This window comes from Electrona antarctica (genome assembly GCF_951216825.1).
Source record: "Electrona antarctica genome assembly, chromosome: 6".
NCBI lineage: Eukaryota > Metazoa > Chordata > Actinopteri > Myctophiformes > Myctophidae > Electrona > Electrona antarctica.
In genome coordinates, this window is record NC_136811.1 from 46172561 (window position 1) to 46244461 (window position 71901).

A 71901-nucleotide genomic window follows, 5' to 3' on the forward strand; every position below is an offset into this window, starting at 1 on the left:
TCCATCGAGGCACCCTTGAGCAACATGCTTAACCACGTGAACCCTAGCTCCCCTGTTCTGGGGGCGAGCATTCTGGGAAAATAGGCGATTCACAAGCTCGCGAGCTTGTAGATCGGCTATTTTCTGCGAAGATGTTTGATGTACGTGGGAAAAGGAGCGGGCCTATTATAGACCCCTGGGGAACAGACGACAAATAATAGAGGGTTTAAGTCAGTGGTTTTCAACCTTTTTCATGCCAAGGCCCATTATTTATTCAGCATTAAAGCCACAGACCCCCATTTGATGAGATTTAGCCTCTCAGACCCAAGACTTAGAATATTTTGTTATCGTTGGATAAGATTTTGTCAACAATTCCATGCTGTATTGATGTTGTATCGTAGGAGAGATAATGGGCAAATATTGATCAAAATAACAATTATTCTACATTCTCTATTTGTGTAGACTTCTTGTGAATTAAGTAATGCAGATGTTTAACAATAATTTAACTCTTGAGAGCGTAAAATGAAACCAAATGGACCCTTGGCGGGTCCATTTGGTTTCATTTTACGCTATCAAGAGTTAAAGATCTTTAAGGGTCCATTTGGTTAACAACTCCATTATTTAGCTGGGGACCACCTGGAAACCTCCTCAAGGACCACTGGTGGTCCCCGGACCACTGGTTGAAAACCACTGGTTTATGTGGTTAAATTGCTTCTCAGTAGTTCTGCAGGGCAGCTCCCCCTATGGGCAGCTCCCAGGAGTAACTGTATTGAATGGTGCTGGAAAGAAAGCATGAGTAAATAAAGGTTGAAGAAGCACACCACTTGTTTTTGATGTGATGTTTTGTGTGGGTGCGTGCGTGGCAGCGTGAGCAATTGGGCGCGTAATAAGCCTATCTCACAGAATTTCCCCGCCCCCTTAATACGCCCCCTTTCGGGGTTAGTGGTGATAGCGTGACGTCACTCCATAGACGCTACATGTTAACAGAGGTAATTTAAGAAGTCTACAACTTTTGTTTTCTCAAGGTAAGGTTTGTTCTATCTGTTCGAGCTGATTTACCATCTTGTTTGCTTCATAATAATATTGGTCTGTCACATTTTTACATTAGAAAATGTACTTAGATTCTCCAGAGAAAAAAACGTGTAAATGCTAATGTTAAATTACACCACTATTTACCGGAAGTGGGCGTGGAAAGCGGGCTGTGAGATAGGCCTATATCAAAATGAGCAATTCACACATTTTCCCGAAGCAGAGGTTCTGGGCTCGAGTTTCAGTAATGTCTGGGAATTTATTTTATTTATTTTCAATAATGCACTAAATGAACACGTTATCTAAAGAACAAAGCCACATGGCATGCACCCGGGTATAATAATACATAAGAAACTATTTATTTTAAAAAATGACAATATTGTTCCACCACATGAGAAGGTGCACAGTATTTGGCATTAAGAACACGACACAGACCATAATAATAATGAAATACTAAAGCAGGCCAAAGCTAGTACACCGACTGCTGCTGGTTTGTCGGCCATGCATGATTCTTCATCAGCTCACAGGCTACAGATGGTGTGACGAGTGTATGAAGGAACAGTATGTCACTATGTTTGAAAAATAGACTTATAAAAGTATACTTCTCCTAACCAAATTTAACCTTTCTCTCACAGTGTAGTCCTTGTAATGATGCCATGGCGATGGCACCTTAGCATCCCTATTTTGAACATCTGCCAAAAATATATTTTACAAGAGATTTGGTATAGAGTGGGCCAGGGACAGAGCCCACTCGCGAGTCGCGACTCCTGTCAACTAGTAAGTATAGAGTGATTTAACTGGTTAAATTCAGACTCATTTGTGGTTATAGAACTATGCAGTATTCAACTAAAAGAAATCCCCTAAAATGTAGTCATAGACTTATAGAAGAGCATCACATGGTAGCTAAAATAGTTTTAGTAGTTTTCTTAAGATTTCCATGTGAAAATATAATTTCCAAATGTATTTATCTTGCACCACTGCAAGTATATGAGGCTAGTTTTGTTTTGTATCCTGTATGTTTGACATTGTGTTGTAGTAAAGATCTGTTCAATAATGTTCAACATCCACTATTACCATCTAATGATCTCAATGCTAACTCCATTAATCCACAATTTCTCAACTTGACATATTCAGGAAGTTAAAGACAATTTTGCATATCCAAGAGTCTCACAACAGGCATAGCAGTTCAACTGTGACACAATAATAGTCTATATATGCTTCCGAATCAAATGCACTATACCATGGGAGCATGCACACAGTACAGGGGAAGAAACAAAACATTTACTGCATGAAGACAGTGTCTTAAATTATGCCATATGGATTTTTGTTTTTAGAAATATACACAATCTTACCACAAATATATTAGAACTATATATAAATCTGACATGGTAACACAAGTAAAATGTTAAAAATACAATCTTAAAACAACCCAGTTCATGTTTGTCTCCTGTAGTAAAGGCTTCCGTTAAATATTGTTTTCTTTTAAAAATCAGTATGGTACATTGGGAAAAACCAGATGGAAGGGTCAAAGTAGAACAGATAAATTGAGATATGAATGAAATAAATTAAATGTTCAATGTGTTGTACTGTTACAAGGAGGCCCAGTTCAAAGATGGATACAGTATGACTTACAGTAGGCATTTAAAGAATTTAACAATGTTTCAAAAGAGACATTAAGACAAATGTTAATTTGGACAATTATAATGACTACATGGGTGTCTATAATCTCTAAGAATTCTAAAACAGCTGGACACAAATTCTCAAATATATTAATGATTTTGGCCAAAAACAACGTATGATCTGAAAAAGTGACAAACTAACCTCATTAAGTCAAGAAAATTAACAGCACGTTACATTAAGACTCGACAACTGATGTCATTGACGGAGAATAAACGGAGTTATGTGGAAAGCAATCTCGGGTTTAGCAAGAAATAAACATTGATTATGTCTGTCATTATGCTGGGCCAGTAGTACATATAAAAACAACAAATCTTGAATTAAAAATGCATTTCTTCAACTCAGTAATGGGAACTAGAATGGAAAAGTGCAAGGTTTCATTCATCAACCCATTTCTCCCTGTCGTTTGTTTTTCTTGGCGTGGTCATTGTGCTTCATAAACACTAAACAGGCTAGGCCCTGTCATAACAGCAAAGCTTCAATACTCATAGCATAGCCCACTTCTCTGATTTAGCTTGTTTCAGTTGTGTTGGCAGTAACTTGCTATCAGATAGGAATGTACCAGCTGATGATGATTTAGTAAAAATAAGATGTAAACAGTTTTCCAGTTCTCACACTTTCGTCACTAAGAGAGGAACTCAAAACATGGCAGGCAGGAAAAGAACAGGCGGGTAGATTTAAAAAAAAAACACAAAATCCTATCCTTTTTGTGCTTTCGAGTACTTTTTTTCTTTTGTAAATAGAAAATCATCTAAAATCTAAATGTTTGTCTCTGACCAGTGACCTCACATCGGTTTGGGTAGGGTGGGCTTGGTGACTTTTTTCTCGTACGACCCGGCGTGCTTGTATCCCGAGACGTAGCCGGACGTGTCTGCGACGTCAACACGCCCCGCCTTGCCCTTTCCTCGGCCGCTGTTGTCGAAGCGCTCCTTGTGCGAGCCCGTGAACTTGGTGGTGTCCGTGAGGCGGGAGACCGTCGGGGAGGCCACGGCTCGCTGTGAGGGGTGACACGTTGGAGTTTATTCTATCTATCGACTGTTGCTGATTATGACAATTATGAACAATATAATCTCTGCTGTCGGGAAGAAACCACCCAACTCCAAAATGTTTTGTACATTTTTCAGGAAATGAAGAAAACCATATATTTTGAAAATAAAGCAATACTGCCTGATTGAATGATTTCTGAATGATTTCTAACCAAATTAGTGACAATAACTTACAAAACATAGTGTATACTTGCACTGACGCAATGGCCACATAACAGTATGGGCAGAATTTGTGAAATATACTGTATTGCATGAAGCCTGTACACAATTTACTTTCTGTAAATATATATATGTTGTTGGCAAGTTTGGCAACTGACTCAGGCAGGCATGTACTTTTGAAATAAAGGTTTGATTTTGCTGTATGACTTTGAAGTGGATTATCGGTGTATCCCAAAAGTAGTAACATCCTATAAAGATACTTGTAATGTCGTATTCAAAGCGATTCTGCTTCTTAGTTTGATTATCATTCTGATATTCTTCTTATAATTATGATTCATGACATTGTGTACTACAGTAATGGATTATACTTGAGTCTTACTGTGACTCCTGCTATGTATTCTAGTGAGTCTTACTGTGACTCCTGCTATGTATTCTAGTGAATCTTACTGTGACTCCTGCTATGATCGGTGCCTTCCCCTCAATCAGTTTGAAGACCTCTGCCTCAGCCTCTTCTCCCGTCTTGTCTTTGTACTTCTTCCTGGCCAGCTCCCCCAGAGCAGTCTTGAACTCATCATAGGTGATGGTACGACATGTTTTCTTCCTGAAGCGGGAGGAAAGGAAACCACGGACATGGAGCAACATTAATGTCACTGTACGGTTTGTGAACTCCAAAGCGAAGAAGCCCTTGTGGAGAACGTCAGTCTGTACCTTGACGTGTAAACTGTGACATTTTGATTGAGCCTTTGTGCAATTTTTTTAAACGCTTAACTTAATTGTACAATCAGTTTATTTTCTTACCTCAGGAGTGCCTTTTTAATTATTAACAATTATTACATAGTTTTAGATTATAATTGTCTAAAGCTGCTGTAATGCAGTCCAGGATTAATACAGTCCAGGCTATTCTAAACGTGTGCTTTTGTGGCACAAATCTTTGAATATATATTCTTTCACAGTGAACGTTTTTAACTCCTCTTTGCTTCTGGGGGGGTCCCTGGAACAACATATTTTCAGATGGGGGTCAGCGGCCAATTACATATAATTTCTGGTGTCCTTGTCATGAAATAGTTTAAGAATCACTGACATAGAGTTTTTTTGTTTGTTTTTTTAGAATCTGGCCTCAGTCCTTAACGGGGCATATTTGATGACCTCTAATTAGAGGCTGAGTGAGCGCTTGCAAGGGGACCAAACAGACTAGACATGTGGGATCACTTTAACATGACAGGTTTAAGGACCCAGCGCAGAGGAGACGCTGTCCTTCTCGGACATAAACAGCAGGGAAACTTTCACTGTTTGGATCTCGTCTCCTCACGTGTCTCTCAGCCAGTGGTGGAAAAAGTACTGACATTAAAAGTATCAATATTGCAAGTAAAAGTCCGGAATTCAAAGTTTACTTGCGTAAAAGTACAAAAGTATTGGTATCAAAATGTACTTAAAGAGTACCAAAAGTAGAAAGTACTTATTATGCAGAATGTCCCATTTCACAAGTTTTCAAGTGCATACAATTTATTAAAAATCTTGTATCCGATCTACAAGCTCGACTTGTAGATCGTGTACAAGATTTTTCAAATGGCCGAAATGTGTATAGGGCTGAAGTGATTAATGCATGTTTTGTAATGATAATGGAAATGTACAAAGTAACTATAGTAACTAAAGCTGTCAAATAATTGTAGTGGAGTAAAAGTACAATATTTGCCTCTGAAATGTAGTGTAGAAGTAAAAGTACTGACATTTAAACATACTCAAGTAAAGTACAAATACCTCAAAATTGTACTTAAGTACAGTAGCAAATGGTAAAATGCCTGGTAAATGGTGCATTTAGCGCTTTTATTCAAAGCGCTTTGCATAGATTGTGCATAGAAGTAAATGTACTTCCACCACAGCCCATACTGTATATGTCCTCTGTGAACCTTCACTGGCCCAGTCCAGACTCACTGTAGAACAGTGGTTGTAAAATAGGCTTCAGGATCCAAATGTATTTATCTCCCTTATTCAGTTATATGAGTTATGACCCAGTGTACTGGACCACACCATGCATGTCCCTTTATCTAAGTCAGGGGTCTTCGAAAGGGGCTCCAGGACCCCTAGGGGGTCCTCAGAGTTACTACATGGGGGGACTGCCAAATATTTGTGTAAGGAACTTTCTTTCTTCATATTAACCACTTGAACTCAAGCGTCGCCAAAATAGCAAATCTACATGCTCAGTGAGTGTGTAGATCGGCTATTTTCGGCAAAGAGATATGGTGTAGAGCAGTGGTCCCCAAACGTGGCCCGTGCCGTGACCCATAACAGCCAAAATAGCAGATCTACAAGCTCACAACACAAGCTTGTAGCTATTTTCATATCTGTTTTAATTTCTTCGTGAAATGACTGGGGGGGGGGGGGGGGGGGGGGGGTCACTTAATTAAGTTTTTAATTCATGAAAAGTTTAGCTTTTTTGGGAAATGTTTTTTTTAATGTTTTGAAATAATTCAAAACAAAATGTAGGAAATGAAAAATAAGGGGACCCATGAAAATGTGTCCAGGCCCAGTGTTTGGGAAACAGTGGTGTAGAGGCGGAAAGGAGCACACCGAGTACAGAAGGAAACAGTGGTGTAGAGGTGGAAAGGAGCACACCGAGTACAGAAGGAAACAGTGGTGTAGAGGCGGAAAGGAGCACACCGAGTACAGAAGGAAACAGTGGTGTAGAGGCGGAAAGGAGCACACCGAGTACAGAAGGAAACAGTGGTGTAGAGGTGGAAAGGAGCACACCGAGTACAGAAGGAAACAGTGGTGTAGAGGCGGAAAGGAGCACACCGAGTACAGAAGGAAACAGTGGTGTAGAGGTGGAAAGGAGCACACCGAGTACAGAAGGAAACAGTGGTGTAGAGGCGGAAAGGAGCACACCGAGTACAGAAGGAAACAGTGGTGTAGAGGCGGAAAGGAGCACACCGAGTACAGAAGGAAACAGTGGTGTAGAGGCGGAAAGGAGCACACCGAGTACAGAAGGAAACAGTGGTGTAGAGGTGGAAAGGAGCACACCGAGTACAGAAGGAAACAGTGGTGTAGAGGCGGAAAGGAGCACACCGAGTACAGAAGGAAACAGTGGTGTAGAGGTGGAAAGGAGCACACCGAGTACAGAAGGAAACAGTGGTGTAGAGGTGGAAAGGAGCACACCGAGTACAGAAGGAAACAGTGGTGTAGAGGTGGAAAGGAGCACACCGAGTACAGAAGGAAACAGTGGTGTAGAGGTGGAAAGGAGCACACCGAGTACAGAAGGAAACAGTGGTGTAGAGGTGGAAAGGAGCACACCGAGTACAGAAGGAAACAGTGGTGTAGAGGCGGAAAGGAGCACACCGAGTACAGAAGGAAACAGTGGTGTAGAGGTGGAAAGGAGCACACCGAGTACAGAAGGAAACAGTGGTGTAGAGGTGGAAAGGAGCACACCGAGTACAGAAGGAAACAGTGGTGTAGAGGCGGAAAGGAGCACACCGAGTACAGAAGGAAACAGTGGTGTAGAGGCGGAAAGGAGCACACCGAGTACAGAAGGAAACAGTGGTGTAGAGGTGGAAAGGAGCACACCGAGTACAGAAGGAAACAGTGGTGTAGAGGCGGAAAGGAGCACACCGAGTACAGAAGGAAACAGTGGTGTAGAGGCGGAAAGGAGCACACCGAGTACAGAAGGAAACAGTGGTGTAGAGGCGGAAAGGAGCACACCGAGTACAGAAGGAAACAGTGGTGTAGAGGTGGAAAGGAGCACACCGAGTACAGAAGGAAACAGTGGTGTAGAGGCGGAAAGGAGCACACCGAGTACAGAAGGAAACAGTGGTGTAGAGGCGGAAAGGAGCACACCGAGTACTTGCTGCACTGATGTGCAGCAAGTCCACGAAGCTATCTATGAAATCTACCAAAACATTTAATCTGCAACACAATTTTATACAATATGCAGTGCGGGTCCCTGCTTCACCTCTCTCAGCTAAGGGGTCTTTGGCCAAAAACAAAATACAAAAAAAAACATTGAAGACTCCTGAGAGAAGTTGTTACTGGTCTGTCCAAGTCGCTTTGAGAGCATGTCACCCGTCCCTCAACCCAGTTTTGTTGACAAGTGGAGTGGCGCTACTGTAGAGTGATTCTGTCTCCACACAGAACCTTCCTGCATGGTGTATTATATCCTAGAGTTTACAGTAGTTCTTGTTGTCACTGCCAACAATACCGGGCATAACACTGTACATTCCCTCCGCTGAGAGTCTACACTCTCAGAGTTGTTTAGCTGGCCCGCGGCCCGCATGACTTCCATGTTAAAAGTGCATGGTAACACAAACATAAACAGCCCCATCGCCGTGGTGATAAATCACCTAAACAGCGGCCAGTTTCCCCAGGCAACTGGCTGTCATAGCAACAAGCTACAGTAAACAGGCCTGTTTGGGTTTATTATTAATTTGACTCCCGTCGGTGTGCAGATTTGTTTGGGGCGATCCGTCAGTGTTGAACACTTGAGAGCTCCGCTCCTCTGAATCTGTTCCATGCTGTCTAATGTCAGATGAGAAACTGGACTTCCAAGTCGGCACGCTACTTTCATTTCTTTCTGTCTAATGGGTTCCCAGATTGCTGTCCGATGACGACCTGCAAAGGGTGGCCGTATTATTAAAAACCAGGACCCTTAATCACTTACATCCACAAGAGAACACAACATATAGGCCTATATATTTTCACCTGATGTTTTCATCAGGGTGGGGGACATTATTTTAGTGACTGCACCTTTGGGCAGATAAGCATCTATGTGATATTGATAAGCATCTATGTGAGCACTCAGAACCAGCGTCTTTTTTGGTAGTGAATGTTAAAACTGACATTTTAGTGTTTGAGATATATATTTTTTGGGACACAGGACACCCAGCTTGAAGTCCCAACTTGAGACCGAAAAGAGAAATTCGATGTCTCCCCGAACCCAAACCACTAGCCGATCTACGAGCTCTGTGAGCTTGTAGAAGTTTTATTTTTTTCAATTATTATTATATTTATTTTATGGAATTATATTTATTTATTACATACATTTTCTTAAAGGAAAGAAAATATTGTTTGAAAATCTTACCAAAATGAGAGGAGAAAAAAAAGGAAAGGAAACAAAAAAGGGATATTTATTCATGTTCCATAAAATTGGGCCAGTGACCCAAAAATGTTTCCCAACCCACTGTTTGGGAAACACTGCTCGAGCACGACCACATCCAATCCCTAGACTCCCCCATTATTATGACAGGCAGACAATAAATCAGCATCGTTCTAGAAGAAAAAACAATGGTTTGAAGGCTATACAGAGAAGCTTTTCTCAAGCCTAAAGTAAACATGTCAGACCCTAAAAAGTAGTCTGCTCTGCTCCTTTGTATCAAATTAAATTCCATTACATTTTTCCTTTTGTAATCCCAATCAATCACTGTTAGTCCCACCCACCCGGGGAGGAAATGGTAGTTTGCGTATTATATACAGGCCTATTACAGTACAGTAGGCTATATATTATATTACTGGTATGTCTGTACACAGTGTACAGCATTGTTGATAGTTGGCTCTCTCTCTCTCTCTGTGTGTGTGTGTGTGTGTGTGTGTGTGTGTGTGTGTGTGTGTGTGTGTGTGTGTGTGTGTGTGTGTGTGTGTGTGTGTGTGTGTGTGTGTGTGTGTGTGTGTGTGTGTGTGTGTGTGTGTGTGTGTGTGTGTGTGTGTGTGTGTGTGTGAGAGAGAGAGAGAGAGAGAGAGACTGCTCAGCATTCTTTGCTATCTGGCTACTTTGCTTTTTTATTACTACTGCTATTTTACATTTTCTTATTTTATTTTTTATTGGATTTCTATCCACACAGTTGTGGATAGAAATGAAGAATTCCCTACTGCTGCTTCCAGCTGTACTGTATGTGTGTATGTGACAATAAACACTCTACAGTTCTACTAGTTCACGTCCATTTCTATTCTAAATATGCTGTAGACTAGAGTGTGTACACTGCACAGCATAATGGCATACAAATGGACCTGAACTAGTTTTCTTAGTGCCTGCAGCACATGTAGTGATGGCTGCCAACTGCTTGATAATCTGCTTGGTGAATGATGAAACCTCAGCCACAGCACGGGAGCCGAATTAATTAGTCTGCGGCCCATTTATTTCATTCAGATCCGTGGTTTATGCTGCGTTATTCTGTCTCCCAGTGAGCCAGCCTGGCAGAACACTATACGCTACGGGCCTACGGCAGGCACTTCCTCCCTTCCACCGAGAATAAATGGGGATTTATTGAGCCGTGTTGCCGTTAGACAGCGCTCATAAAGCTGTTTAATCCATTGAGACCTGGAACGCATCCATGTCACGTTAGCGTTTAACCACATTAACCATTAACCCATTTTGGGGCGGGAACCCCTTTTGGTGTTTTAAACATTATGTTATAATTTAGCTATTGAAAAATAGCAGATCTACAAGCTCATAGCGCGCCACTCGGTGGCGCGCTATGAGCTTTGTAGATCTGCTATTTTTGAAAAATCGTTAAAATGTGCCTCAAATCTTTCCGAAAATTGTCATGATTTAGAAAACCTTTTTTTTTTTTAATTTCGACGTCAGGCCTTAATGGGTTAATTCTTTATGTGTTGGCGATCGGAACTCCGGCTCTGATTAAAAAATAAAGTGCAGATCTTGATCTCTTGCGTGGAAGCCTTCATGGCACGCATATGATATACACGCATCATGCACGCTCACTCAGTCTGTCGATCACGCCTGGAGTCAAACAGCTTATAGAAACATGTCCCCCCTCCCCCTGTCCATTCTACCCTTCTCATCCCAACACTGTACCCACTACCATTGGTGGAAAGTAACGAAGTACATTTACTTAAGTACAATTTTGAGTTATTTTGTACTTTACTTGAGCAACCTCGCCACAGCATAACATCAGAAATTATCCCAAAACGTCCACATTCTGTTCAATCAACCTCTGGTTGCTCTACAAATCCAACCCGGTTGTGCTGTGGTTGTCCTGTGGTTAGAGTGGGAGGTCGGGGTTCGATCCCTGGCCGGGTCATACCAAAGACTGTAAAAATGGGACCCAATGCCTCCATGCTTAATTGGCACTCAGCATCAAGGGTAGGATTGGGGGTAAACTGCGACGTACTAGTGTCATGTCCAGGAGGTGTATTTGTACATCAAACCTCCTCACGCTATAGAAACAGGAGCTAGGCCACATGGCCCAACAACTTACTTGCTTACTTACTTATGATGTTTGTTCTCAAATCTGATCTATAGGACTGACAGATTTGTGTATTCAGATGTGGTCGATCTGCATTATCATCGTTGGCTGCTGTGGTAACGATGTAACGACATAAAGTCGATTTTAACATTGTGGCATTAAAAATCGTGATATATCCATGAATCAATTTTTTTTGCCCACGCCAGCGGTCAGTGCACATTACTTACTTGACTTTGGAGAAGACAATATCCACATCGGTGAGGGTGACGTTCTTGCCGTCAATGACTCCACAGTCCTTACAGAGCTTGGACCAGTTCTTTCCGTGCAGGTCCTTGCCTGTGGCCCGCGTGTCGCCGTGGATAGCGAAGCGCCTGAATGACTCCTCCAAAACGGTTATCTCCACAGGAGTTTTTGCCCCTCCTCCTTCGCTGGTCCCGTTGGACCCCACCGACAGCCTCTTGGACGCGCGGTCCTTGGAGTGCTCGCTGGGCGGCCGTAAGGGAGCCGTGCTGCTGGGATGCTTGGCCGTCTGGACCTTGAAGTCCTCGTTGTTCTCCCTGAGAAAAGACAGAAAAGTATTACAGCAGGAACAGGATGGGCATCTGGTCAGTGTTTTGGTTGAGACACGCAGTTTTAAACTATCGTTGTCTGTCTGTCTGTCTGTCTGTCTGTCTGTCTGTCTGTCTGTCTGTCTGTCTGTCTGTCACCCTATCCACAAATGGTTTGACCAGAGGGTATTTTTTACTAAATTATGAAAACATATACGTGCAAAGTTGAAATATGGACATTGGACAAGATTTCTACCCGACGATGACAGCAACGATTTGTACACTCAGATTGATACAGAAGGAAACAGTGAATGTTGCCTGTGGGTCAAGACACAGCTTGTTGACTTGGCTGTGACTCTCCTCTCTCTCAGGTAGCTCGGTGCTGAGGGCACGTTCAGACAGTTGTCACACTTAGGCGCAGGCGCTTTGCTGTCTGTGTTTCAGACAGACGTCTGAAACACTTAAACCGCATGCAGCAGCCCCATCGTGCAGAAAGTCTCTGCAAAAGCTTTCCCCACAATAACAGAAAGGCTAGTGTCCTTAGGCTTGTCCAGATCCGATCACGTGATCGGAAATAAGGGCCGTTCACGTCATTTTCAAATGATCGGAATCGGATCGGGAGCCAAAAGAAAACGTGATAGGGACAGCCCTATTATCAATATTATATCCATATCATGATTCATGATATTAGACTGGATACTGTCTGTGATTTCGGATATCGTTTGTGATATGGCATAAACGTGTTCTATAAGAATATAAATATCGGATCGGGGAAAATCAGTATCAGCAGATACTCACAATCAAATGACTGGAATCAGATCGGGAGTAATAAAACCTGATTGGGACATCCCTAGACACTAGTATGGAGCCCTGAGGTGAAATAGGCCTGAGTTGTCTCTGCACTTGTTTCCTTCTACACCAAATGTCTTCGCCGGGAAATAGCCGAACTTGTAGATCGGCTATTTCCGATCCCTCCCCATCCCCCCCCCCCCCCCCCCCCAATTAACGACTATGTGTCCCTATTTGTCACACGTTGTTAAGTTATTCAGCATTTTTTTAATAGTTGGTTAAGTGTGTTAAGAGGGTAGCACACATGGATTGGATATTCATTCTAACACACACATGTACGCACACACGCACGCACACACACACACACACACACACACACACACACACACACACACACGCAAATCCGCTTATAGACGTGTATGAGGGCACGTGTGGACACAAACATTAAGCATGTCTACACACATGAAACATACACATACCTCCCCACATACAGCAGTATGTAAACTGTATACGCACACATATACACATACTGTATGTACACACACACACACACGTGCGCGCACAGCCGCACACAGTTACATTACGTTTAGTTAGGTGTGTGTGTAGTTTCCTGTTCACACAGTACTTACTTGTGTTCTGCCATGCTGGTACCAGACTGGGTTTCTCCGTCTATGCAAGTTGAATTGACTGTTTTATGTTTTCTCCTTGTGCTGTGAAAAGAAAATAATAATAAGAGAAACATGGTGAGTGTGTTTATCATTTGGCAAGAATGAGAGAGAGAGAGAGAGAGAGAGAGAGAGAGAGAGAGACGGCCGGACGGACGGACAGATAGACCGACAAGTTTCCCCATGACAACGAACATGTTTGGAAAGAACTATTGAACTACTTCAAAACAAATACAGTACAATAATCCAATAATTTCCCCCCCCCCCCTCCCATATTTTTTTATTTTTTACTTTCTTTAACTGTATATACGATGATTTCCTTTTTTTCATAGATGTGTATATTTGTACGTGTTTAAATGTTCTGATGAATTGAAAATGGAGGACCCTGACGTAAACAAGTCTTAGTGCTTTTTCTGGTTTTATCCTTGTATAGCAGTTTTTGTATTGACTTGTGCTTTCGTTTGAAATGTACCCGTCCCATTCTACAAACTAAAAATTTCGATCAATCAATCAATCAATCAATACACTGCTCATTGTCCCCCTCACCTTAGTCATCCTCCAATAAAAAATGTCTAATATTTCCTGCGGATCCCACATAACACATGACAATAGATTAACAACATGTTCCATTACAAAACATTAGATTAATAACTTTGACCTGTACCTGACAACGTACAAAAACAATACACTTAGATCCAGGAGGGGCGAGAGCATGCACTCAAGCCAAATGATACCGCTATCAATACTTACTCAAGACACAGTCCACTCCAATGATCCTTTATGTACCCAATAAAACCTTATCTCCAAATGGAACAAGGAAACAAAAGATTCTCCTCGCTGGTTGCTATAAGAGTGTACTTCACTACAGCCACCCTTACCCTTACATTGTTTATCGAGTAATAACATCCATGCAACTGCTCCAACCTTTGTAGAGGGGATGTGCATAGTGCTGTTCACTGTCCTGTTAAGGGTTTGTTTTTTTAAAGCAGTGATTCCCCCTCTCTCTCTCTCCATCGCTCTCTCTCTCTGTTCAGATGATTCATTCAGGACAATGGATTCCTCTTTAAAGACATCATCTCCCTAATTTGTATCTCCACAGACAGACCAACATCCTTTCGAATCCACGTCTTGCTTCCACGTGTGTGGCAACTATTTTAACATCTGCCATGAGGTCATTGCAATTCAAATAAGCCATTTTAGCATGCACTCTAAAATCATAACCCAAACCAAGTGGGTTCTCAAAGTGGGCCCTCAGGCTTCCTTGGCTTGGGGGGGGGGGGGGGGGTTCCAAATGGACACAGGGACAGGTCTGTATAACTCTGAGAGTAAATGGGGATCCTTGAAATTAAAATGTTTGAGAACCACTGATGTAAACAAAGGAGATATTCAGTTGGGGTCGATCTTATTTGGTCTCTGTTGAAGAGTATCTTCCAGCAAGGCAGTGACCGCAGACAGACAGACATTGAGGTAGAAATAGTTGGAAAATAAAGCAACAAAACAAAAACACAAATTAGTGAAAACTGCTAGCGGGTGCCAGTAATCTGAGCGAGCACCATCATAAAAAGACACCAGAATCTATACACCTCCAGCAGTATAACTACGGAATAATATTCCGCCTACCTTTCAGTTGTTCCCATACTTAACTCAACATCCTCGAGCGTTGCCATGGCAAAGCATTCCGTGGGCTAAACACCACCCGGCTCCACCAAGCAGTTTCATCTGAGCCTCAGTTACTTTCAAATGACCCAATATACTGTACTGCTCTCACTGCTCCCCTCTCACACACATACACACACACACACACACACACACGTGCGCGAGCAAACACACACGCACACGCACTACGCCTATGGGGGTGTAAGGAAATGGGTTTTGTTTCTGAGACAAATGTGAGAGCACCTGAAAGGCAACAAAAGGCCCCAGGACTGGTGACTGTGTACGAGGCCATGACATTGTACATGTCAATTCATAGAGGAACAGCACAGAAGAGATTATTAATCTCTATGAATAATGGCATTCACAACTATGGACACTGGGTGTCCATTGTGTCAGCTGTGCGAGCGCTTTCTTTGTGTGTCCCTGACCCCTGCCCATCTCTTCAAACAAACACACACACACACACACACACACACATACACGGTGACATCGCAGAGTATCACTGTTAGTTATGTAGTCATATGTCATCGAGGGCTCAGGCCAAGACAAATGAGAGTGAGAGTGAGATTGATAAAAAGCTCCAATCTGTGTTTTTGCAGCAGATTGTTTATAAATATAGACGTGGACGTCACAAATCGTTGTTTTAGTGATAAAAAGTAAAATTTTAAATAGAAAATATATATATTTTCTTCAGTTTAGTTTAGTTTAATGGTTGAACGCAGAGGAAAGGTGACAAATAAACAGTAAGAATATGATAAAGTTTCATATTTTACACTGAAAGATTTACAGTCGAATAATCAATAAAAAATATAAATCAATACAAATCAGGAAAATAGGCCTACTGAACTCTATAAGCTTCTACTGAGGATTATGACTATTTAACGAGCAATAAACTATTGCTACCAGCTAGCTACCAACATATCAACATCAAATAATACCAATTATTGTATTATTTATCCTCAAGCAGAAGCAGCTAGGCTCCATCATCAGCTGAAAGCTACCCAAATCAGTTTGACCCTATTAACATATTGGTTTATGCGAAAACATGTGCTTGCTGAATCCCTCACTCAATCAACCTTCATCTCTAAAGTCTGCAAGAAAAATATCATTATGTTTCTCAATGCGCTGGCAGACTGGCAGATTGAGCTTTTCCATTGTATTGTACATATTGCAATCATGTAATCTGCCTCTGTGAAACAGACTGATTTCCTATCATCACTGATGATAATCAGAACCAGCGCATGTCCCAAAGTTAATTCTTAATAATGAATAATTAATATCATTGTTAAATAATTAATCATTCACACGTCAACAATGTGAAATCATTGTGAAATAAGAGCAATTTGCAGTTATGGAATACTGTGAGGGTCACTAATGCTTTAATGTCTGAACACAAAGGTGAGAAATTGACAGGTCACCTGACATCTGATAGGATTGGTGTGTTGAGGTTGTTAGACATACATAAAGTGAGGCCATATACAGAATTATGATGCTACTTGTTAGATAAATACTAGTATCGTGGTTTTCCGTTAGGTTCCATTACAAACTGATTTTGTTTTGCCTATTGACATGACATGAAGAAACACATTCTTATTACAGCAGCTGTAATGGTTTTGGGGTCAGAAAATGAAACAGACAGAAAGCAGTTAGATGGGGCCTGTATGGGTCAATATTTTGGATAAAAGACCATAGAGGGCACCAGACTGCAGGGGCCCAGGTGTGGTACAGGTGTGCAGTGAGGGCCAGGATGCCAGGAGCACCAGCGTCAGTCTGCCAATCATGTCTCAACTTGCACTAGAAATGATTTCACAAGAAACACCCACTCACTCTTTTATGGAACCGCCTCATTGTGCAAGTTAAAAACGTCCTGTTTAGCTATGTTAGAACTACTGAGGATATGTATATATACACACACACACACACACACACACACACACACACACACACACACACACACACACACACACACACACACACACACACACACACACACACACACACACACACACACACAACACACACACACACACACAGAGAGAGAGAGAGAGAGTTTACTTTGTTACTATTGACAGATGTAATATTTTTAAGTAATAGCTTGTTTGCGTGTGTGTTGTCCACACATGAAGACACGTTCCTAATAACATACACATTTATTTATAGACCTGTTACTCCTGAGTCTCTCCCGCTCTTACAATAAAGAACTCCTCTCTGTCACTGTGTGTGATCCTTTGTCTCGTGGTGAGCAGCAAAAATGAGTGTGAAACAAAGGGACCTTTTCACCTTCCAAATTATAGTCTGTACAATCAAGAGCCGGACTCCAGTCCTCAGAACAAGAGGACTCCAGAACAACAGGACTGCTCCAACATATTATGTTCAAGATTACTAAAGAGAAGGATTATTCAATCTATGTGGTGGGGACTGGGAGTAGTGGATTGATGTAGTGTAAGCTCTATTACAGTATGTTGTTGTCCAGTTGTCTTGTGGTGTTTTTAATTACTTCTAATTCTGTCTAGTGACTAGCCTTGCTTTTTTTATATATATTTTTTAAAGCTTTTTTATAGATTTGTTTTTGGGTTCAGGAAATGGGGAGAGAGATGGGGAGTGACACACAGCAAAGGTCGTCGGGATCGAGACACAAGTCAGTATTATAGATAGAAAGAACAAGGAAAACAAGTGAGATATACTAAATATTCCTAATATGAGTAGATTACACGCACGCACGCACGCACGCACGCACGCACGCACGCACGCACACATACTCACACATACTCACACATACACACACACACGCACACACACACACCATTGGTTCTCAAAGTGGGGTCCGGGGATTCCCAGAGTTCCTTGTGGGGGTTCCAGGTGGTGTCCAGCAAAAGTAGTTAACTTAGCTTCATAATAATTTTTACCACATTAACCATTTATATGTTGGCTATCAAAAAACAGCAGATATACAAGCTCACAAAAAACTTCAGATGGGGGTCCGCTGCCAAATATATATCAATTCCGGGGTCCTTGACATGGACCAGTTTGAGAACCAATGTTCCTGTCCTGTCTCAAGAGAGAGTCCTGGGGGTGACTGTTTTAGTAAAAGCTTGTTTCTCTGGTTTGTCTTATTGTTGGACAGGCCAATACCACTGTGACACTCACACCATCAGGAGAGCACACTGTGACATTACGGCAGGTGAACCACAGTGGCTGTCTCTCCCGTGTCCGTTTTCCGACCCACCCCCGCCCCGGGCACAAAAGTGAAGTCATTTGGCCAGGACTTTTCTTTCTCTTGTTATCATGTTTCCTGTGAACTACTTCAAAACAAAGAAGGTACAACAATCCACTGCTCATTACGACAGATCCAACATAACACATGACATTAGATTAATAACTTGTGTCATTACAAAACATTAGATTAATAATACATTGGGCTTATGTGGGCTTTTTGGCAGCCACCTAGCCAAAAACTAAACCTACGGTTTTTTGACCCCCAGGGGTTAACTGGGGACTGGGAGAAACTCCTTATGTCAGCACACTCTAGGGAGGATTATCACAACAAAACAAAAAAGTGATATTTGAATTAAGGGAAATCACTGAATATACCTTTAACCCAGAACTTGAACTGGGAGCCAACACAAGTGAATAAGTGAAAAAGTGAAAACAAGTGAGAACAAATAAGTGAAAAAGTGAGAACAAGTGAAAAACACCTCAAAATTGTACTTAAGTACAGTACTTGAGTAAATGTATTTGCCATCAAACAAGACTGTCTTGTCAAAAAAACATGTGACTTTCATTGGAAATGCATTGAAGCAGCCATTAAACACGGACAAGACACAAACAAGACAGACACAAGACAGGTGTCTGATATGTGTGAGTGCAGCCGCAGGCCTCCTAACTCAGGAACATTGGTGTGCGGGTAGCCGGATACCTCCACTGCCGTCTGCCGACCAGGCTGCCATCAGCGAAGCAGACTGAGACATTACACCAGGTGAATGACAGACAGCGGCTGTTACATTTGCCGACCTACCCCCACCCTGACACAAAAGCGAAGAAATTTGGTTAAGGCCAGATCTCCAGAGACGAATCTATGACTGGATGACAGCGTGCGTATACACTTGCCTTCTGGCGATGCACTGCACAGATGAGTGGTCCATTTTGAACTGAGTCTATTTATAACAACAAGATGCTGCCATGGCTGGAACAACGGTCCATGCATTCCCCAGTGAATAGACTCAGCCAGCAGACAATAAGCAGACCGCAATACTATTAGTTTGGTAGTTCCCGTAAAATACACAAAAGGACACAGTCGTTAGCTGAGTGATTTGAGAGGTTTCTGTGTGAGTAGAGTGTTGAACAGTAGCCTGCACGCTGCCTTCACCCATGCCATCATGGTGACTGATCCTGCTGAGATCCCATCTGCGTTCTATCTCCAGATCACCGTCCTGAAATGCTACGCCTCAATCAGCCAATCATATTAAGACTAGAGAGCAATTACCAAAACATGCGTGCACACACACACACACACACACACACACACAGTCACACACACACACACACACACACACACACACACACACACACACACACACACACACACACACACACACACACACACACACACACACACACACACACCCACTGCTCATGACTGACCCTAATCTAATCAAATACACCTTGCCAGCCTGATGACAGCCAGAGTAGACTAGATTTTCTAGTAAACACTTTGATAAGCAAACACAAGACGTCTGTCCCTCTAGTCTAGTCCCTATCCCTGAGTCCTGACTCCCAAGATATTGAATGACCCTCCTCAGCCAGGACTGCATGCAGACCCTGTCAGCTCACCTCTTCAGACTCCACCTCACCTCACCTCACTCCTTATTTCTTTGCATCAGTACTGTCAATCAATCGGACAGTGGCATCTATGACCACGATAGACAATCACCATCAGTTCAGGGGTTTGCCATGCAAATATAGTCACAAAAGGGTCCACAGACACACCAATGCTCCAATTCACGGGAACAGAGTGGCATTCTGACACACCGCCACTCTGACTGCGTGGCTTCTGCGTGCGGTTAGGGTTAGGGACTGAGTTAATTGTAACCCCAATTCACACCACACTTGGCACAAACACTGTTTAGGAGTCTGACATGAGAATTGTCATACCAAAAACACATACAGAATGGTGCACTAGCCGCACTACAGCAGTGTTCATCCGTGTCATGTTCTGTAGCCCTATGGCGTTTTATTTTGTTCCTTGTTTCTTAATTATAGTCAGGGTTTTATTTTACTGTTTTGTGTAATGGGTCTTCCTTGTTTATTAGTTTTAATTAGGTTTTGATTTACACCCTTGTTGGTTCTGTACCTTATTATTGACAGTTAGTTCACCTGTGTCTAATAGTCCTTGTGTATTTATACTCCTGTTCCCAGTATTTCTTTGCTATTTCATTGTGAAATGTGTAATATTCCTCCTTTTTCCCTCTACACGAAATATCTTCGCCGAAGATAGTCGATCCACAGGCCCAGTTACGTCTTTACCTATAACTGCAGTGATCTGCGTAACGGTTTGTATGCACACTCCCTATAGAGGCCAAGGAAAAACGACAAATCCGCCTTTTATAGCACCATCAGGATGCCGACTTATGTGAACGTTTTTATATTAGTCCTTTTATTTTATCCAAATATCATGCAAATTGGTACACATGGTCTTTATAGTCATGTGAGGATCTGTGTGATTTTTTTATACTCCATCGTGGTTGGCTAAGATTGACATCGAAAGTTTGAACGTGTGGCCCGTTTTTAACAAAATGCCATGGAAAGTCATGAACACAGCGTCCAATTGCTGTGAAACGTTGCACACACATTTCCACTAACTTGAGGAACAATAATGTCACCCATTTTAACATTGCCCTATTATACCAGCAGGAGGCAGTATGTTTATATCACTCCTACACATTTTGTCCAAAGTTCCAAACATCACAAATGTTCATGACCTGGTGGAGATCTGTGCTCGAGGAGCACTTTTTAATTATTTTTATTTTTATTTAACAAATGACCTGCGGTCCCTGAGGCTAGGCTATGGTTAAGTGGTACCGTTAAGGTATGCTATTAGTGAATTCACATGGTGTGCTATTGACCTAGCATGCACTAGGAGGCTGGCTGCCCATTAGTCCGACATCTACACAGAATAGTTCGATAGTGTGAGGTTATGTTTAGGCATAGATAGTTTTTGTGAGGTTAGGCTTAGGCTTAGTATAATGCGTGCCATCGGACCAACAGTACTTCAGAACAATTATAACAACACAACACAACTTGAACTAAGTGACTAGATACGGTGGTCATTTCAAAGGCTGTCATCACAATGGCCTCAACAAACATCTTCTGCATGTCAACATTGCATCATTAACTCCTGACCTATTCAGCTAGCTAGACTGAGCCTCTCGACCACATCCAATTTGTTGCAGACTTGCAGCCATGTCTCACAGTGACATCAGTCCCCAACCTCCCAGTCACCACTTACACAGACACACAGAGAATTACATCACCACCACAAAGATGCCTGCATGGCTCCCTAGTTCACTACCCTGTCACTGCCCGTAGACGCACGCACACACGCGTGTACAACCTTCGCCCTCTCCTGAATTAAATACAAGGCATTGTTGTGCATTTGCAATGTGCTTCAGCATCAATGTTACACTGCTTGTTATTATGAGCTGTGTAAAAGAGGGTCCTTACATAACCCCTTTAATTATGACAAAGATGGCAATGCCAGCTATTCTTCGGGTCAAATTTCATACAGTAAATTCTTAACAGGAAGGATTTTGAAAGGTCATGATGCTACCATACCATAACCTGACTCCGCCAGATGGGGCAGCAGAGAGTACACTGTGTTCCCCCCTCCTGCTCCCATCTGGGAACTCTCAGGCAGACTTGATGCCCGGCCACAAAACGGCCTGGCCAATCAGCAGCAGCTTCTAGCAACTTCTAGCAGCAGCTTCTAGCTTCTAGCTGCTGCTGATTGGCCAGGCCGTTTTGTGGCCGGGCATCAAGTCTGCCTGAGAGTTCCCAGATGGGAGCAGGAGGGGGGAACCCAGTGTACTCTCTGCTGCCCCATCTGGCGGAGTCAGGTTAACCATACCATCCATGGCTTCTATTTCTAAAGAGATTCCTGGTACAGCTTTTTCAAACATTGTAATGATGAGAAATTAAAATGTGTCTTCTATATTTTACAGCCTACATAACATAGATGCTTCTCAATGGACACAGCAATTAAATGGTCTACAAACTGGAGAAAGTTTGAATATCTAACACAAAATATGTCTGTTTGTTTGTTTGTTTGTTAGAGGTTCACAGGGGAAATAAGTCCTGGACTTTATTATCCTCAGATGTCTTTTAACCAACATATCGGTTTATTTGCAATTAAAATAAACAATTTGTGGCCTGGGCGGTTAGCTCAAGCGTCCGGGCACCTAGGCTGCTGAGCCAGCCTGACAGCGTGCCGCGGGTTCGACTGCCGATCCCGACGGCCTTTACCGCGTGTCTTTCCCCCATTTCTATCCCCATTTCCTGTCAGACTACTTTCATCCTATCAATAAAGCCAAAAATAAAAAATCTTAAAATAAACAATTTATTAACTAAATGGTGAGTATCTGGGAAGATTAACAGTTGAACAGTTTATTTCTCACTCACCATCTCTCTCTTATCACAGAATAATCTTAACAAAGGGGGCAGATTTAATTTCATTGTTTTATTTTACCCATAAGCATAACCTTTAGGTCTTTTTCAACCTGACCTAAATATGAACTAATGGCAAAGCTAGACTAATTTACACATTGAGGTTAATTGTTTATGACAGAACCCAGTGGCTTTTAGACCAGTCACTAGGCTACACTGCAACACAGAGTGCAGAAAATCTGGGACAAACTGGCGATGAGCGTATATTCTCGTCATGCGTACCTAATACAACATATGGAGAGAAACAAGACTAGGACAACACATGCATTCGGAAAACATTTCCTTTAGTGGATGCTTACTAGGCCTAACCCCCCTGCAATGGAACAGAGCAAAGATTCATGATGTGGCTTGGGATCCAAGCATACTGTGTCGTGATTTGTGAATTCATGGAACAGATTTATTTGGGCTGGGGCCCTGGCTGCCATAGGTTAATGTGGTGGCAGGTTGACCATAGGTTCATGGGTTTCATCCCTCTGCGAAACGCAGTAACCTCAAGCAAGGCACCAAATGCCCACCACTGCCTAACTGAAAATCTGCGATCACCAACTAAATGCCTATAAAATGTAATATTCAATGGGAACTAAGTTAATAAATAAGCCTTGAATAGCGTTACCATAGTAATCCTGTAGTCTGTCTCCCTGTCTCTTCAGCACTTAAAGGACCACTTCACCACTTTTCAACTTCTCTTCCTATAATTGGTCCTAACTAATGTTCATGATAAAATACCACCATTTTTTTCCTACTCAGTCTGTGTCTCATAGGAAGGCTGTGGGCAGTTCAGAAACATCATCGATGGTGAATCCAAGCTAATAGAAACGGCAGGCTTTCTTTGCCTGAAAAGTTGCAATGCAAAAGTTGAAGCCATCGTTCTCACGATAATAAAGATCTAAATATATTTTAAAACAAATCTTGTTTAAAAAAAATCTGCCTAATGATGATGTCACTGGTGGACGGGTGTCCGAACTAAAAGCCCCCCTATGAGACACAGACTGAGTAGGAAAAAAATTGTGGTGTTTTATCATGAACATTAGTGAGGACCAATTATATGAAGAGATGTTGAAAAGTGGTGAAGTGGTCCTTTAAGTAAATAGAAAATGCTTTTGGGTTAATATTTAGATTTAGTTTATAATAGTTACCATACCAATGTAGGCTATTGCATTTCAATGAGGAGAGAGAACTTATACAATATACAGGATGCAAGTGTTCAAACAAAGAAATGAGCAGACTCTCATTGGAATTGGAACACATCAGTGCGCTCCCATTTATGCTCACACTGTTGTGCAGGTAACAGGTTGGACGACTTTCAACCGCGGCAACCCACTACTAAACCCAGATTTTCTCAACAAATGTAATGTTTATTTCACTTGACAGCGGTGAATAAACGCTATAAGAGCATGTTTCTAGCATGAGACGTGATTACATAAACTAGAAAATGCGAGAATTCCTCCAGGAGCAGACAGTGTGGAACGGGAGACCACGTGATCATTGTTATGGCAAATCATAACATCTGAGGACCCCCCCCCCCACACACACACACACACACACACACACACACACAACACACTCTCTCTGGCCTACACGGTACACACTGCGCGCGCGTGCACACACACACACACACACACACACACACACACGCACGCACACACACGCAGTCTCTCACTGCCTCTCTCTCTCTCTCTCTCTGAATGCGCTTTATGATATAGGCTAATACCTAATTCAGCGACCTTAATATTGAGGTGGCATGTCATAATGATATTATATCATCGACAATTATTTTATTTATTTATTATTGTTGGTCAGCTCAGCTGACAAACAGATTTCATATTTTGACGTTGTGTATCCCAATATACCGTCGACCAGACCACATTTCTCTTAGAGTAAAATAAATAAATTCAACTCCACATTTTACGGAATAAAACCTTAGAGTATATATACTTTAAGAATAAAACGCACAATAGCCTATAAATGCCGTCATCCGTTACCTGGTGAAGTAATGTCCTGTGTTCTTCGCGCAGTTCGTTGTCAATTCCACAGAAGAAGCATAATTGCTTTGGAGGATGAGCGACACTGGCTGCTGCTCTCCTAGAGAGAGAGAGAGAGAGAGAGAGAGAGAGAGATGGGGGGGGGGGGGGCTGCAGCTCAACAGCTCTATGATTGGATGGCTGAATGCAGGCAGGCATGCAGCGTTGTTGTTGTTGTTGTTCAACAACGAGGTGTTTACATGTTTTTTGTATAGCAGTCTCTTCTGAGAGTCGTACAACTGTGTCACTCACACCAATTAAGTGGTGGTACAGGATAGATGGACCGTGGGCGGTCTGGGCACCAAGGAAGGGAGTGCACCTCGGTGTTAAATTGTCTATTATGCTACTATTATTTTTTTAATAGGCCTATACTTGATTGCTTAAACATAAGACAAAGTCTAATATTTCTAAAATTGCTACCAAACCGGTATATCAAATCATGTTTGTTGCACATAAACACGTTGAAGGATACAAGTCTAATTGCCTAATGATGTAGGCCTACCGTGCATCTTCACATCATGTATAGCCTACTTATTAGACCATTTTCAAATATATACATTTTTTAACATTTTGGACAAAATAGCCAATTTTACATAGAGGTGCAGGTGCGTAGGCTATGTCGCTTAATGCCCACCTATCCTGCTGTATCCTCCAACCATCACTAGGCATATATATGTTCGTTTTATCAATGAATGTGCCCTGCCTCACTCTGTATCAGCTCAGTGGTAGGCTACTGATGACATCATTATTTATCCTTGGTGCCAATCAAACACATTGCATTTTTATGTCAATTAAAACAACAAGAGAACACATGAAATCACAATTAATGTCGGTGTGTAACCAAAAAATAAAATAAAGCTGAACACAGAGATCTTTGAGACATAAGCTTGGTGACAAATAATGTATAATATTCAATGCTTCCAAGAACATAACTGATGATCTGTTGTGCACACATCACACTCATATTATTCACAGCGTGGTCTCTCTACTCCAGTGGGTCTCAAAGTGAGAACACGGCCCGGCTTAAGGGGTTCCATTTTTTATTTAATTTTTTTTAACATTTCAATACAAATCTAGTATGGAGGTCTCTGGCTCAAGATCCTTTCAGATGGGGGTCCGCGGTCAAATACATTTGGGGGTCCTTGGACATGAAAAGGTGTTGGAAGCACTGCTCTACTCCATATCATACCATGGCATGGGCAGGAAACTGCATCAGCGAGAAGCCAAGAAACCATGGTGATACAAAATAATAATACAAAATTCCCAGGAAATTGCACCCTGGCTTTGATCCAAGAACAGGAAGCCCTCCCCTGGCCTGAGGTCACGGCAGTAGACTGAGCTCTCTAGATGTTCTGGACTCCCTAGAGAGTTCTACTTCAAGATCTGTATCTTCAAAAACATACCATGGATACCTCATGGACTCACTTTAACCACTTACACCCTACACACAGCTGTATATTTCCTTGTATGTCAATAGCAAAAATAGCCTTTTTTAAGATTTATTCTTGGGCTTTTACTGTATGCCTTTATTATTGATAGGACAGTACAGTAGGCAAGAAATAGGGAGAGTGACAAAGGCCATCATGATTGGGAGTCGAACACGCAATGTGCTGTCAGGCTACATTATAGCCTAGGTGCTCAGACCGGGCCGGGTTTGCAGAATGATTGCCTATTTTCACCAAATGTTCATCTAAAACTTTTGCCAGATGTTTGTATATTTACCTCTATTATCATGCTAGGGTTAATTTTGTTATGTTGATTTAATGATTGACCCACTTACCCACAGAGCAGTTTCTATAAGGCTGGGCTTAGAAACCGTTTTTGTCTAATGGCTAGTGTAAAAAAACATTTGAAAGGATTATGCAACCAGGGATATGACTGGAAGTAAATGGACATTATGTAACTCTGATGTCAAATCCCTTACAACACGGCTTGAATGCCAAATTGTGTGAATGTGTCTGGCTTGCAAAATCAAAGTAACTGACCAATTACTATGACATATATTCATGCTGTATAATTGTTGTGTAATGTGATGACTGTTATATGATTGCCTCAAACTGTTACAACAGCTCCACCATGTGGTCAAGCAGAGATAAAGCGAAGTGAATGAAGAATTGTTTATGTAATCTTTATTATTTAAGTTATAATAGTTGCTGAGGAAGCATTTTTATTAAAATGGATGAATGGCATTTCCACAAAAAGGTGTCTCAGCCAGTTAGTGCACAGGCCATATTACGCTGCTTGTGAGGGTAAAGACTTCTTTCTGCCCATGGCCCACTACAACAATCTATCTGAAATAAGGCATACAAATGTCAAGAATCATTGAAAATAGAAAAGGGCAGATAAATAGAATATCTGTGGCATTAACACAAATTATTTTATAAAGAAACAAATGAAAATACATTATCCTTTCCCATAGGAATTCAGATTGCATACAACATTGGTCCAGTCCTTTGACAAAATGATATGACTCACCACTTCAAATCGAAATCAAGTCTAGGTCATCCTCAATCATAGTAAAGCCCGATTCATACTTTGTTGCACATTGTGTCTCACACCGAAAACATACATACATGCATACATACAAGCTCACAGCCTATTGTGAGACATATTGTGAACTGTAAGTATAAACCAGGTGTAACAGGGATTTGAGCCAATACGGCACAGTTTAATGCTCCATGGCTCGCATTAATCCATTATGCTATAAACAGTCTAATCTAATGTACATGACAACCAGGAATAGTCTGGTGACCACCGGAGAGACGGGTGACAGCCGGAATGTAGATGGCACCCGGGAGCAGTATGGGTTGGCGCCCCAGCCTGTGTCTTCCGTGAGGAGGAAGCCCAACAAACCCACAGTGAGGCCTTTAGGAGGGCCATTCAAGCCGCAAGTGGAGTCTGCAGCACCACCGTTGCCCAGGTGGAGCCTGCAGAACCATTGCGGCTCATGAATCCACCACTCCTGAATGAAGTGTCTGGTGCTGAGAGTCTGGTGCAACGCACAGGTCCTGGACCTGGTGAGAGCAGGAGTGGACCTGGTGAAACATGGGAGGGGCCCAGACAGGAGTCAACCCACAGAGCCTAGTCCTTCCACGCACCAGATTGATCTACCTCCCAGAGTAGTTCCGGAGCAACGGATTGTGTGGCCCTGGTCTTTCCCTAATGGGACTGATCGAGGGTAGCTACTGGGACGTCCCAGGTGCATCCATGCGATGTTTCTTTTTTCGTTCTAAGTCATCCTCATAAGGAGCAACGGGTGCTTGTGATAATATTTCTCAGTTCAATAAAGCATTTCTCAAATTAAATGAAAAACTGTTTGTGAGGGTTGGAGACCAGCCCTCTATGGCTGAGCTTCCTGTGGGACCATTATGCAGCTTCCCAGTGCGTTCTGGAATTCAGGGACATTATCCACAGATTTCACACTGGCCTGCTCAGCAGGCTGAACTTCCTCCGCTTCTTCCTCCTCCTCCTCCTCGCTGTTTGCTTCAGGGTGCCACACTTTGGTGTCAATCATTGAAATGTCACCTTTCAAACGCAGAGGAAACGGGGAAAGAAAACATACTGTTTGTTAATATTACCACACAGAGGGGGTTACCTTTTTACTTTGGTAAGTCAAGCTTATCTCTTTGATGTTTTGTCACTACTGCTGTTGTGTTATAGTGGATCCTTTTATTGTAGAGCATCTTTAATTTTGTTGCACTGAAAACAATTATGACAGCATTCCTCTGCCTCCTATTCTTCATATCATGCGTTTTGTGTTTCCAATAATGCTTAAATAACCCTTAATATGACTTGTATTATAGAATGGTGTCTTTGGAAGATAGGCCATTGATTAATTGTTTTCGACCCTCGTCTGTCTGATGGTACACTACAATGCACCACTACATCCAACGGTGTGGTTATCTTAAAATGATACAGAAGCAATGATCAATCAGAAACAAGTACGGTATTCCTCGTGGCCGTGGCAACCCACCTGTTCTCATCGCTGTAGGAGTTTCTGTCCCATACTGATGGCTGTTCCCCTCCTCTGCTGACTTCTTAATCTTTTCCAACTAGTAAAAATGAAATAAAAATATATTTGGGTGTACACTTGCAATATCCTCGCAGCCCACATGTTAAGAACCACTGATATAGAGCCTTAGGCATTTTTCAGGCCAAGGACCCCTTAGCTGATAGAGAGATGAAGTAGGGACCCCCACTAACTATTGGATTAATGTTAAATGTGTGTTTTACTTTGTAAACTTGACCTTTGGCTCTGTACTTGGTCCACATTTTTGAGGGGCACTAGCCCCTCCTATGTCCAGCTTTTAGTGTGTGTGAACAAACTCTGTCCTACACAAACATTAAATTCCCATTGACAATGAATGGAAATTTTTACATCATAGTGTAAACTGTAAACACAAACATCACGTAACAAACATAGATATGTTGTATATAGGAGACATTATTGAATGAAGACAACGTGCTTTCTCACCTCCATGCAGATGGATGGAGGTCCTTCTTCAGTAAATGTGCAGGTACTGCAGAAAATGCAACAGTTTCAGGTACAGAATTTGTTAATATCATGCATTTGGACATATTTACATTCCCAGAATCCTCATGAAAGAATATATATTTCACATGGGTCCTGAGATCCATATGATCTGATTGTTGAGCAGCGCTAGCCGCTCCAACGCATGCGTGTCACGTGATATTGTGTGTGGCTCCCCTGTGAGTGACATCATGTGGCAGTCAAGTCTATGGACTTTTTACAGAACAATTCATTCCATACAAACTTTCAGGCCAACATAATCATACATGAGCAGCATAATAAAAGGCGCCGCTCACTGCACAGTTCACATGAGTGTGATTTAATCATTCTAACACTGTTGTAACTATCAGTGAAATTAATCAAGCTTTCTCTGACAAAGACCATGTGTGAGTGTAAAACTGGTTGCATGGTGGGGGATATTAAACCTTATTAATCATATGATTTACGCAGATGACTTAGTTGTACCGTCTCCATACAGTGCTGGCTTACAGCAGCTACTACGGGTATGTACAGAATATGGCTTTTTATTTGATATAATGTTGAACTCTAAAAAGAGTGTTGTGATGATCACTCGAACAAAGGACGACCAGAAGCTCACCTTTCCCTCTTTGGCAGGTGAAGTTAGGTTAGTTAGTTAGGTTGTAAAGAAGTTTAAATACCTGGGTCACATAATCATGGATGATCTCTATGATGATGATGTGCAACGTCAGTGCTGTAAACTATATGGGCAAGCCAACATGCTGGCACGGAAATTTCACATGTGTACAGGCAATGTTAAAATAGCCATTGCACACATATACAGTTCACTTGTGGTGCCGTTATAGCAGTGCAAAAATAAAAAAAACTTCAGGTGGCATATAATGATGCTTTTAAAATATTTCTGAAACTCCCAAGATGGACCAGCACCAGCACAAGTGAAATGTTTGTGAATAGTAATGTACACACCTTTCATGCTGTACTGAGGAATTTTATGTTTAGATTTATGTGTAGACTGAAGGAGTCTAAAGGTCCTTTCAAACAGGCAGTGATTTAAACGCCTTTAAGCACCTATAGTTTATTTTCAAAGAGACCTGTGTTTCTTTCTGTACGCGCGGTAGGGCATTCACTAGTCATTTTTACTAGTTGCCTAGTTTACTACCTATTAACTACCTATTATGTGGTGACTATAACTATAATCTACCTGATCTTGAGGCCTACAAAATTGAAAAAAAGACTAGTTGACTATCAACTAGTCAACTAGTACCAACAAGGTCGACTAGTGGATTTACTAGTCAACTAGTCGAGAAGTCGAGGGGCAACAACGCAAGCGTATTAAGTGGGCGTGGTCCAGTGAAATTGTTGCGCGCATGCTCGTTTCATGCACACGCCCATGACTCACCAGACCTGGATTCTGTTTCGGTTTTTTTCACGCTTAGATAGATAGATAGATAGATACTTTATTTGTCCTTTCGGAAATTTGTTTGTTCCAAGAGGCATCAAAATAAAATAGCCAGTGCACATGACATTGCGTTGTCGCGCCCCTCTTGAGCAGACCTAGAGCAGACCTAGAGCAGACCCGTCGTTGATCCAGGCGACAATGTCTGCGTTCATCGCTGCCCGTTTGAAAGGACCTTAAGAATGTATTAATCGTGGCCTTAACAGAGTGATACAAGGTTTTCCTTCTGCTTCTGGAAACACCAGAGGCAATGTTTATATGTTTTTAATTGAGATGGGCCGTATGGAGTGAAAATAGTCTGGTACGTAGGCTATCTCTATGTTTTAATGTGTGTTTTGTATTGTTTTGTATATGGACCTAGTGTCTGCAATAAAGTTTATCATGTGCCCTTTTTATATAACTGAACTGTTTTAATTTTATTTTGTGTTCTATGTGAACAAGTCAGCAAGTCAATTTCCTCAATCGTACACAATGTGATCCAGACACATCAATATTACCTTGAGCTGTGTTGTAGTCTGGGATCACAGTCAATGGAGGTTTCCTGCTTCTGAAAAGATTTTAAAAAACAACAATTCCAGTTCATATGCATGAACTCCATGAAGTGATGGGGTCAGAAATGTGACAGAAGGGGTCAGAGATTAGACGGGTCTGACCTGTGAGGATTTCTTATGGTCTTGTTTCTTCCCTGCTTCCATGTCTTTGTGTCTGCCTTCTTTCTGGCGCTGTAGCTTTATGAATTCAAACGTACTCATACCTTTGTAAACTGCATCAACCGTGAGAAAACAAACCAGGAGACTAATGACAACAAAGAATAATAATAATAATAATAATAATAATAATAACCACAAATAATAATAATCACTTTTTCAGAAATCTACAAGCTCACAATATATCGTGAGGTATTGTGCGCTTTTAGATCTGCTATTGTCGATATTTTCTATAACTCTTTGGAAGATTTGAGAACATTTTTGCATGACATGCACATGCCCAAAATAGTGACCAGATATAAAGTGTAAAAAATCTTCTAAATCTAAGTCTTAATGTCGTTCCTGAGATATGAGTTAATTTTGACCTTGACCATCATTGTTTGTAACCTTGATGTTTATGGTTTTCAACCCAATGCTAATCATCTATTTGAAGGCAGCCAACTGATCATACCCACCAAGTTTCATGAAACTTTAAATCCACCCAGCCCAACGTTGCAGTGCACTATACCTAGTAGTAGTATACCTATCCATCCACCCACTAGGGGGGGGTGGTGTTTATGGTCAAACTCTACTGTGATTGTGACTCACAGAGGTAGAGGTGGAATCCCAGCAGGTGGCCAAGAAGCAGCAGACAGGTGAAACACAGCATCATGGTGATGCAGGCCAGCACAAGGAGCCCCACTGAGCTGGTCTGTATGGGAGCTACAGGTAAGAATACGAGCCAGGTGCCATTACCCAGCAGACCTAAAGAAATAAGAAACAGGTTCGAAACACACACGCCTCGATACAGACAGAATGCATGGTTACAACCTTGAGCCTTGGGTTTTAAATGTGTAAATAACTCGCATTCTGATTGGCCAAACAGGCATTCCAACTGGCAGCTAATTCCAACAAAGCATGATAAGCTGTGCATGAATGTATTCTGTGCCATTTTGTTGTGTATGACTGTAATGTGGTCCAGAACTGACACGCGCTCCCTGTTTAAGTGCATGATACATACTGGCAAGGAACAGGTATAGAAAGATTGTAAATCATGGAAAGGGTTTGGTTAGGTTTGACAATGAATTTGAATGTGTACTCTTTTTTTGTCAGACTAAAGACAGTAAAGAATACCATTTAGAATTTATACGGAGGGATTATTCATTAAGTTGTACTGTACTGTACTGTACTGTACTGCATCATCAAACACGACATATGTTGAGACTCACGGTCAAACTGTGGGGCGGTCCGTAGAATGCCAGGATCCAAGAAATGCTGAATGAACACGAACATGGTAACTATGAGAAGCATCAGCACAGCTGCAGTAGCAGAGGACAATGCCACAAAAAAACACCTGAAAGGAGAGAGACCATTTATTTAGATGCAGAGCACGGCACTCATAACAACATCATCCACACTTCCTCTTTCTTACCAATAGTTCCTGCCACCGACACAGTTGTTGAGCCATTTACAATGGTGATCAAATTCAGCGACACATTTGTTGCAAGCACCGCAGTGTTTCACTCCAGGGCCACTGCACACAAAAGATTGCATTATGTCAACACTGCTATTTGGAGCCTTTTGAAGGATAGTGTAATGTTGTCTCTAGGCAAGGCAAGCAATGTTTTATATGCGGTACATTTCATACACTAACGCATTTCAAAGTGCTTTACATGAGGCATAGAAAGGCATTTAAAGACAAACAAAGAACATAAGTAATAAAACAATAACACTATAAAAGAATAAATGTCAGTGTCAAAATGTCAATGTGTGAAAATGATGTTGGCCAATGAAATTGATTGTAATCGTTTGTGTGGATACGTACACTTTGACATCACACAGATAACAGTGGAGGTCCTGGATGACATGTGGCTGCTTCGTTCGGTCAAACAATGGCGCCGTACCGGAGCAGCCGTTTTTGGATCGGACGCTGGCGTCTGCCGGATCTATAGACACTGCAGCAATATGGGTGATCATATGCACAACAAAGGCCATCCCAGTTAGCTACACACAGCAGGGGGTCAAGGAACTCAAATTAGCTGGAATTGCTAGAAAGGGTAAAGTCACAGGGACGTCGTAAGGGGAGTGCAATCTTTGTTTTTACACCTACAGCGCCTGCCAGCGGGGGCATTGAACCGGAGGAGTAGGAAGACGTTTGACAGCCACGGGTGGATGTGAATAAGAAAGTGACCGTTTTCACATAGGCTACACAGTTACTAAGGGGAGCCTAAGGATGGAAATACAAGATTGTCTTATGTGAAGGGTGGAGAGTCCAAGTGTGAATACATCAGCTGTTCCCATTTTAACCACTAGCCTACAGTTATGTAAACAAGTGGCACTGGGATTGCCTTGCATTCATCACAAGACAAACAGCCTACTGATAATGTGGCCATGGTTAATGGAGAGGATCGTAATTGAGACAAAGAAGACAAAGTCATGTCTAGCGTGCCTTGAGCTTCTATTCAGAAGCTCTCGCACAACAAAGTCCTTGTCTTGGTTGGAAGGCCATCATAGCTACAGTAAAGGCCGCCCACATAGAGAGGGCTAATATTTAAAGTCACTTTCATTCTCTGAAAGATGTGCAGCTTGCCTTGCATTATATTAAGATTGCAATAAAAGCAACATAGCTGATTCCTCACATCTTCCAACAAGGTTTCAACTTAAGCCTAATTTATACATCATCGCATGGCAGTCGTGCAATGAGGTATAAATTAGACTTTAGTGTTACGTTCTGCTTGAGCTTTAAGTTCATGGACCAACCAGTTGAGAAACACCAACTAGCCACTTATGCCGTATACGTATACTTATGACAAATAAAGACAATAGCTGATCTACAAGTAGATCAGCTGTAGATCTGCTTATTTTAGCATAATTTGCATAACGTACAATAGCATTAGCCAGGTTTAATGTGGTCATTGGTGCAAAGGATACAGAGTAGGCGGCAACATTCCATGGTACGGGGAGAAGAGGGGTGTAAATGCCAAAGCAAACTATGCCAAAGTAAGCATACACCAGCCAGGCCACCACCTGGTAACCCTGAAGAGGCCACGACCAGCCATTGATCCTGGGTGGTTTGGAGGGAACCAGCTCATTCTTACTGCTGCCAGGAGTAGGGGCTGTACGCCTCGCCCTCCAGCCAAAGCAATTCATCTACAAAAAAAACAACATGAAAATGGACAGTGGCTAAGAGAAATCACACATGGGTTTGGAAGACAGACAACCAATAATGAACAGAGTAGTCCTTGACAAAACATCCCTGTGGATGAATGTTATAGTACTATGGAGAGTAGCTCTGACTTAGGCTGCGAAGAAATTTGCCAGGGAAATGAGCAGAGCGTGGTGGTGACTGTCGCCCTCTGCATATTGAGATATGATAGGAAGGTGTCTCAGTCATATAGGGCTGTCAGTGTGACTAAAGGAACTCTAGGGTCATGCGATACTTTCATACTGAATATATTGTAATGTCCCCAGGTGTACCAATACACATGGAAGGATGTCCCAGCATGCCTCTGGGCAAATGGGTCCGCAATTCAAAAAAGGGTCCCGACCCAGTGTTTGGCAGTGTGTGTAGAGTTACATAGAGTACAGCTGGTGGTGGTGGTTCCTGCCTCCTGGCACCACCCCTTACTGGCCCAAAGACAACCAGAAGGATATGAAGAGACCCCCCACACTGGACATCCCTCCCACTGGGCCTCCAGAGATTATCAGGCCTGTGTAGTTTAAATTGTCACTATATATATATATATAGGCCTACCTGGTCACCTCCTGGACCTGAAATAGCCTATATGTATGAGGTGGGTTAGAGTTGGACGGTGGTGTCCTTCCTTAATCCTTGAGGTGCAACGTACTCACAGACACACTTAGGCTTAGTGTCTATTGTTGTGATATTTTGTATGTCATTTCATGTTGGGGATAAGGGGTTAGGACTGCGTTATCTGTCGTTTAAAAATGTTTTATGTTCGTTTAGGTGGTTTTCGGTTCGGAATCCATAGGTTTCAGGGTAGTTGCATTGATTGAACTCCATTGCAACTTTGGAATCGTAGCCGAAAATAAAAGGAAATTGCCTTGCATGTTTGGTAATGTTACTCAATCAAAAGTTGCAACCTCAATCAAAAGTTGCAACACCCCCTAGCCCGTCTCCGGACCCCCCGGGTTGAGCTCAACCCGGGGGGTCCGGAGACGGGCTACAACACCCCCCCACACACAGACACACAATAATTGTATTTTGAACACACAGGCCTCGCTATTACCAGTGGTGAGGAATACGATAGTTGCCTAGCAGGAGAGCAGGCACAGTAAATAAAGTTCAATTATTGTCAGTCAGTCCTGACGATTGGTTTTTGCTGCGTCTACGATTTTGCTAAACAAATATATATATATAATCCCTTGGTGGTGCACACAAAAGTCAGTGTTGTTAACAATGACATTGTTGTCTTCGACTTGACAGTTAGTAGCCCAAACATTTTTCAAACTTGTGTCGTTTTATTAAAACACATTTTAGTAATTTTCCGTAGATGGCCAATGGCTTAAAACGACGCCACATAAAATAGAGAATATGCAGATTTTGTTCACAAAGAGTGTCAGTAATGAATAACAACTTACCTTTGCCATTGGATGCCGCTCGGTGAACATAAAATAGAAAACATCGGCCTGTAGTATTGTTCAAATAAAGAGGCAGGTTTCTCTCGCTTGGTCGACCATACAGTCCATCCATACAGTAGGATAATTAGTTTGGCGATTGGGCAGGTGTGTTCTCCCATAATATCCATGAAACACAATTGCCGCCGTCAAAGGAAATAACTCCATTATTTAATGGAGGCTACTCATTTCCCTCTATAGATATGAAGCGCATAAGAAATGTCAGATGGTCTTCCGACCTTTTCCATGCCTTCTAAACCCAATATGACATGAGTCAGAAGAAGTTTTAAGGACGCAGTGCCAACCAGTGCTATGGAAACTGATGTTAAACCAAACATTGTGACCCATCGAATTGTGCGACTCCTGGCGTCGCTGTTGGTTACCCTGGTTAGAACAAAACGCGACCCACCGGTGTATTGTAACGTTTTAGCACCCTGAGCTAGAATCGAACCCCGTCCCCGATCTCCAACTCAGCAGACCAGGGGCAGGCAACAAGCCACGCCAAAGTTACGCCACGGCCGGGTCTTTTGCAGGGTCGTTGACTCGTTACAATAACTATGCCGTATTCTGAATCTGAACCATAGGTTGATGATTATCTGACTTAATCATCTCATGGTAGGTAAGGTTTAAAGCCTACCATATATACAAGTATTATACAGTCTATACTAGCCAATTCATCCATTTCTGAAATTACAGCCTTTTAAATCACAGTATTCGGTAAAGTGACACATTTCTGCATAACACCTAGGCTACTTTGCTGAGACGCAGGCAGCGCGCATGACTCGTGCAGAAGACAAGACGCCTGCTATGAGGAATTCTGTTTATCAGCAGACAGACAGGTGACTGAAGAATTAGCCCATTTTATTGTGGGCACTACGATTTTGTCTTGCATTCACTGCTGTTTTCGTTTCTGCATGGGAACTAAACTGCAAACTAAATAGCATACACTGCCTGGTTCCCCAGATGAGAACAATAGGATTAACCAAACAGACGGGAAATCTACACGACACTAAGTTCTGCTTTGCTTTCAAAAATGTAAAACACTGTCATTCAGCTTCCTCTGTTTTGGGTAAGATGAACCGTATCTGCCCTTACAAATAACTTCGTATTTGAAATAAGTGAAATTGCACTTCCTCATACTATGATAATGTTAAAATAACGAAAATAAAAGCCTGGCCCGCCTGGGTACCGAGGCAGGAACAGGAACCAACAGCAACTGTCCAATTAGGACCATACTGTGTGTTGAGTCATTAGAAACTACATGTCAATTGCTTTTCACTGTCTGTGGTAATTGTTACGGCCCTATGTGGCCTTGTGTTGTTGTGGTTTGTGTTTAATCCACTGTCAGTGTTTTTCAGTGCTGTATGATGATTGGAGGGTGGATTGGAGGAGTGGCTTGGTGTCTGGAGACACCTGGGCCTCATTTTCAATCAGCCAGCCACCAGTATAAAAGCCTGGGAGAAGCTCCTCGTCAGTCTTGCCATCCGTCACCTGTGCTGCTGAACCCAGTCTGTAGCTAGGGTAGTGTCTGTAGGCTGTGTGCCTTACCTGCTTAGTTTGAGGTTTCTTTATTTACTGTGTGTTTAAAGAACAGACCAACCTAGTAATCTTTGTATGCAAACTGCTGTCAAAGTATCCCAAACCCTTTTCCTGTGTCATAAGAATTAAGGGAAGCTGTATGGTAAGGGTGTGCTGCTATTTTCTTTCGTTGCCCCAGTTTTGGCCCATTGTTTGTTTAGTCAGGGAGCCTAGAGTGTAATTTTCTTTTTGGTGTAGTTTAGGATTGTTTCTTTTCTAGGTAGGGTTGGGGGGGTTTTGTTTGTTATTTTAGCATTAGCCACCCTGATGATATATATACATGCTTGCCCTATCTTCTAGCTACTGTGAAATTATTTTCTCAATAAATGTACACATTTTTGCCTGAACTGGTTTGTGATCCATGACAGCCACACACATATTACTCCTTTGGAGCCAAGACCCCACATAGGGTCATAAGGTCGTAATATATTTGGGGGCTCATCCGGGACACAATTACTGCAGTATTAGAAAAAATGTAAAGATGTAATAAAGACAGACATTGCACGTTTTTCTTTCGTTTTTTTTAATAAAAACAATATGTACAATGGTGATCGGAACAGGTGGATTCCTGTTGTCCCAAGGACAATATTAGATCATGGTGTGATGGGATTCCAAAAGGCGCTCTGTGAGCCAGTGTGAGGTCAGCTGTTGGCTGTAGAACCCGGTTCTGGCGACTGCAAGAATTCGTAGGGGTCGTGAACCATCTCGGACTGGTCGCCAACACCCAGGTGTGAAGGGCTCCCTGTTGACGAAGGCAATACGAGACTGGTGAAACAGTAGTTCAGATACTGGTTTGGGGTTAGATGGCCCGGGCCGGCCTAGCAGTCCGGGCACCTAGGCTTGTAATCCTAGCCTGACAGTGTGTCGCGGGTTCGAGTCCGGACCTCGACGACCTTTGCTTCTTCCCTCCCCACCACACACATCTCTCTCCCCGTTTCCTGTCTACATGCTGTAATATCTATCAATAAAAAAGGCCCCAAAAATATCAAAGGGAAGATAAACCTGAGTAAACTTATTGAGTATGGGTGTTGTCCACTGCAAATAGCAGATCTACAACTGACTGCTTAAAGTGTTGTACAACCCTAAATCATCTGGAAACGAAAGTCTCTGATACATACTAATGCACTGATATCAAGGCATTAGGGGAGATGCTGGCATGTCAGTAGCCAAAGAAAACAATTAATTATATTGTTATTCTCCTGTGGCAGTGCGTGCCAGGGCATTATAATGGCTCATGCATGTGTATCTGTCTGTGAACAAAATGACTGACTTGGGAATGGATTGGGTGAATTTCAGTAAACTTGGTGGCAATGGTCACTTTGGTCAGTAGGCTGCCCCGAAGACACACAAGCATGAGACACTTTTCATATTAGGACTGTGCCAAACCAACCTTGTGCACTATTATAGAAAATGCCATATACAAAATAATGGAATTGGAAATGGAATGAAGAGATGACACTAATCCAACTGGGTGAAATTTAAAGTGTACATAAAGGTTCATATTATCCAGTTCTATTGGCCAGAACTTCATGATGCATGTGACATGCTAATCAGTTCTTCCTGGGCCCATGCAAGGACTGTCTAAAGAGGACGAGACGCGAAGGCCACCGTAGACCGTACGGGTGACACCATGTTGCTCCATGGTGCTCCATGGAAGGAAAGAAACATGCGCAGTTGAGACCAAGGAAGCTGAACGCGGAAGTGTTGGCTGCATATAGCCCATTGCGCATGTTTCTTTCCTTCCATGGAGCACCATGGAGCAACATGGCGTCGCCCGTACAGTCTTCGCATCTCGTCCTCTTTAGACAGTCCTTGGGCCCATGCAAGGAAGATTAGAGAAGGAAGTGACATGGTCACGTGACAGTGCTGTGCCATGACACTTTCATGGGAGCCAAATCTCACACCGGAAGTTACATGAATACAAAGCAGTGAATGGAGCAAGCTTGACCAGCTGATAACAAACATTATTTATTTAGTTATATAATCGGTTCAGGCATATAAAATAAGACATATCACAGGTTGTTTTCTAATCACTTGCTTTTCGATGTGCACAGAGTGCACAGTACATCATTTTATTTGAGGATTGAAACAGCAGCAGGTATCGTTTCTGTTCCGCGAGATTTGACTGCCAGACAGGAAACGGTGGACAGTCTCGCGATACTTGGCACGTTCAGAAACCTACTTTTTGCTCTTTAGATACCTCTATAAAATTACAGTGTACACATCGAAACGCAACACAGCAGACAATGTGTTACATGTCTTCTGTTATTTGCCAGAAGCGATTGCTTTACAAAAGATCTCAGTCATTCAGAAATAGTGTTTGTTCATGAGCTGGTCACTGAGCTCTCACTAAGCTCTCATTGACTCCAGTGCATTCTGCCGAACTTCCGGGTGTAGTTTGGCTCCCATGGTCGACAAATCTGGTCTGGAATTGCGTGATAGAGAAAATGACGGTGACTTTACCTCCATTTAATATACCTTGGGCTCATGATAATCCTTTTTTCAAATGAGTGTGTGATGTTATTAACATTTGTGACCGGCCACTCCTCCTGCCACGCTCTGTTTTCAGGACGAACCTTTGCACCCAGTTTTGTGCAAATCCCTTCATAACTAATAGAAATATCCTGCAGACTGTTAGACCGCCATACAGATGAAGTTGAAAACTGAGAATTTTACAGTGTAGATTGGGGTTCCAGAGATTTCTTTACAAATAATTGCAGCAAATGGGGGTCTGTGACTAATGTATATCAAATTGGGGATCCTTGAAATTCCAAAGGTTAAAAGTCACTGACCAAGGTGGTGCTGGTCCCTCTCGGAGGCGTTGGAGAGGGAGGACAGGTTGGAGGAAGGTCTGGAGCCCACTCTGTCCACCTGCGCCTCCTGGAATTCTTGCAACAACTTGTCTGCATCATCAAAGTGCTGCTGGCCTTCGTCTTGGCCCGGCTCCTTCTTCACCGCTTTGCCTGGATAAGAGCGGACAAGACACAGGGAGATAATAGCGTTTACTCCAGTGGGTCTCAACTTTTTAATTTCGGGGAGTCGGGACCCCATAACAGAGTTGCAGACCTGTAAGGGTCCATTTAGAAACCCCCTCAACCCTGAGACTCCCTGAAGCACATCCTCGAGTGTAATATTGCAATTATACAGTTACCCTTAAAAACAACTTGTGAACTCAATTTCATTATAACTAAGATATTCGATAAAATAAATCATTTTTTTAATGACATATGTAGCCACTACGACTGAAAATATCCCATGAAAAGTGCTAGCGAAGCCACCCAACCGGCTATGCTGATTACTGGTGTTCCATCATGCTCGTTTAAGCACGGCTAGATGGATATTTAAAACAATCAGATTGGTTCCTTGAAACGACACGAATTATAAATAACAAATAGAATCATATGGATCTCGGGATCCAGATGGGAATGGCGAGGTTCCAATGTGGATCTAAGACTTGTAAATAGAATAAACACAAATATCCTAGTGTAGCTCTGCTATTTTTGGCAAAGAGTTTTGGTGTAGAGGGGAAAAGGGATGGACCTATAGGGCTCCATTTTCGTCACCGCTAAACCCCTTATCCCTAAACTTCTTTGCCTTTTTTTTTTTACTATTTTTAAAAACATTTTTGAATAGTTCAACTAGCCAATTTACATTGACATGTTGTGAGCTTGTAGACTGGCCATTTTAACTATTCAAAAATGTTTTGCAAAATAGTAAAAAAAAAAGGCAAAGAAGTTTAGGGATAAGGGGTTTAGCGAAAATGACAAATGGAGCCCATAGACCCCAGGGAACTCCAGTCAACTAAGTATAAGGTTTTAGTGGTTTATATAATTTATATACTTACTTACATATAAAATGAATAAATAATACTAATATTGTTGAGAGAGGATTGTCACCTAATGCGTTGAGCATGGAAATGTCGAGAGACATATCAGGGTAGTTCTTCATGGACATGAAGTCCAGCACGGAGCCAGTCTCGCCCAGACCGCTGCCATCTGCCATCTGACCAAAGAAATACAAACAATATTCATACAATCTTTTACTCATTATGATTATTAACCATTTTGTATTAGTTGTGAATGGTACACAATGGTATATTCTTTAAACCTTGATTATTTCCAAGTGTACTGTTCTACAGCATACCTGCATGTCACAAATGTTGGCCGTGGTTTCATCAGATTTCAGCACCATATTTCTTTTCTGCAATAAAATAGGCATCATTTGAAAATGATATGCTTTTAGGAACAATGTAAAAGAATCTCTTACAGATACCATGAATTTAACAGTGATAATATAACAGTGTTCTCCTTTTTTATTACTTTTTATTGTGGTACACAAACAATGGGATACAACACAGTCAACATCCGTGTTCATTAGCTCAGATTTATTTAGCCCATAATTAAAGTGATTGCGATTGCAAATACCTAGTCTGTCTCACAAGTCCACCTCAAAACGCTTCGCTCAACTAGAGACTGGGGACAGACTCTAGTTGAAAGCCTTTCTTTGTTAAAACTCGGTGGAAACAATTAAGAGTTCATATTGGGGCGGTGACATGATTAGTTTCCAAAACGGTGGGTGAAGCTTTGTTAGCGGATGTTTGTATCATTAGGCGTAGTAATTACCAGTCGTAATTACCTGTCTGATGTGATTGAGAGCTTTGGTGTGGTCGTCTGCAGTCATCTTATCCAGTAGTCCATCCACCAGCTTCTTGGTAACACTTCCACAGCCCTTGACAAACTCCTGTATACTGAAGAGTTGAGGGAACTGATGATAAACTGAGGCTGCATGATGCCGACAACAAGAATAATTATCATTGTCGCGGTTGGGTGGAAACCTATGTCCAAAACCGTTACTTTTAGTTAATGGGAAAAATAACCTGTTTTCCAATTATTTAGTCAAAGCTCTTGTTAATACTTTTCATTGGTTACATATTTATAAAACCCAGACAGACTTAACTTATTTTCAACCTTGAATCCCTATCTATTATGAGCAAAGATTCTAACACTTTTCAATATAAAACGAATCAGATCTACAAGCTCACTGTGAGACTGTAAAGCGGGTAGTTTTGCTACTTTCCTGTGACGGTGTCAGACGCTGAAGTAAGAAATAGGGAACTAATGAATGCAACCTTTGGCAATACGGAATTACAGATATAGTATAAATATTACTTTATAGTTTATTTCAAGATATCTGACATATAATGTACAACCAATGTGACAAATTTATTTGTATTGTTGAAGCAGCAGTTTTCTTAGTGCGTCCTAGGTCCTACCTGAGCGCACACTGCACGCCTGTGTCATCTCCGTACGAATTATACAACATGTCCATCTCTTCAGGCAACAAGTCTGGGAAGATGGAGTTCTTCTGAAGGCTCTGGGTGTTGTAAGCATTGCTCAAGAACGTCACTGCATTAAGAAGAGCAATGTTAGAGCAGTACAAACTACTAGCCTATCCGTGCTATGACGGGTTAGTTAGCCAATCACAGACTTCATAGCCGTCCAAATTTCTATTTGGCTCTGCACACCACATTTATAGGACATCTTTGTCATATTAATTCTGATTTAGTTTAAACCAAGACAAAATATAACCAAGAAAGAAAGAAACAGTCTATGGATGAAATTCAAACATTGATGTCTTATTAACTGAGGAAATAGGTTCACTCAATTATTTTGGTATAAATATGGTCCATTAAGACCAGAGAGGCTTTTGCCACGAGTTAACAAAATGCATCTTATTGATATACCCTTGTGCCTTCTGTCGTCTTTGAAGCCCAAGGTGGTTAATCCAGGTAACAACTTATTTGACAATGAACTCAGGTCAACAGTGTGGGTCTCCTCTTCTGAAAAATATGGCAGGAAAAATACAGTTGTTCCAAGACACTGTTATAGGTATTTATTATAGCCATTTATATAGTATGTAGTGAAGTTCTTAGAGAATGCAATGCTTGACAAACTGGAAAAAGGAAATGCCAAACCTTCTGCTTCAGGATCAAGCTGATTTACAACAGTATACTGCAGAGAACCATCTGTTCCTTTACGAAGGTAACCCATCTGGAAACACAGGATGAAATTGAGTAGTTATTCCCGACCCCTCAATTCACCCAGCAGGGTGAATTCGGGCCTACTTGTTAGAATGTAGTATGAGTAGCATATAAATTAACTAATGAAGTGAAATGAATTTGTACAAATTGAAATCAACTACTTTGTGCTTATCATATGTATACATTCTTTAGGTATACAAGGTATACAAGTTGTGTCGTTTCTTTTCCTGTGATGTGTAAAGTGAACAACCTTGGAGCTGGGCATGAATCGGTTGATTCGATCTCGGGCTTCATCTGCTGCGTGTTCCACCAGAGCCAGAACGTGCTCCTCCGCTGTGCTGTCTGTCAGACTGCAGGCATTTCCCTCTGGTTCATACAGGTAGCTAAAACAGAGAAACATCATTGGACCATAATATTTTACAACGTAAGCCCTATTTTATATTTTGTCGTACAATGGTGTCGCTGTCACACAGCAAACCTAACCTACCTACATTTCGGAAAATTGAGATATTATCAAGCACGATTGTCGTCTAGTGTGAGCGGTTCAAAGATCCAATCTTAAGCCTCCCGGTTTTCTCATAGGACGATCATTTTCAACCATATTTGATATTTACCGGTGTATATAGAGATGATCACTATTGCTCTGAGGAGTCTGGGAGTTGCACACCACCGAGGCAATGGCGGTCAAGGAAATAGATGTGAAGTGAATGAGTGGACATTTGGCACAGCGACCGGTCCAAACAACCTCTGGTGCATTGGACAGCTGAGGCTTGTATTTATGTGGCAAGAACTCTGTTTATATAGTGTATTCTCAGAAATATCACCACTGCAAGTTTAACCATCCATTGTTTACTTCTGCTACTGCATGTGATCACAAGATGAAATAAAACACGTTGCTAGCCCCATTCTGTAGTGTGATGCCCCATTATTTTAAAATCTTATTAGAATTTTTCATTCCATTTCATTTTATCAGATTATATAATCCTGTAGTGTGTAATGCTACAAGATTTCCAAATCTTTTGAGATTTTGTTTTGTTTTGTAATCTGAGACTAGCTTTTTTTCTTGGCACTCCTTTCAATTGACTGATTACCCTGTTGGTGGTTGAATAGAGTTAATACTGTTTACTCCAACTTTAAGTCGCTTTGGGTGAGTGTGCTAATGCATGCATATATTGTATTACCTGATGACTTCCTGTATGTCTTTGACTGGCTGCTTTTTGGACTTCTTGGCCGACTCCACAGGGATGGGGATGATCTCCGGAGGAGGGATTTCCGCCGCAATGTCCTCATCTCCCAAAATGGCCGCCTGCTGAGAGAAATCCATGTCCTGCATAAAAGACACGCTGCGCTTCAGAGCTATCAGCCGCTCCTGCAAACAGAGCAGAGATAAGACAGCCACAGGCCACACTTTCACTTCATCTGCATAACCGGCAACAGAGTGACTGGATGGCCGGTGGAATGGAAAGGATGAGGACGGCGGAGTCGATGACTATGATGATGAGAATGATGATACTCAACTGGAGAATGTTTAGTTAGCCTATTATTAATTATAGCAGTCTGTAACTGTGCGCACACGCGTTTGGTTAAGTGTGCGCAATTGTTCAGCGTGTGTATGTTGCTAGATCAAGGACGGGGGTCACATGACTTGGTCAAGTCTATTGTGGGGGTCGCCAGCCGAAAAGGTTGAGAACCACTGATTCAATACAAAGCAAAGAACTTGCCACTGATATACAGATTTTCACTGAGAGAGTAGTGACAACATTGCTAAATTATATGAATATGTATCACACAGCTTTTTCTAAAGAAAATGTGCTCTCTTTAAGTATAGGGTTCACGAGATTTGGAGGAGGAATGCCTCAGAGTTCGCCGTCCCCACCTGGCTTCCCCACCCTTGAACATGTGCCTGGTGCACCAGAGGATTAAAATCCTCCTCTGTGGTGGGCATGGACTTTTATCCCTGTGCCACCTGGATGACCCCCTCAGTTTTATTTTCGCATGCATACAAGTCATTTTATGCAATACATAAGTCAAATTCCGTTATCTAGGATTAAAGAAATGTTCCTCTCATCTTATATGACCACATTACTTTGCTCATCATTTTGAAGCCCGTGTGGAGAAGTTTCTTGGCTGCCTTGTAGTAGACGGTCTCTGGTCGGTTGTATACCATGGCGTTGTCGCACATAAGTTTAAAGTCGCCCTGGAGGAAGAAAAGCATCTGTCAGCATTCTGAAGAGTTGAGACGAAGAACCATCTAAGTCCATACTAATTATCCATCATTTTATAAATCAGGACAGATGGGACTTTTGGGAGGGGGGGGGTCAGGATAAATGATGGGCTTAAACTGTTCTTCGTCTCAAGTCATCACTGGTTCAAATGTAGAGGGTGGAAGCAGTTTTCATGCACTTCTCCAGCTGAAAATGCAATGATCCAACATGACGCACAGACCTTGAGGTGGCGATACAATTTAACCCATTTGGAATGTCAGAATGAATTTTATAATGTGTTCAAAATCAAATGGATTAAACTTATTAACTCATTTAATTAAAATGTGTTGACATTTCAGGTTTCATGAATAGTTTAGTAAAGAATTGTAACTGAATCAAGACATGGTCAGTGTAGTGTTTCTTTTTTTAATGTGCCTATAATATTATTTTATTTTCCATTTTTCCTTTTATATTCTGAACAATGAAAAGCACTTTGACATGTATTCTAATTATGAAAGGGGCAACAAAAAGTGTATTATTAATGCTCTCTACATCACTATGTAGTTTCATTACCCTAAGTTCCAATCGCTAGTCGCTACAACTGTTCATTCTAACCTTGAATTCTGTAATAGTGTTGTAGTCATTGGTAGTAATCTTGTCATTTATGGTACTGAAGTCCATTGGGTGTTTGATGATCATGGAGTATCCAGGAGCAATGGCATCTGTCACCGGGAATGCGAAAAATCCATGTGCGTCTTTCCTGAGAAGACCAAAGAGAATGTTTCAGTACAGCAGCAGCCCTTTTTTTATCCCATGATTTTTGTAACCCATTTTTTCACCCAGTGTCAATTGTCTACACTCCGTGGCCAACCAGGGAAGAGCAACGGACTGACCTCATGCTTACTTCAATACATGGGAGTCCAAGCCGCTTCTTTTCACCTGATGGGGGGGGGGGGTTCCTCGATTGGATGTAGCGCGTGGAAGGAACACGTTATTCCAACAAGTTCCTTTCCCCTCCATCAGGTGCCCCCGCTGACCAGGTAGAGGCAGTTTAGAGATCAGGATTACTGCATGTTTTTCGTGAGGATACCATATGTGTTTCTTCACGCACTCCATTTAGAATTTAGTAATGATGAGGATAATTTTAGAGGGGGAAGTTTTCTTTTCTGTTCCTCATTCATATTATGGTCACACCAAAACGGTAAGTATTACCGACAGTGATTGTAATTGGTCATTCATTGTGCATGCAGAGCATGTCTGCATCTGCATGTGCATGTGCATGTAAGACCAGTAACAAAAATCATCAGACTGTTTACCTTTAAGATCATGTCATGCAAAATGTGAACCTGGCTAGTTAAAAATTTGACTACAGTATTAAAAGATGTCCCAAATCAGATTAATTGTATGAAGATCATGCTTGGCAGCAATGTTTCTACACTCACCGCTGTAGCTGGCGCAGGAAGTGTTCTAGGAGCTGCTGCCGAGGAGTGCCCTCACTCTCTACATTAAGACACACACGAAAACATATTGGTGCAAAGTCAGTTAGCACAGAAACATTAACCACTTTCAACATGGCATCCCTATTTTGGGGATGTCATAGGCAAAAAGAATTCTACAATAGCAAAAAATTAATATCAAAGCCAATTTACAAGCTCACAATGTGATGCAAGCTTGTAGATCAGCTATTTTGACACGATTGTGTGACAAAATATAAATGGTTACGTTCGGGATACATTCATACATCAAATGTTGCACCAGTAAAAGGGCTTTCTCAGAGTAAACCTTTTACAGTACCTGGGCGTACATTATTATTTTTCCCACAGCAGTCAATAGCAGCAGGACACAAATAGATCACAACATGATCCACACACGTGGCCGTACCTTGTTGTGTTCTGCATGCTCGGACAGGTCTGTCTCCCTGCTGTTCCACCTCCACCTTCACATTAGGGTGAAAGTCCTCTATTTCAGCATCCATGATCTCAAACTTAATCTCTTTCTTCCTCTTCTTCTCCTCGGGCTGAAGATGGAAATCCACAAATGTTCAAATGAGTTCATCGTTTCATCCCATTACTAGATTTTAGCGTTTTAGATATACATGCTCACAGTGCTTGTACATTTTCTATTTAGATATTTTTGAAAAATCTGATTTAGAAGGTTATGGGGTCAAAATGATCACCATGACCTTACTGGGAGAGGTTCTTGCTTGCTCACCTCTATTGTTGCAATACTAATGGCCTTAGGCTTAGGGAGTGTGACTGTGAAAGGTTCAACAGGCCCACTGCCACTGGTAGCGGCAACGACGGCCGCTTCAGACTCGTTCTGCTCTCGCTCTCTCTTCTTCCTCTTCTCCTCCTGCGAGATGAAGAAGACCCATTATGTTTTATAACACAGCACACACACTAGATGGAGCAATAAATCAATGTCATGTTGATTACGCTGCCACCTCCTGGTACGCTGTATTATCACAAACTACATGGGTTATATCCAATCCACACACATCTTGAGCTTGCACACAACATGTAAATGGTCAAAACAGAACCACCTTTATATAAAGATGTTAATCACTTCCAATTTGTTAAAAGTATGGTACAAAAATACGGTACTCAATTATTTCTTTTTCTGGAGGTTTATTAATAAGTGATATATTAGAGGGCCACAATGGAATAAGCTCTTTGGCTTTATGTTTCAAATAATTCATTCATTCGCAACTGTGAGCTTACCTTCCTCCGTCTTCTCTCATCATCGTCAATGTGTTTGTCTTTGTCCTTTTCAGACTTTTTCTTCTTCTTCTTCTTCTTGTCTTTGTGGCGCTCGCGCTCGTGGTCTGACCTGTCGTCATAGTAACTGGAGTCGTGTCCGGAACCAGAGAGCTCCGTCACCTCGCTTCCTCCCACTTTGAGGACAAGTTTTAATGGTTTCTCCAGAGGCTTGTCTTCATAGTCTGTGAACGTAGTAAGTAAAAAAGAAAAACATTCGTTTTCTTTTTTTTTTAGACAGTTACAGTTTAAACAAAAAAATGCACTGGGCAGATATGACAATCAAAATAATGTACAGCGGCCAAAATAGGTCATATTTACTAATGTCATAATAAGAACAATAGTGTACATAACTGATTTACAAGCTCATAACGTGTCGCATCATGAAATGTTATGAGCTTGTAGATCTGCCATTTCCAGTATTTTTTCGAAAATGTAAATGTATTATAATTGCAATTATCGCAAATATAATGATGTGATTATTGGGACAGCAGGCATACTTTATTGAATAGCCTACTGTGTCACTGTGTTGGAGGCGAGTGTTATGTGTGTGGATTGTGGAATCAGGATGTAGGTGCAGTTGTTACATCTTAACGAATTGAATAATACACAGAACCACAATGGAAACATCTAAGCGCCTAGGGCTTTTTGTGTTGTTACTTGTTATCCTTTTAACATTCATTGCAAACCGTACTTCTATACAAACTGCAAACTGTTAATAAAGCATTCAAACAATCAAACCTAATGTATAACATAATATGAAATTAAGTGTATGGCAGAGTGGCTGATAATATATGACATGTGAGACCAATTATAGCATATAGCAGTGATGATAATTACAGTATTACAGAATCAGTATCTTGTCTGATTAAAGCATGCGGTGTTGTTTGACCATCATTAGCCCCATTATGTTCACTCAGCACTAGCGTAGTGCTGAGGGAACATATTAGGGCTAGAGTAGACCATCATAAGATTTTCATTGGAAAGCAACACGCGCACGCGCAGTGTGTACACACACACACAGTCTCTGATTGCACCGTAGAATACCAAATTAAACTGCCTAAATACAATTAGGCATACATATAATTAATTTGTGCTTATATAGTAAATCAACCTATTTCTTCAGAACTGCTGCATGATATCAATCAACCTAGTCTTGAATCAAGAAGACTATCGTCATAGATGTATTTGATCTAGCCCAAACATTTAGACTCTCGTAGAGGTTTTTTCGATTCTGACGAATTTCGTCAGAATCGAAAAAAACCTCTACGAGAGTCTAAATGTTTGGGCTATATTTGATCGGGTCTGGGTAGTCTTGATCCAAGGACCAAGGCTAATATCAACCCAAGAAATGTGTTTTCAGTGAGCTCGTCAAAAAGAGAGAAGATCACTTTTGCAGGTAGATCTGTTCTCTTAGATCTGTCCTCCTCACGCGATGAATATGAAACTAAGCATTAGCTGCCATGGGTAACAAATAGCGACAAAAACATATAGAACCAAGGGCGCGTCGTTGTCCGCGTGCACGTATAGCTACTGTACCGTCAACTGTTCTCCACTCCGGTTTGTGTTTCTTGTGTTTCTTCCCCATTATCTCTCCACGATAACTCAATAAATACGTCTACTTATGTCTACTATTGTTTACTACAAGCGATGTAACAACAGCACCGCCATTAGCCGGAAACGATGATGAGTGACCCTTTAACAATAGTGTTCTTTTAACTCATCTGGTTTCTATTTAAGTGCTCAGATCAGATCCGGGCTAGATCGCTAGATCCCGCCTACCGTATCCGGTCATTTCCACGTACACTTTACATGCACGCACACGAACCGTTTCCGTATCCGCTCTAGACTGGATATGGAAACTGCAAAGCCAAATGATCCCATCCCTGTCGGGCCAGTGTTGCCAAGTCTGCTTATTATATAAACTGAAGTGGGTAGTGATGAGTAAGGCTGGGATCGAGGCCAAGGGCCAAGGGCCCCAAATTATGTATTTGTCTGCAGAATCAGATTGTACTCATTGTAGACCCACACCCCAAAATGTTTTTGTTTTTGGAAAAATGTTTTGTGTATTCAAAATGTTTCAAAAACATCAGTGTACTTGAGTAAATGTACAAAGGCATTGGCATCACAAAGTACTTACAGTAACAAAAGTAAAGGTAGTAGTGGTACTATGTGTATATATATTACAAAGTAACTATAAAGTTTTCAAATAATTGTAGTACTATTGGAATTTGGAAGTTGAAGTCGAAGTATAAAGTATTGGAAATTGGACATACTTTAGTAAAGCAAAAGTACCTCAAACTTGTACTCAAGTACAGTACTTAAGTAAATGTACTAAATGTAGCCACCACTGCAAAAATATCAAATTTCCACATTTTTGGGCTGTTTTGAGCTTTAGTTGTTTTCGTAGATCTGACAGCTTGTTTCTGTTGCAAAATCTGGCAACACTGGACCAGATTCTAGAATGAACTTGTTCCGGGTTGAATGAACAGCGCGCTGAATTCGATTGACCGACAGTGTGAACGTCAATACACATCAATAACATCGACATCGTTCAATCATACGGTTATATGAACCTTATTCAACCCTAGGTTGGTCTGACTTTTAAAGTTACTAGAGATAATAGTGATGACATTAATGTAATTGTAACCTTTGGGAGCAGCTAGCGTTAGTAGCGTCGCGGTCGGATGGGTTAGCTACACTAACTAATAGCACGTAATGACAACAAATCACATTTGAAACTATCTCATTTCATCTCTTCGTCTTTGCTTGTGTGTTCTTTTGTGTTTTCGTTGTTGTCTATTTTAAATTGTACTGTACATTTGATTCATACTGCTTTGTGTAATAGCCTGTAGATTAGAATACCACAATTGGTAAGAAAATTGACTTTACTTTATTGTATTATCCTCGAATTGTTTTTAACCTCTAAGTTCATCGTTGTGTATGGTCGTTACTCGGGCAATATGCCCCGCTTAGGCAGATGAAGGCTGGCTACGCAAGGCTAGGGTCTCCCTGCCCTGCTGCTCCCCGGATCTCCTCTCTCAACAGCATAAACACTAGAGGTCTTAACTTTGAATGACTTTTCCTTGTTGTCCAGGGATGGATTCTGACAGCATGGAGGTTGGCCACAAGCCGCATTCTGGTGATGTCAGCATCCATGTGGAAGTCCATGTTAAATCATACAGGTGAGTAACGGACTCATTTAATCAACATGGCTCATTGTTATGTGATGTTATGTAAGTCCTCGGAAATATAGCAGATACACATAGCACTCACTCACTCACTCAGATTTGTATTAAATTATAACACGGTACTATTTTACACATTGATTCTGTCTCATTTTATTACACCTGTCAGCACCGCCCAACGGTCTGAGGTGAAGATGAACGTTCTGGCTCTACTGAACCGCCACAGCACAGTTTTTGGAAATCATAAATGGACTGAGTTTGATGATGATTTCCTGAAGAAGCATGTTCAATCTGTGTCCATAGGTGATGTAGACAAGAGGGTAAGATGAGCCTGTTCGTTTTAATGTAATGACAAATATGTTTGCAAATTAGTAGTTCACTTTGGTCATATTCCTAAAGGAAATAAGGCTGATTTCACCTTTTTTGTATGGGTTTTACAATCAACAGCAAGATTATAGTACAGTCTTTTTGGACAACATCAACAGAGGTGCTCAGTTAATCGAACTGTGCTAAGTCGACTAGTCGAGTGCAATTCAATTCTTCTAACAAGAAAATATTGATGGAAAAGTGATGCCCTTTGGGGACTGAATTATGAAACTGCTCAAATAATTCCTGTCATTTGTCAGTCATCCCATTCTTCCAGCCTATTACCAGCAAATCGTTGCTGTCGGGTGGAAACCTTTTATATCCAAAACCATTTTTGAGTGGTGCAATCACTCCATTACACAGCTATGTGTGTCCCTGGGTCTGTCTGTCTGTCTGTCTGTCTGTCTGTCTGTCTGTCTGTCTGTCTGTCTGTCCGTCCAAGCACGGAAATAGCTTGGTTGGTAACTCTGTCATTTCTCGACCGTTTTGGACGTGGGGCGGCTTGCCGGAACCGGGCCAGCCCCCTGGCCGCCCGCATTCCTGTGGGTCTGGATGTTCCAGGGACCCCCCCGGGGACCCCCACACGGTAACTATACAATTTCTCGACCGTTTCGGACGCGGAGCAGCTCGCCGGATCTGGGCCAGCCCCCTGGGCACGTTCCTGGTGGTCTGGATGTTCTGGGGACCCCCACATGGTAACTGTCATTTCTCGACCATTTCGGACGCGGGGCGGCTCGCCAGAAACGGCCTGGCCGCATTTCTGGGGGTCTGGATGTTCCAGGGACCCCCAGGGACCCCCAGGGACCCCACACGGTAACTCTGTCATTTCTCGACCGTTTCGGATGCGGGCGGCTCACCGGAACCGGGCCAGTCCCCTGGGCACGTTCCTGGTGGTCTGGATGTTCCGTGGGCCCCCACATGGTAACTCTGTCATTTCTCAACCGTTTCGGACGCGGTGCGGCTCACCGGAACCAGGCCGGCACCCTGGCCGCGTTCTTGTGGGTCTGGAACTGGGGGGGACCCCCACACGGAGTTGCACCACTCACTTCACACTGGTGTGATTTTATTTATAGAGTAAGTGGAGACAGACAGGGAACGAGGAGAGAGACGGAGAGTGACATACATCAAAGTTCATCAGGATTGGGACTTGAACCTGCAATGTGCTGTCAGGCGGCTGCATTGGGAGTCTAGGTGCCCGGACCGCTAGCCCGGCCTGGACAATATATCGGCTATTTTCACTACTTTAGTGCGACACAGTAGAGCCTTCATTTACGGAAAAACATAAAACGCTGAAATATGGAGATATAATGAGGTTTCTGCTCAACAGCAACAAAATGTGAGTGCAGTGCCCTACCTAATATTCATGACTATCTTGTCCTCTATTTAGCCTATTGATCTGAAGAGATCCACTCTCTGTATTCATATCTTTACACTGAACGAGGATGGCCCCAATCAGCTTAACCTTCAGGCTGACGAGGACCTCTCGGCAGCCAATCACTGGCTCCTGCCAGCTGGTGAGATATGGGTTTTAAATTATGTATCATGGTTTACGCCGGTTTTTATTCAGTTCAAGCAGCAGGTGTGACACTACAGTAGTTTAGGTCAAATTACAGAAGTTGATGTCACATTTCCAGTGTTGTGCAAGTTCTTCAAATTGTATTTAAAAAGGTAATGTTAGTTCAGGTATTACTTGTTATCAAATGTGATTAGTTACGTTACTACAGTACATGTAATATCTACAGTATATTATTAGCCCACTGTTACGAAGGAACGAGGTGTCGCTCTGACATCACAACCGTGACGTCAGAAGTGACATCATGATATTATAAATATACAGCCTAGGCAGGTTACAGGCAGAATTAAGCTTGGATCGATAGTTTGTGACTTTACTCACCCATTGATTACTATTGAACCCACACGCCTTCAAGAGATCGCATTTCTGCCCTTTACTATATAAGGTGCGAACTCTCGGCTGTAATTCCCAGACCAGATTGAGACTATCAGAGCCTCTATTACACCCACCCTTCTGACAAAGTGATGTACTGTACAAAACCTGTTTAACCAGCTACACAGGTTCAATTACACTAAAGGAGTAGTTCACCCCAAAAATGATAATTATGCATTTTCTATCAATTACACACGCCATGAAGCCTTGACCAGCGGAGTCTCCGGAGACATTAGCATCTTTCCGCCGGTAATCAAATTATTGGCTCAGGAATGCGACAAAACAAAAAAATCTCCACAAATTCAAGGATTCATGGAGTGTGTACTTGATAGGAAATGCATAATTATTTTGGTGAACCTACTCCTTTAAGTCACAATAATGGAATGACCACGTGTTTCTTTTTTTTTGTTTTTAACAGCTGAATTTCATGGCATTTGGGAGAGTCTGGTATATGAGGATGGCATCAAAACACAGGTAAAAATTGTTTTGATGAGGTGAAGGTGAAATGACAATTATTCCTTTTAACTTCAAATGCCTAACTTGGAAAATGTTTTTCTTTAGCTCCTAGATTATGTCTCAACGACAATTTTCTTCTCAGACAAAAATGTAGACAGCACGTTGATTTCGTGGAACCGCGTAGTTCTGCTTCATGGTAATTAACTCTGAACAGGAATGTTCTTTTGACTGATGACTTCATTGTAAGCATGGCATGTGAATATGACACGTATATTAATAATAATGAAAACCAGTGTAATTAAAGCTGTTTGTCTGCGCCCACATCCAGGCCCCCCAGGCACAGGTAAAACGTCTTTGTGCAAAGCCCTTGCCCAGAAGCTGTCAATCAGGCTATCATCTCGGTAAGAGATCCCTCATTCAGCAGAACCCACTTCCTGTTGTAACTGCACCCCAACTCCTTTCATTTCACCATGTTCTCCTTTCCTCCCCTAGCTACTCCTATGGGCAGTTTGTGGAGATCAACAGTCACAGTCTCTTCTCCAAGTGGTTCTCAGAGGTACTATACAACTATAGCCTTCTTTTTCCTCCACGTCAATTGATTGTGTTCATGTTGGAGCAGGTATTTAATCATTAAACTGTGTCTTTGTTACAGAGCGGTAAACTTGTCACCAAAATGTTCCAGCAGATCCAACAACTGATAGACGACCAGGAAGCCCTTGTGTTTGTGCTGATTGACGAGGTAAAATTGGCAAAGTGTTATTCTTGTCCAGACTCCAAGACAACTGACATTCAGAAAAACCTTCGAGTGTACTTTTGCTAGTCTACTGTATGCAAGTTGCAACTGGAGTTATTACAGTTGTAACGGCAGCTATAGCTGGATGGGCAGACAGAGCCCACCTGGGTAGCAGTAGAAGGTCCCAAGTTCAATTCCCAGCCCCAACAATGTGTTGAGGTGTACCTGAGCAAGACACTTAACCCCTCCTCCCTGGGCAGTAGTCAGCTGGATGAAGCTCAAAATTGAATTTCCCTGCCGGAGGAAATAGTTATAATTATTTATTTTCTTCTTATTACAGATATAGCACCATTCATAAAAATCATCAAGCTTAGTTGTTCTATGACTTGAAGGCAAACGTTGATCAAAATAACAATTCTTCTACATTCTCTAATTGTGTAGACTTGTAAATGAAGTAATGCAATTTAACTCTTGAGCGTATACATATAAATGATTGCATTTTATGGTTTCATTTTACACTCAAGAGTTAAAGATCTATAAGGGTCCGGGACCACTGACTTACACAGATTGTTATATATGCAGAAGTTGCCACCAAAGAATCCTTTTCACTTTATTTTACTGAAGGTGTGATGTCACTGATCGCACAATCTATAGTCATAGTTCAATATGAGCCACTTGCCGAAATCACTTTTATTTGCGCAGCGTATTTGGATATTCATAGACCCAGAATTTCTTAATGAGTGAGAAAGGGTTCCCAGGCCATTTTCAAATTATATTGTTTTACATTTTACATGGGAAAACCATGTAACTAATTCACTGCCAACAATATTTAACCAAAATTGCCCTACAGCTATTTTCCATTTTTACTCATCATTTAAGTAGTCACAGAATATTCATCTTCACTACCATCGCACCCTGGACAGTTGATAACGAGAGAGCTTGTAAATCCTGCATTTAGTGCAATGATATGAGCATTCTAGACATTTTGCGACCACGTGATTTCCTTGTTCCTGGTCACACTGGGACTTAAAGGAGAATACCACTCATTTTCAACATTTTACTATGTCATTAATATACCTTAGAGTTGTAGTGTGGAAATAATAAAAAAGTCCCCCCATTCTGTGTTGCCTAGAACTGGAGGTCTGAAAAAGTGAGTTTTAAACGACATGTTAATCATAGCAGACTATTGTTTTTACATACTTAAAACATTCAACCAATATACTTTGTTGACTGGGGTCACCTAGGGCTCTATACTTGTTTTTTAACTGTACAACAAATCTCTTTGCCGAAAATAGTCAATCTACATGCTCACAAGTAACGTGTCGCAACTGGTTGTGAGGTTGTGGATCTGCTATTCTCGCTGAATGTTCAGCCCAGAATAGGAACACTAGAGTTCATGTGGTTAATGTAAGCTGCGCATGAGTGAAAGCACTCCATTGTTTTGTACGCTGGTTAGGTGGAGAGTCTGACTGCGGCGAGGAGTGCCAGCCAGGCCGGTACGGAGCCTTCCGACGCCATCCGAGTGGTCAACTCTGTTCTCACACAGCTCGACCAGATCAAACGGTCAGAACTTGTATAGCCTATAAGTAAAAGTTCTCTCTTCAGGCACCGTCATGTGACTCAACCAGTTAATGAGCCACAACTTTACATGTGGTCCCTCCTGTCTTTTCAACGCATGCCTATCCTCCTAATGGGATATAAATGGTGTAAACATTTCTGTCATTACTGTTGTTTTCCAGCTGGTTAAGCTGCTCATTTATGTAAACGCATAACTCTGCATGCCTCTTCTCCCGTGCCTCCCCTGCCTTTCTCTCTCATAGCTTTTCTGCAATCTGTCTCGATAAAGAAAACAAACATGAAAAGTGAGCTGATTGCACGCTCAATAATGACAACACAAATCTCAAGTGTTGTTAAGAAACTGGCAGCCAGTTTACTGTTCATAAGATCACTCTTATTGTTTTGTATAAATCATTAAACACTTGACTCAGTAGACTTAATTCGCACCACATACCACTTTCTTTATGTTTCATACTTTCATTATTACATTTTCTATGCTGCTGTTAGGCATTCAAATGTGGTGATCCTGACCACGTCCAATGTGACGGACAAGATTGACCTGGCGTTTGTGGACAGAGCTGACATAAAACAGTACATCGGCCCGCCGTCTGAGAAGGGCATCTATAACATCTACCTCTCCTGCCTGGAGGAGCTGATGAGGGTGAGCACACACCCAATAACCAGTGTGGTTGGAAACATACTCAAATGTTTTACTTAATTAAAAGTATCAATACTATGATGTAGAAATACTCAAGTAAAAGTGTACTTGCAATCTAAATCTACATTTTGCAAAGTACTCATTATGCAGAGCATGTCTTATTTCAAGTTGTAAAAATTATTTTGAAATGAGCAGATCCACAATGCGTCGCATCGTGACGCATTGTGCACCTGCTATTTTCAAATGGCAGAAATGTATATAGGGCTGAAGTGGGTAATGTATGTTTTGTAATAATAATCAAAATCTACAAAGTAACTAGTAACTCAAGTTTTCAGATAAATGTAGTGGAGTAAAAGTACAGTATTTGCCTCTGAGATATAGTGGAGTAGTAGTAAAAGTACTGGGAATTGGAAATGTTCAAGTAAAGCACAAATAACTAAACATTTGAAGAAGTACAGTACTTAAGTTGTACTTAGTTACTTTCCACCACTGCCAATAATGTTTGTTCTGTAATTGTCTGTTGACATGTTGAATGTTATCCTGGATTGTTGGATTGTTATCCTGGCTGTCCCTGCCTCCACCAATGAAACCTCATTTTGATTGTGACATCGAAATCAGTCAAATTATTTTGAAAGAAATGCAGCACTACAGCACGTTATCTTGTAAGAACTATATGTTAGTAGTTCGTACTAGTATTATCCAAACTAGGCACTTTGGGGGCAAAGAAGCTTGCCGTAACCCATTAAAACCACTATGTTTGAACATTTTTGAAAGAAGTGTGTGAGAACTAGTGATTTTAGAAAGCATTTGTAGAATCTTCATAGAACCTTCGGGTTCCTTAATGGGCTAAAATCATTGTCTTTAATCCGTTCCAGTTGACCCAGATGTGCACTTACTTAATTTGTTTGTATACAGTGCCTGATCATCTACCCGCGGCAGCAGCTGTTTACCTTGTTTGAGCTGGAGACCATGGGCTTTGCAGAGAGCCATGTGTCAGAACACAGTCTGGCTCTTAGAAACCTCGCAATGTGAGTACTCCAAGCCTCCAATCATCACCCATTTAGGACTGGGGCCTAGTGCCCTGCCCATAAATAAGTCCAACCTCCCGTTAGTCCGACCTACGTGGGCGGTTAAGACTGAGGTTACCAGTTAAGACTCATCATCCTGCTAAATACCTAACCGACACTGACTTCGCTGATGACATCGCGCTTATCAGTCAATCATTGGAGTACGCTCAGGCTCGCCTTCAGTCTCTTGAGCAGGCCTCCAACTGTGTTTGTCTTTATCTCAACGAGACGAAAACTGAATACGTAAATATATGCAAATCCAACAATAACCACATTATAAAAACACTTAACAACACTCCTCTGAAACAGGTTAACAAGTATTTGGGTTCATATATATCTTCTTCCAAAAAGGACTTTCAAACTAGGAAGGGTATGACCTGGTCAGCCTGCAATGACATGCATAAGATCTGGTCATCCCAGCTTAGTAAGATGTTCAAAGTAAAAAATATTTAGGATGACCATTGAGCCGATTCTACTCTATGGCTCTGAGACATGGACACTTTCAAAGAAATTAGAGAAACGGTTGGATGGCACTTACACCCGCCTTCTAATGAGAGCGCAAAATCGGTCTTGGAAGAGCCACCCATCGACTAATCTAATATATGGCAACCTTCCCTGTGGTTCTTCACTAGTCCGGAAGAACACAGTTTGCCGGCCACTGCTACAGAGCTGACAATGAGGTTATATCTTCCCTTCTTCTCTGGAATCCTGCCTCAAAGCAGACCAGAGGTAGTAAACTGTCGTTCCCTGATGTCATCGCTAGGGACACATGCATCAGTAAGCAGGAACTGGGGATGGCAATGAAGGACCGGAAAGTCTGGCATGGCATTGTGAAATCCATGATCTCGACCTCGGTCAGAAAATGATGAAGACTGAGGTTATGGTTATTGTTGTGGTTATGGTAGTGTTAGTAATCGGTCGGACTAACGCGAGGCAGATTCTAAAAACACCTTCAAAATCCTGACCTAATAATAAAAATAAAAAAGTGAATTCTGCTATACAGTATACTGTGTATAGCAACAAGAACGCCCAAAAAGGTTTCCCGTCTTAAATGGGAGGGCAACAATAGCGATTTCTATCCTGTATCTATGTCTTAAATTCTTATTTATTTAAAAAGAAAAAAGGCTTTAAAAGCGACTCAATTGTATTCAAATTGTTTTTAAAAGGTCTTGTATATGTTTGTAGGTGAGCTATTCCCAATCTGATAATATGGTTATATATATACTGTATAGATATACGGTATAAGTGTATGTATATTTACCCTGGTCCTGTGTCTAATCTAAGGTGCTGAAAAGATGAGTTTTCTGTGTACTAGTCACAGCATAGACATTTACAAAAGAATAATCTTCAACGTCAACACTTTAACCTGGTTTTATTTGATTTTCTCCCCAGAAAAAGTAAAGGCTTGAGTGGAAGAGCACTGAGGAAGCTCCCGTTTCTGGCCCACGCACTGTTTCTAAAGGTGAGCTTTTGGTCCCATTGTACTGTATGTTTTACAAAGAAAGGTTTGGCAGGTGATATTATCCAGAGCAATTTACAGGAAGTGCAACAGCATTAAGACATACACTTTATTTTAACATCCACAATATTAATATATATAAAAGAAAACTCGATTTCATTCCATTTTCATTGGTTTGTTTGTAGACACCAACAGTAAGTCTCGAGAGCTTCCTGGAAGCTATGGATAAAGCAGTGGACAAGCAGAAAGAGGAGAAGGCTAATCTGGTTAAATAGTATGGGACCGGTCCACACCCGGCCAGAAGGAAGAGGTTTTTGTCTTGTAGATCCACATCTGTGTTGGTCTGATGTGCAGGAAAATGCCATCATTATCAATCTTTTTTCTAAAGCTTCATTATCCTATTATAATGCACTTGGCTGCACTGTGACTACAGTTCTCACAATCGGTATCACTCAATATACTGTACGTGCATTTAAGGGAATAGAATTCATTCAGGTAATGTCACGTATAACGGCTGTTTCAACCGGTTTCCAGAAGCACACACATTTGACCTTGTTCATGAAGTCACAATCCAATGTTCAGTATTAAATATTACACGTTTTCTGTATCCACATTAATCGCATGACCGCTTGACAGTATGGCACGGTTCGCATTTGGGTCATAGGCATAGCCCACTGGTTGATCTATTCAATGGTGCTATGACCTTCTAAAACCCCATGTCAGGAGACTGCTATTATCAATGCTATTAATCCATTAACCTTAATGTTTACTATATACTGTATATATTTACTCTTTAACTGTATATTTTTTTATCTGGAGTTTCCAGGAGAGTAAATAAATTGGTTGCTTTGGGCTGTGTATCTTTGCATGTCGTTTTTCATATTTTAGTTTGCAGAGTTAATAAGTTGGGTTCTTCTAAGTAGAGTACAAGTTGTCTTTCTAAGTTTCTACTCAGATGTACCAGTATATTTAATCTTTTGAAGGTCTAACTAGCATAGGGGGATTTACACTGCAGCAGAATCATAAGGGCAAGTAAAGTGGTAAATGCAATCACATCTTTATGCTTATGATTAGTTTGTTGGTCAGTTGGCGACTTGGAGCAAAACCAAAGATAGCTGTCAGTGTCAACTGCCTCAAAAACAAATGACTTACTCAAAAAAGGGCAAGACCAGAATATGTGTCAGTGTTAATGGAGCACTATGATACCAGCTACAGTTATCACCTTTGTTGAAATATATTCTGGCTAACCTAGACTTGGGTTTAAGACCTATAATTGAATTACACATACTATACGGACACAAGAAAACATGATGTTCTCCAGATGTGTCCTGATAAAACAGTGGCCATAGTGTCTTCCACTTCTAGTCTAGTCGGCCTAAAAGCCTGCATCTTGGACATCAATAGATGGATGTCTTCATGTCCCAAACTATCTTGCAGCTCAACTCAACGGAAATTGTCCTCTTTGGCCCTCCAAAACGACAACGACATTTTTAAAGACAGCCTGGCCATAGCTAGACTGGCCATGAATGTAAAATAGAAAAATAAATAAGACTGGTCATGAATGTTACCCCAGTGGCCTAAACCTTGGGGTTTTCAACTTTTCATTGACTCCGACCTTAGTTCAAATTACCGGTAATTTAAACATCTTTCTTTCAGCTAAGAAACATAGCTAAAATTAAATCGTTTTTAACGGTTCCCAATTTAGAATAGGTAATCCATGCTTTCATCACATCACCCTTAGATTATTGTAATGCACTACACTGGCCCAACTCAGACATACATTTCCCTGCTGACTAACACCAGGAAACGGTTAAGGGACCACATTACCCCAGTCCTGGTTATTCTTCATTGGCTTGCTGTTGCTTTTAGAATCGTTTTTAATTCATTTTTATCCCACGGTTTGTGTAACCCATTTTTTTCACCCAGTGTTAATTGTCTAATCAATGTAATCCTGGCACTACACTCCCTCTGCCAACCTGGGGAGAGCAACGGACTGACCTCATGTTTCCTTCAATGCATGAGGAGTCCAAGCTGCTATTTTTCACCTGACGGGGGAGTTTCCCTGTTTGGACGTAGAGAGAAACGTCCAACCAGGGAAACGTATTTAAGAAAACCATTCTTGCAAAGCACCCATTCCCCCCTCTTTTTGTATCAATTATAGCCGTGTTTTGTGTTTTGTTTTCCTTGCTTTGTTTTAATGTGTACATTTTCCGTGAGGCATTTTGGGACTTATGTTTGGATTGGTGCTATAAATTAAGTTATTATTATAACTTATAACTACAACTACACACATTTTCTCAGAGGCTATATTGAGGGAAAGGTTTGCTGATATTTTAACCACATTATCCATGGTGTCCCTATTTTGGGTTAAAAAAAATGTATAAAATAATTTATTTTTCAAAAATGAAATAAGCAACTTTTCACTTTGAGCATTTTAGATCTTGTTAATCTGATTTAATCATAACATTGAACATTCTACTCCATTCCTGTGGCTGTGCATAATTGAATCTAATTATGTTATTATCACACCCATGCCTACTGAAAAGCAACCTATAGCGGGGCAGATAACTATCTGTGACGAGCAAATGTAGACAAACCAACCTTCCTTTCCTCAGAAATGACCAGAGGATTTTCTGTTACAAAACACCCATGCATCCAAAAGTACCAAAGGAGGCATAGAGCACAGAAGAGAGGTAGGGGGTGCTCTCTGAAGTTGCTTAAAGTATGCAGCTGCTAAACGCATTATACACAGATAGAAATAACAAGTAATTCTAAATATTCCTCATATGAGTAGATTGTATATACACACACACACACACTGATATATAATAGCAACAGATATAAAACCTAGACCTTTGTGTGTATAATCTCAAGTGCAGCCTAATCAGACAGAATAAACATAGGTGGTACTTGAGCAGCAAAGCACCACTGAAACACACACATAGTAAAGTAAGTGTGGATGACTGTGTTGTCAAGACAGTCTGGCAACAGACGGTGCTCAGTGCTTGAAGGTAGCCTTGTGAGGCACAAAGGAAAGTGAATCAATAAAGATACTGAGTGCATGTCAAATATAAAAAAATACACATTGTAGAATACACATATTGTAGTCTATATGTGCAATAATGTAAGACTATCATAATCATCATTATGCTAGGCCTAGTCAGAGACTACTGTACGTAATAGGTGTAGGCATTTCTTTCTCAGTCTTTCAAGGGGATCACTATATTAGAGAGTCTTGAGTTGCAATCAATTCAACATTAAATCCAGGAATAGAAAATATATAAAACTAGAAAAGTGTGCTACTGAGTGCAGAATAGATCTCCCCCAGGCCAGGTTGACGACCCGGGCCTACCCTGCGTCAGTCGTCTTGTGCAGTCCTCAGGACACAAAGAAGCTGCAGGGAAAATTAGTGAAGCTAAGAGAAGGTTTTTAGTCTGTATGAATCAAGTTTGGTATCGATACTTTAAAGAAAATATCTATATATTGTTTTGTTTGTTTTTGTGATTTTCCAGTGGTTATACCTGCAGAAGGCCATGTCGTTTTTGGCAAGAGAAATATTGCTTTTCATGGCATATGCATGGCCATGGTCTGACTAGGCTATAATGTTTGAAGTAGTGTTCGACCGATCGGCCACTGATACATCGCTGGCCGATATCTGCTCTTACTATTTTTAAATGAAATACAACAGATGGTGGTGTCCACCTGTCAGATTTAGCCTACATAACATTGTTTATTGTTCAATTTCTATTGTCATCTAAATTTGATTTCTTTCTGGATATTTCTTTCTGTCAGATTTGTGTTCACAGTCCACTGCACGACTAATTTGTATATAATATTGTATAAAACAATATAGTCTCATTTTCTGTGTGTTTGCTGTATATCCTCCAGGGTTCAGGTTCTACTCTCTGGGCATATCTTGGGCACGCCTTACCCTTTATTCCTAAACTTCTTTGCCATATTTTACTATCTTGAAAAACATTTTAAAATAGTTGAATTGGTGACCTACATCGACACGTTGTGAGCTTGTAGATTTGTATTTTGTATTTATTTGTATTTATTTATTCAGCACAGTATAAAAACAACACAGTGAACATATAAATATAAGAAGGGTAAAGTGCTAGGCTGAGGCAAAAAAGCCCAAGGGGCTTATACGAGGCCTCTACCTATGTAAATCAAAATGAAACATTGTACAAGAGATATAGAATATCCAGAAGACATAATTGCAAAACAACAAAACAAAACAAAAACAAGAACATGATTAGAATTATTGGTTATCTACATGATTAGAGAAAAGAAGAGATGATACAAATAAATATAATTAAGTAATCTGATCAATTAAGTGGGTCCTAAACTTATGTTTGAAATTATTTAATGAAGTAGAATTTGATGAGATTGCTGTATAGGTGTTCCATAGCTGGGCCCCCCTGTATCTGATGGAGAACTGACACAGACCAGTACGGAACTTTGCGAGATGTAAATGATTTGCCTGTCTCGTATTGAAGTGGTGCACATCACTGTTGAACTGGAAAAAGTCTTTACATGGCAAAGAAAATGAAACTGGCTGGAACAATACTTTGAAAATAAAGTTGCAGGTTTGGTATGTTTTGTGAAGATGAGTATTATAAGTAGCTCCCCAAATGATATTGCAATATATAAGATATGGATAAATTAAGCTATAATAAAGAGTTGGGAGACAGTTTTGATTAACCAGACTATGGAATTTGCCAATAATGCCAATAGATTTTGATATTTTCTTACAGACATGGCTAATGTGGTTTGTCCAGCTTAGTCTTTCATGGATAATTACACCAAGGAAGGTTGTTGATGTAACCTGAGAAATTGGATCATCTCCTATGGACAGACAGGTGTTAGAATTACAATACTTTTTATTTTTTGATGTAAATATAATAAAATGCGATGTTTTTATGTTCAGTGATAATTTGGCTATTTGAACTATTTTAAAATGTTTTTCAAAATAGTGAATACGTTTAGGGATAAGCCGGGGTGGCGCAAGATAATTGAAGTCTTAAGGGTTCCCAATGCCTTTAGGTGACCACTTGGTGGAGCATGGAAGCAGTCACTCCGTTCATTGTACACGTTCTCAGTCTTCTCACAACATGTGGAATTTATTTTCTATATAACTTTACCATTGTACCTGATTATAGAGGAAAGTTCCCCCATTAGGAAAATGTCATTACAATCTGTAGCAATGGTGGAAAACCAATATACAGTCTTATGGAGTCTCTTATGGCCCCTCAGGCCCTCAGTGTCTTATAAAGGCATGATGATATTTCTGGTATATTTGGTTTCTTAAAACAACAAACGGCTTGAATGTGACTTCGCCCTTTGAAGTGCTCTGATATCGTATCAGATCTATTGAGCAGACTTTACACGGGCAGACCAGTATTTCCATAACACAAGCATGTTCTGCATTCTGCAAACGCTGTGCTGCTTTCAGCTGCACGGCTCAAACAGACAATGAGGCCTTTGTTTGTTGTTGGCCAACAGCCCCCCCCCCCCCCCTTCCCTTCCTTTTATTCACTGCACTTCAAAGGTAGATTCTGTAGTCAATGTTGGGCAGGCAGGCTATTCCTTAATGTAAAAGGAAATTAAGTTCGGCCTGACCTATTAACTTACCCTTTTCCACTCTGTCTCTAAAAGGTTGATTGTGACTGAAGGTTAAGTAAAATATCTGTGGTCGTTGGTAAACCAACTCATTTGACTTTTTTTCGTTCATTCAAACGACTTTTTTTTTTAAAGAATGTGTCACCTTAAATGATCCATTTCCTGCTCAGAATCTGCTAAATCAGTTTTGAACAATAGTCTGAGATTGTACATGACAGGCCATGGTACTGATTGAATTAGCTTTCAATTCATTTTTCAATTAGCTTTGCTTTCATTGACTTTTGACCCTCAATTCTCATGTACTACATACCATGAAAAGTAGATAAGTTATGAAACACAATGTCTGCACCTGTCTAATCAAGATGTCTAGGCATAGTTGGTTATGGTTACTGCTAAGCTCTACTACAATTAAACGCATGTTTGGAGGTTTTGTAAACAAAACGAAAAAGGTCTCTAACTCTCCATCTGTGTAACATATTTCTGAGGTTTGGGTTTTGAATTATCTTTTTAATCCCATAATATCTAGACACATAATGACTGCTTTTCCCACTTCTTTATCTGTCTCTGAGATGGTTGTATAAAAGTTTGGCTTTCCCCTGATTTAATCAATGGTTTCAAAGTCAAAACAAAATACAGGGGGAGCGAGAGAAAAGAGTTATAAAAATGGGCATGATAACTAAAACCATAATTACACTTGTCTGGAGGCCTTTTTCTTTTGACTGTAGTCTGTCCAAGGAGCAGGCAGCTGCTGCAATGCAAGCAAGACAGTGGAGGGAGGGGAAGAAGTCAAAAGCCTTTTTGTTACACAGGGTTTATATCACTGTCCTTGAGCCGTTTGAAAATGTCAGAAAACTCCAAACAAAACAAACAGCTCTGTGTTTATCCTCCTCAGCCGTACTTCAGGTAGGCCTACATGGCCCAAAGCAATGGAAGATCACTACAGGTGCCAGTAATGATTCACATAAGGACGGGGGGAAACACACTCAAGACTAATTTGTAGAGTCAAACAACTGCTTCGTCGACTTGTCACTCACCAAAAATGATGTATGAGACTGAAAATTGGAGCCTAAATTACGGCTGTTTTCGACTACAAGACCTAAGTATGCTGTGCCCCGTGAAACGTGTTTCACACAGGTTTCTGGATTTATTTCAGGGCTTGCTCAGGAGGTTTGCGTGGTGAGCTTGTAGATTCGATGTTTTCGTTATTATTATAAAAATGCCTACCCCTTCAGGACTGGATTCTGGTTATAATGTACAGTAAACGTAAACAAAAAACCATATGCTTTGTAAAGCTAGTGTCATGAAAAAGAAAGGTGATAAATTACCAACAGCATGTCTCAGAGGAGTTCATGTTCCAACTGTGACTAGGGTTCATATGAATATTGGTATGAAAGATAAACTTTTTTGGATCTGTATGCGATACTCCACGTTCTGGAAAGGTGTAGCTTTCTGGAAGCTTCTGGATTAACCTTTGTAGTCGAAAAGAGCCATTAGAGTAATGATTCCTTCTGATGAAAGTATGTGGCATGTTTCTAGGGCGGTGGTTCTCAAAATGGGGTCCAGGGACCCCCAGGGGTCCATGAGGGGTTCCAAGAGGTCCCTATTTTGGGCATTGTTTTTATCAAAATGTGTAAGATAGCTAAAATAGAAGATCTACAAACTCATCACAACGCATCAATGTGCCACATCCATGGAGACGTACGACCAATCGGTGGTGCACCTCAAAAACGTAGACCTGGAGCAGTGCTCTTATGTTTATGACATCAAGCCGTGTCCTCACTGTGCAGCCATTACCATCAAGGAGAACATGGTAGAACCATGGTAGAGTCTAACTTGGTACCTACCATTTTTTTCCACAACAATATCTACAACCAGCTGAACACCCCCCCCCCACCCACCCACCCACCCACACACACACACACACACACACACACACACACCTAGAGTTCTTATGATACTCTGCCCAGTTAGAACCGGGCCCTGATTTCCAGGCCCGTTGAGAACTCTACCCCCACCATCACCCCTCTTTGAGGACTGCCTCCCCACTCTCTCTGCTCATCACAAAAACCTCCCTTTCCTCTGGATATGTTCCTCCCATTGCCTCAATCACAAAGCTTGCCTCCATCACACCATACACTCAAAAAACCTGGTCTTAACCCTGAATCCCCCAACATTTGGGGGTTGTGGTTATCAATGGCACAACGAACACACATCATAAAGATGTTAGGAGGATTAGACATTTAGGGGCTACGATTGTGGTTGTGGTTAAAAATGGCACAAAGAAAATATATTTTTTAACGAATAATTCCTTTTTGACGTCCCACTAGACGTTTTCTTGCGTGCGTGTGGAACAAATGATAAATCACTTTTGATTCATCAAGGTTGTGTTATTGTGTTAAACCCGAGAGGTTGTGGTGCAGATTCACCTAAGGGTTATTGATGTTTTCGAGGCGTGCAGAGGGATGTTGTGCTGTGATGTATGTGCAAGCAGACACATTCTGCTCATGTTGCTGTGGAATAAAGTCATCAAAGATTGTGGAATGTAAATATGTTATGTTTGTGGTGAATGCGATATGTGAGTGAGTGCGTGAGTAAGGTGTGACAGTTTTATTACTGCTTTCTCTACATTCCTGTAGTCCACAATCTCCTGGCATCGCTGTATATGTTTGCGGACCTCTCTCTTGTATAGGCTGTCACGTCATCAGAGATCAGGCCTGTCACTAGTGTCGTTTCTACCCGTGCAGGGATATTCTGCCACAAGAATCACTTCTCTGAGCTAAAACGTAGATATGAGGAGAATATAGTAGGGGTGGACTCACGGTACGTCAAGACAGGACTCTGATTTAATCGGTCACTCGCTCGCTGGCTGTGTAGATGAGGTGTGACACTATGTAATGTCTATTCAACTTTTCAGATTGATCACAGGTTTAAAAAGACAGAGGTGCCATTAAAAACACTGAATTATTTTGCCGATCACAAATCTAAAATCCACTAGTTTGACGTCCAGAGATCTCTTTCCTGAGGGGGGGTAGCCAGTTCCTGAAGTTAGATTTGAAGTTGAACAGCTTCCTGGCGAAGTCGGCATAGGTGGGTGCGCCTCTCTGATAGGGTGCACAATGTGAGGGTGCGGAGAGCTCCAAGTACCTCCGGCCAAGAATGATTCTGCAAGCCCGTTTCTGGACTCTTTCCAGACTTTTAGTCTCGCTGGCAGTCAAGGAACTGTGCCAGACTGGGACTGCATATTCCAGCACTGGGCGCACGTAGCCTGTGTAGGCTAGATTAAAACCAATTCAGTGTCTTGGACCCCAAATTTCTTCAGGCAACATAGGACAAAGAGCTTTCTATTGGCTGAGGTTAACATATGGATATGGTCTACCTGGCTGTCCCATTTCAAGTTAGCTTGAATGGTGACCCCCAGAACCTTTACTGAGTCACACACTTTTAGTATGTTTTGGTCAATGGAGAGTGTTGGGAGGGCCGGTTTCTGTCTCATGCCAGTGACATGTATAACTTAATTTGCATTTTCTTGGATTCAGTTTCATTTTGTGCTCATTTACCCAGATGTCCAGACCATTCAGGGTCTGTTGGAGGGTGCAGGGAACCTTGGGCTTCCACGACTGGGCCATGGTCATATCATCCACATATTTCCAGTGGTGTGTTCCATCCTGGAGGGCATTGTAATTACTGTGCACACTGAGCCAGCAACGTCACTGACCTTGTGACCTATACACAAAGTCCATTAAACGGACTAGATTGTGTGATGTCGAACGGTTCTGTCGGCTGCCAAACTGCATGGGGTCTAGGTTTGGCGTGATGTTGTTAAAACACATTTTGTATTACCGCACGTGCAGTGCCCAAGACGTCCGTGGACGTCTTTGAAACGAAAGAAATCCAAAAAATCTGTTTTGTTTTGTTTTTTAATACGTGGTGCCAAAGTTTGTGTTTTCGCCATTGAGAATGCATTGGGCGTTTAAATTAAATAACTCAGAAACTATAAAACATTTCAAAGTAAAAAGTTCCAGCATGTGTCTCCACTGTCAGCTGAATTTAAAAAAAAATGAATGGATTTTCTAGGTGAATTTTCACCCACTTTTGCGTGAGCACACAAAAATCCAGTTCCCACGTTTAGGAATACTGGGTAGAGAGAGACCGTCCAGAGGTGGCCGGATTTGCGCCCAGGGCGTCTGTGGTTTGAGGCGAATGTTTTGGTATTCCATGGGAATAGGGGGAGGGTTGCTTAGTGCTATGGCCTCGCTCACACATTCGAAACAGAGACAGAACACGCGTTCTGTCTCTGTTTCGAATGTGTGTCTGAGGCCTATACGACTCTTTTCTACAAGTCAGCTAGAGAACATGTTATTGTTATTGTAGTTCATCAAATTGAGTTGTGTGGTTTATGACTAACCTACCATGGGTTGAATTCCCATAAGTGGCTAATTATTTTGGTGTTATGCTCAAGCAGGTAATACAGAGAATCTTTGTTCATCTTGTTTAGAAGGAAGTCCTGCTTCAACAAGCTTTTGAAGTTCAACATCAACAAATACAAAAAGCATGCCTTCATTTGTGAAGGACATTTTCTTTAATAGTAATGTTTTAACGACTTTATTTAACTCTTTAACTATAGCTTACTGTAAGTGGAAACCAATGATGGAAAGTACTACTAGTAGGCCTACTGTACAATTTTGAGATGATTTTACCTAGGCTACTTTACGATAGTCCACTACAACAACTACAAGAGACAAGTATTGTTCTTATTCAACTACAATTATTTGGCAGCTTTCGTGACTAATTACTTTGCTGAATTAGATAATTATACAAAACAAACATTAACTGTTAAATGTGTGTGTGTGTGTGTGTGTGTGTGTGTGTGTGTGTGTGTGTGATCAATCAATCAATCAGCATCACCTTTACCAGCTGCACCGTCAAAGTGGCGGCGTTGGCTCAGGGGTAGAGTGGCTGGATGGTAACCGCAAGGTTGCCAGTTCGAACCCGGGCTCCCCCAGAGTTAGTGTCGAAGTGTCCTTGAGCAACCCCTAATTGCTCCTGGTGTGTTGGTTGGTGCCTTGCATGGTTTCCGCCGCCATCGGGGTGTGAATGGGTGTGTAATGCACAATCTGTGCCTTGGATAAATGCACCATTTACCAAAGTGGACAAATTGCAATTTATTTATATAATTGTGAAATGGGACATTCTGCATAATGAATATTGGGTACTTTTTGGTTCTGTAAGTTTATCAAATGCAATACGTTTGTACTTTTATTGAAGTAAAAAAAATGCATGCAGGACAATGTAAATGATTGATTTTAAATTGTGGTATTTCAAATGTTATGCAATACCACATATATTCTTCTACCACTACAACTTGACACCCTTGTACTTGTATCCTGTCACATTTTGGAAATTAGTCCCAACAGGGGGCGCAGTTTTACACTCTCACGCTGTCATTGCGAATGCTTTCTTTTTAGTCCAATAGATCCCATAACCCGGGTGGACGTTTGGTCGAGCTGTGATTGGCTATAGTTGGTTCTCAGGGCAGCCACTGGTTTCATCCAAACCACTTTCATTAAACCACTATTACTACTTCATCATAACAGACATCTTCTCTAGACAAACATGCTACCCCATGTTATATGCCATGTTGCTGTTTTCATGAAGTCTACAGGAGCAGTAGACAAAAATGGTTTCCTCAAAAATGTAAACGTGTGTGTGTGTGTGTGTATATATATATATATATATATATATATATATATATATATATATATATATAAAATTCATTTTAAAACTTAATTTATATTAAAATGTTCTCTGATATGTTGCGAGGATACTAGGCCTACTAATAGGCTATAGTCCAGTGGCCGAGCCAGATTTTGGTACAATGTAAGGTGATCGTATACATTTTGTATTTTTGTATTCCTACATGTCTCTAGTTCATATTTGTATGATACATCTTCCAATTCAGTATAGCTTAATGCCAGTTATATGTGCCCATACCATTAACAACCTATAAGTAAAAAAAAAAACACTAATTCAAACTTAGGAGTGGCCAAGTTTAAACTTGGTTAAAATCCAAGTTTAAACGGTTAAACGAGCGTTTAAATCGGTTGTTTAGTCAGCCACTTCCATGTTTATCGAGGAAGTTGTGCGTGTGCGCGTGCATGTCGAGTGAACTGAAGTCAGTTGGAAATCTAATTCCACATTCGACCAGGGGAGGCGCCGGGAAGGCGCTAAAGCTTTTCATCTTCCTTGAAAAACATGCTAAACAACCGATTTAAACGCTTGTTTAACCGTTTAAACTTGGTCATTCCTAAGTTTAAATTAGTTTAGCACGCTAGTAGCCCTTCACTTTTTGGATTCATTGTGCAGAAAAGGGTAAGAAGCGTTCCTTGTGGAAACATGCGCCATTTCTGAACCGCGGTGGGTGGTGCCGTGGGTGTGACCTCATCTCGGAACTACAGAATGAGCGTAGTGCTGAGGGAACATACATGGGGCTAGTGATGTGTCAAA

The 71901-nt window shown here is 41.4% G+C and overlaps 4 protein-coding genes across 8 annotated transcripts; 1 reads left to right on the top strand and 3 right to left on the bottom strand.

Moving 5' to 3' along the window:
• Positions 1–1247: 1247 nt before the first annotated feature.
• Positions 1248–24532, bottom strand: tppp (tubulin polymerization promoting protein). 3 transcript variants are annotated; one of them, XM_079504054.1, is made up of 5 exons: positions 24437–24532; positions 13044–13124; positions 11305–11634; positions 4338–4491; positions 1248–3680 (listed from the first exon to the last, which is right to left on the bottom strand). In XM_079504054.1, exons 2-5 carry the CDS (start codon positions 13055–13057, stop codon positions 3471–3473), a joined length of 708 nt encoding a protein of 235 aa, XP_079360180.1. In that variant the 5' UTR covers positions 13058–13124; positions 24437–24532; the 3' UTR covers positions 1248–3470. The 3 variants fall into 3 exon arrangements, with proteins under 3 accessions (XP_079360180.1, XP_079360179.1, XP_079360181.1); XM_079504053.1 differs by lacking the exon at positions 24437–24532 and adding an exon at positions 23727–23839; XM_079504055.1 differs by lacking the exon at positions 24437–24532 and adding an exon at positions 13830–13963.
• A 2315-nt stretch (positions 24533–26847) lies between these two features.
• On the bottom strand, positions 26848–36771 carry zdhhc11 (zDHHC palmitoyltransferase 11). Its single transcript, XM_079503350.1, has 11 exons — positions 35730–36771; positions 34059–34277; positions 32953–33131; positions 32560–32661; positions 32357–32481; positions 31737–31892; positions 31095–31204; positions 30939–30988; positions 28950–28995; positions 28449–28527; positions 26848–28000 (listed from the first exon to the last, which is right to left on the bottom strand). The coding sequence occupies exons 1-11, from the start codon at positions 35757–35759 to the stop codon at positions 27816–27818; spliced, it is 1281 nt and encodes a 426-aa protein (XP_079359476.1). The 5' UTR covers positions 35760–36771; the 3' UTR covers positions 26848–27815.
• A 1096-nt stretch (positions 36772–37867) lies between these two features.
• Positions 37868–50033, bottom strand: brd9 (bromodomain containing 9). 3 transcript variants are annotated; one of them, XM_079502707.1, is made up of 17 exons: positions 49883–50033; positions 48308–48528; positions 47799–47939; positions 47469–47604; positions 47030–47087; positions 46203–46347; positions 45470–45580; positions 44565–44689; positions 43634–43766; positions 43318–43393; positions 43087–43182; positions 42616–42748; positions 41979–42090; positions 41487–41543; positions 41240–41345; positions 40136–40306; positions 37868–38085 (listed from the first exon to the last, which is right to left on the bottom strand). In XM_079502707.1, the coding sequence occupies exons 1-17, from the start codon at positions 49929–49931 to the stop codon at positions 37985–37987; spliced, it is 1971 nt and encodes a 656-aa protein (XP_079358833.1). In that variant the 5' UTR covers positions 49932–50033; the 3' UTR covers positions 37868–37984. The 3 variants fall into 3 exon arrangements, with proteins under 3 accessions (XP_079358833.1, XP_079358832.1, XP_079358834.1); XM_079502706.1 differs by having other exon boundaries at positions 44565–44692; XM_079502708.1 differs by lacking the exon at positions 37868–38085 and adding an exon at positions 39316–39768 and having other exon boundaries at positions 44565–44692.
• A 753-nt stretch (positions 50034–50786) lies between these two features.
• Positions 50787–60630, top strand: trip13 (thyroid hormone receptor interactor 13). The gene is made up of 14 exons (XM_079502728.1): positions 50787–50934; positions 51441–51528; positions 51701–51851; positions 53285–53411; positions 54261–54316; positions 54404–54494; positions 54627–54699; positions 54791–54854; positions 54951–55037; positions 56488–56594; positions 57096–57249; positions 58162–58274; positions 59706–59775; positions 59958–60630. The coding sequence occupies exons 2-14, from the start codon at positions 51443–51445 to the stop codon at positions 60045–60047; spliced, it is 1269 nt and encodes a 422-aa protein (XP_079358854.1). The 5' UTR covers positions 50787–50934; positions 51441–51442; the 3' UTR covers positions 60048–60630.
• The last annotated feature ends 11271 nt before the right edge of the window (positions 60631–71901 follow it).

Excerpts from the sequence above, each read along its gene's own strand:
- brd9 (XM_079502706.1), bottom strand. The coding sequence starts at position 49,931 with ATGGGGAAGAAACACAAGAAACACAAACCGGAGTGGAGAACAGTTGAC. Across the intron at positions 47,605-47,798 it reads TTAGTATTGCAACAATAGAG|CCCGAGGAGAAGAAGAGGAA; the intron begins GTGAGCAAGCAA and ends TTCCATCTTCAG. Across the intron at positions 41,544-41,978 it reads CTCTCAATCACATCAGACAG|AAAAGAAATATGGTGCTGAA; the intron begins GTAATTACGACT and ends ATTTTATTGCAG.
- zdhhc11 (XM_079503350.1), bottom strand. The coding sequence starts at position 35,759 with ATGTTCACCGAGCGGCATCCAATGGCAAAG. Across the intron at positions 28,996-30,938 it reads AGACTACAACACAGCTCAAG|TACCTGCACATTTACTGAAG; the intron begins GTAATATTGATG and ends CATTTTCTGCAG. Across the intron at positions 28,001-28,448 it reads TCCTACAGCGATGAGAACAG|GTGACATTTCAATGATTGAC; the intron begins GTGGGTTGCCAC and ends TGCGTTTGAAAG.
- trip13 (XM_079502728.1), top strand. The coding sequence starts at position 51,443 with ATGGATTCTGACAGCATGGAGGTTGGCCACAAGCCGCATTCTGGTGAT. Across the intron at positions 55,038-56,487 it reads TGTTTGTGCTGATTGACGAG|GTGGAGAGTCTGACTGCGGC; the intron begins GTAAAATTGGCA and ends TACGCTGGTTAG. Across the intron at positions 57,250-58,161 it reads GCCTGGAGGAGCTGATGAGG|TGCCTGATCATCTACCCGCG; the intron begins GTGAGCACACAC and ends GTTTGTATACAG.
- tppp (XM_079504054.1), bottom strand. Across the intron at positions 4,492-11,304 it reads ATTGTCTTCTCCAAAGTCAA|GAAGAAAACATGTCGTACCA; the intron begins GTAAGTAATGTG and ends CTCCCGCTTCAG. Across the intron at positions 3,681-4,337 it reads CGATCATAGCAGGAGTCACA|CGAGCCGTGGCCTCCCCGAC; the intron begins GTAAGATTCACT and ends CACCCCTCACAG.